Source organism: Ceratotherium simum, chromosome X, assembly GCF_057802395.1.
Source record: "Ceratotherium simum simum isolate JZ-2026a chromosome X, ASM5780239v1, whole genome shotgun sequence".
NCBI classification, from domain to species: Eukaryota; Metazoa; Chordata; class Mammalia; order Perissodactyla; family Rhinocerotidae; genus Ceratotherium; species Ceratotherium simum.
This window is the reverse complement of record NC_141940.1, coordinates 74,993,009-75,064,917: the sequence shown is the minus strand read 5'-3', so window position 1 is coordinate 75,064,917 and position 71,909 is coordinate 74,993,009. Positions and strand designations below refer to the sequence as shown.

Sequence of the window (71,909 nt, the reverse complement as noted above, 5' to 3'; positions counted from 1 at the left end):
AGGATCCTTCAAGATCATTCTAGTAGAGTGGGAGGTGGTATAGTCTGTAAGTGCAGCCTCTAGAGCCAGACTGCCTTGAGTTCAAATTCTGGCCCTGTTGCTTGAGCTGTGTGAACTTGAGGAACTTACTTTTCTGTTCCTCAGTTTCCTCATCCTTAAAATGGGGACAACAATAGTACTCACCTCATGGGCACTCATTAAGCTAGTTTCCCCTTCCCCAGCCCCCTCCTACACTGTATGTCAGGAAGCTGAGGCTCAGAGCGGGGAAGAGAGTGGCCCAAGGTCACACAATGAAGAGCTTGGCCAAAACCCACCCTGGGTGGCCTCCCAAAGGTTCCAGACTACCGCTTGTTCCTGGAGCTCATGGAGTCCTCTTCACTCACAAAGGACATTAAAAATTTGTATGGTTGGGGCATTGGCAATTTTCTGTCTCCCAGTGTTCGTGGAGAAAAGCAGAAAAGGAATTCTCATTCTCTCTAAGGCTCTCTTATTTCTTTTTATTTTTTTTTCTCTGTGCATTCTCTCAAGCTGGCTCTCACTCGTGCTGCTGCCTCTCTCCGGTTCCATTTTCTCCCTCTTCAGTTCCCTCTGGTAACTCAAAACCGTCTGAATAGATTTAAATAAACCTCTCCCCAAATAGTCTCCTTCAAGAGGCAGAGGATGGAAAGTTCAGCCTGAAGGGAGAATTTCTCTGACAATTACAGTGAGGGTTGAAGGGGGTGCCTGGTGATGGAGCTGATGGTGTAGTGGGGGTGCAGGGATGCAGGGCTTAGATACCAGGGGCATGAGCTGAGGAGAGCCGATGCTGCCGGCCTGGGCTGAGCAGGGGGATCCATGAATGGGGACTCAAAGGAGACAAGACCAGGGGAGTCACAGACAGCCAGACCTGAGAGGCCCAGAGGCCCATTGAATCCACCCCAACTCTTGTCCCTCCCCTGACACACACACACCAGATGGGGACAGATTTTCCAAGGGGTTCAGGAAGCACTGAGTAGTGAAAGATCCTCTTAAATGGCCAGAGAGTCACCTGGAGAGGGAATATCTTAAGCCATTGGCTCCAGTCAGTAACATCACATACGTGAGTTTATCATTTGCCTTTAAAATTGCATATTACATATCTCCAGTCCTCAAGCACTGTAATAGGCCAAATAAGGGAAGGTAATAATAATAGCTGCTGACCATCTCTGAGCACTTCCCATGTGCCAGGCACTGTTTTAGGCGTTTCACATGTGTGAATTCATTAAATCTCACAACAAGCCAACAAAGTTGGTACAATTTAAAACCCCCATTTTACAGATGAGGAAAACGAGGTCTGGACTGGTTAAATAACTTGCCCAACATCATACAGCAAGTAAGTGGCAGAGATGGGTTTAAATTTAGAAGTTTGGCTTCAGATCCTGCGAACTTAAACACTCTGCCATGCAGCGTGAACAAAATGGGCCCTTCCCTCAGAGAGCTGCCAGTGTTGGAGGAGGGGCCCTTCTGACAGCAAGAAACAACCTGTCAGGGTAGCAAATGATGTCAGGTAAATAACTCTGGGAGTCAGGAAACTGCATTTCAGTTCTGAGCTATGTGACCTTGAGCAGGTTACTTGACCTCAGACGAAGCCAGCACCCTTCCTCACAGGCTTGTCGGGATGATCCATGGATGTGAAAGTGCCTAATAACCCATACAGAGCTGAGGGGTTGATCTTAGTAGTAGCCTTCTATATCCACCTGCTAATGACCCCCATGTTCAGTTTCCCACGCTCCAGTATATACACCATGCGCTTACCCCTCTGTGGACTTCTGTCCCCCAAGCCAACAGCACTCTGCCTCCAGCAACCCCACCATGCACCAAGAAACACTCTGACTTGTGGACACACTCATGCTCTCCCTGCACACACACAAACTCCTTGTGCACATGCACAGCCCTACCCTTGCACACATGTGCCTATCCCCATGTACACAACCTCTTCCTTGCAACCCCGACTGTGGGAGCCTGTCTACAGAGCTTAGAAATGTGATTCCCATGCAACCCAGCTAATCATTCTGTGGTGTAGGGGCTGCAGGCAGGTGGGCATCAGTGGGGGATGGGGGCCCGGAGACGGGTGGTGTGGGGTACACAATATGTTGTGGAAGAGGCTGGTCAGGCCCAGCCTTTTCAGCAATCCGTTTAGCCCTGCAGCTAAGGAACCCATTAGCGGAGGCTTCTCATTTCAGATTTCCCAGCATGCCATGGCCCACAGACTGTGCACTGTTTATTTGGAGAAGGTGAGAAAAATTGTTCATATAATTAGAGTAGGGACAAGGGCTGCCCTTGAAGGGGTTCCCTGCAGAAGACCTAGGCTTGCAGCAGATGCCAGCCCCAAGGCCCCACCACCCACCAGAGCAGTACCCAGCTGGAGCCCAAGAACAGAGGCCAGGGGGCTGGCTGGGCTGCTGAGGACACACCACCGTTGTTCCACCAGGGCCTGTCCAGGACCAGGTAGAGAGGAGATAAGGCCAAGGTGCCATGGAGTCACCATGGGGTCCAAAGAGCCCAGGCTTTAGATTTAGATCTTTGCTTCACTGGGTTTCTCCGGGCCGCAGTTTGCTCATCTGGAAAATGGGGATGGTAAGAAGCCTATTAGAGCCTGGTGGCTGGGAGGAGGAACAAGCTCTGTGTCAGTGTCTAGCAGGATGCCTGAGTGGCGCATTGATACCTTCTTTCTGGCTCTATTCTGGGGTGGACCTTGATTCCTTGTTTCTTTTTCATCCAGATAGTTGCCTTCTGAATAATTAGCTTTAATTCTGCCCACCTTAGACTTATCAAGAAACTCGAACTGTCACAGAATCACTGAGTCTCAAGATAGGAGAGTCCAGAGAGTTTGCTTCCTTCTCTATCAAGGCACCTGTCCTTTCTCCTATGTCCTTTGGGTGTCGGAAATTCTGATTGGATCTAAATTTGTCCTCATGAAACAACTCCCCACCTCCACCCTTCCTCATCCCCATACGTAGGTCTGAGTTCTCCTCATCTCTGGGCAGGCCGCTCTTGACACAAGTCCTAGAGCTCTAGCCAGGGGCCCCTGATAGGGGCAGATCCTCACCTAACAGAGGTTCTGACTAGGGCCTGACCCTTCAGGCGAGGCTGAACCCCTCGTTCCATGGCCCAGCCTCAGCACCACACTGCCTCTCCCTCCCTCACCAGAGCTGCAGTCTTACAGTCCTATCACCATCTGAGCCACATCCTTCCCTGGCCCTGTATGATGGGAAGTGGGGTAAGGAGCAATTATCTTCTTAGCTCCCACAATAGGAGCTGAGTTCCCATTTGGGCCTACCTTTTGCCATCTGTGAAAAGGGGGGGTGGACTAGATAAACTCCAAGACATTCCATCATCTTAGTGAATGCTCACAAACAGCTTGCTGAAGTGGGTAGGGCAGGGAAGTATAGGGTCCCCAGGTCACAAGGTAGCAAGTGGCAGAGCAAGGATTCCAGCCCAGGTTAGTTGGATTCCAAAGCTCACATGAGTCCTGGAGAGAGAGACACCCACACAAAACAAAGGAAAGGCGGGAAAATCAGCCCTCTGGCTGAGGGGAAGCAGCATTCATTCATTCATTCGTTTATCCATCCATTTCTTCTTTCCATTTGCTGTTTTTATAATGAAATATTTCAGATATACAAAAAGGTCTCAAGAATAATACAACATCCCCCATCATCCATCTTTCAGCTTCAGAAATAAAACATCACAGATATAGTTGGAGCTCTCTGTGTACACTCTCTAATCCTCTTCTCCTTCTTAACCGTCCTCAAGGTGGCCGCTCTCCTGATTTTGCTGTGTTGAAAGCTTTGCACTAATGGTATTCTGTGTACGCTTAGCAACTTGCTTCATCACTCCACATAATGTCTGACATGTGCCCGTGTTAATGTATGTAGCTGTAGTTCATTCACTTTCACTGCTGCGTGGTATTCCATTGTATAAATACACCACAAGTGATGTATCTGTTCTCCTGATCATGAACATTTAGGTAGTTTTGCACATTATAATGAAGAGTGCTGCTATGCACATCCTTGTGCATGTCTCCTGGTGGACACGTGTGTGAGCATTTCTCTGGGTTCTTGTTGGGTCTGAGTGTGTCTCATCTTCCCCCTTACAGGATGTTGCCAAGTTTCCCTGTTTATTTGTATCTTCATATGACAAATGTTGACTGAGCACTTACCATGTGTCAAGCCCTGGTGTGACAGCAGAGCTGGAGGAGCCATCTCCTTTAAAGTGAGAAGCAGAAGGAAAGGGGAAAGTTCAGTTAGAACTTGGAGAGATGTAAGTAGTCAATTACCAAGAATTTGTGGAGAACTCTATGGGAAGAGCTTTCAGGCGGTTTATGGTATCTTAGCTTGATAGCCATGGTGGATGGAGGGAAGACCTCTCCCTCCTAGCCAGCCTCCTGTGGGATATAATCTTAAGAGGTCAGGGCTGGCAGTCAGGAGGCCCAGGTGTTGGTCCTGGTTCTGCTTCAAATTCATTGTGTGACCTTGGCCAGGTGCCTTCCCCTCTTTAGGCCTAAGTTTCTCATCAATATGTGGGGCAGGGAGATAAATCTTCAATCTTGATTGTCTACAGTCAAAAGATTTGGGTTGGAAGAATCAATGTATCACATTACCTCCAGAGCCAGGATTTTCTCCTCTTTGCTAATCCCTGCTGGGCCCACCTCCCAAGGCTGCCAGAAATACTCTAGAAGGGTTCAGTGTTATCCTTTTAAGTGTTGTTTTCCTTTAGGTGCAATCCTGCCTGGAGGCAAAGGGATGGCAAAGATGACCCCTGAATTCCCTCCCAGCTTCTGGCTTTTGGCTTCTTTACTCCTCCCATTTCTGCTGGGCGTCTTCCCCATACCCTGCTCCCACTCCAAGTCAGCCATCTCTGCACACAAGATATAAATATAAAAAATAAATAAACCCAGAGCAAGCCCCAGAACTGAAGCAAATTGCTGGCAAGCGCTGGCCGCTGATTAGCATGCATAGTGGACATGCAACTGGGCATATCGGAGATAAGTGCATTTTTCTGCAGGATAGAGCTATCAGCATGGTCTGGACTGGGGAGGGATGCGGAGGGAGGGAGACCCAGGGATGGTGCTCTGGCTGGACCCAGGGGGCCCATCAGCCAGGAGGGCCCCAGGCCTCCTCTCTCAGGCTACTCTCTTCCCTACACATGTTCCCCAAACCTGAGCAGGGGTTTCCCCTCAGTAAGCTAGAACCTGGGGCCCAAGTGAGGGGGATGCAGAAGGTGGGGGAAGCAGAGCCAGGTGGTGAAGGTCAGATAGACCCAGGGTCCAGAGTTAGCTGGGTGACCTTGGGCACATGCATTCATCATCCTGAGACTCCATTTCCCCATCTGTAAAAGAAGAGGAATAGCGAATATCTTGGAGGGTTGTGAGGGCCCAGTGAGCTAAGGACAACGCCTAGCAGTAACAAGCACGGTGTAGGAGCGTGAAGCACTGAGCCCTCTTGCTCCTCCTCTGCACTGTGGACCGGACTCCGCCCCCTGCCCCCCAGCGTATGGCCTGGGGGCCATATACCAGGAAAAGTAAGGAGCAAGAGGAGTGTCTGGGGGGAATCCAGACAGAAAGAAGAAGAAAAAAAGTGAAAACAGCTTCAGAGTGCTTTGCAGTCTTGATCACTTCATTTAATCGTCTCAGCAATCCTTTACAGGTGAGGAAATTGAGGCCCTGAGAGGTTACTAACTCGCCCAAGGTCACACAGCTAGGTAGTAGCAGAGCTGGTATTGAAGCCCAGGCGATTTGACTCCAGTTAGGTTTGCCAGACAAAATACAGGACACTGGAGTGGAAAAAATACTTTTCAGCAAAAGCATGTCTCTTTTAGTATCATTATATACTAAAAAAGTATTGATTGGTTGTCTGAAATTCAAACTTAACTGGGCATCCTGGTTTTTTTATTTGTTAGATCCGGCAACCCTAAGTCTAGCAGCTGCATTTTTAACAGTACCTTAAAACACCTCCCCACGCTCTAAGGTCTCTGAAGAAGAGGTTGAGGACCTCCCTCTGCCCTGGACCTCAAACTCTCTCTCCCATCCATCTGCAATTCCACACCTGGTAATTGCACTTTTAGAAGCCCATAACCAGCCCCCAGGAGTTATTTTTAATGGAGGGAGGGTTGGACCTCAGACCTTGGTGGATCCCTGAGCAGTCCGGGGTTCAATGAAGAGGGAATGCCAGAGGAGCAGGTTGTTCCCCTGGGGGCCCAAATCCCAGAGGCCTGAGTCCCAAGTGGGAGGAGTGGAACAGTGGAAAGGGAATGCTTGCTCTGGGGTGTGCAAACCTGGGTTTGAATCCTGGAAGTGCCATTTATTTGCTGTGTGACCTGTCTTAGTCAGTTCAGGCTGCTATAAAAAACTACTATAGGGGGCCAGCCCAGTGGCACAAGCGGTTAAGTGCTCGTGCTCCACTGTGGCGGCCCGGGGTTCACTGGTTTGGATCCCGGGCGCACACCGATGCACCGCTTGTCAAGCCATGCTGAAGCCATGCTGTGGTGGCATCCCATATAAAGTGGAGGAAGATAGGCATGGATGTTAGCCCAGGGCCAGTCTTCCTGAGCAAAAAGAGGAGGATTGGCAGATGTTAGCTCAGGGCTGATCTTTCTCACACAAAAAATAAATAAATACAATCTAAAAAAACAAAACAAAACACTATAGACTGGGAGGCTTAAACAACAAACATTTATTTTTTCTAGTTCTGGAGGCTGGGAAATCCAAGATCAAGGTACTGGCAGATTTGGTGTCTGGTGAAAGCCTGCTTCCTGGCTTATAGTTGGCCATCTTCCTGCTGGGTCCTCACGTGGCGGGGGCAGGAGGGAGACGTTGAGTGAGCAAGAGCACAGAGAGAACAAGCTTATATGGGTACCAATGCCATCATGAAGACTTTACCCTCCTGACGTCATCTAAACCTAATTAACCCCCAAAGGTCTTGTCTCCTAATACCATCACATTGGGGGTTAGGGCATATGATTCTGGGGGGACACAAACATTTGGCCCATTATAGACTCTAGGCAAGTTAACTTCACCTCTCTCTTTCCTCATCTATAAAATAGCGATAATAGCACAGGGTCATTGTGAGGAGTAAAGGAGCTAAGATGTAGCACATTAGAAGCACTCAGGAACTGTGACCTATTGTTACCAATCCCCCTCAGGCTGCTCCCTCCTCTCCTACCCATACCCAGAGTCCTCTCCTGGCTGTACCACAGGCTTTCCCTCAGGGTGAAGAGAGAGAGACCAGGCAGCTGATGAGGGGCAGGCCTCTGGAGTCACTTCCTGTGCAGCTGCCATGCTTGGCATGTGGGAACACCTGTTCCCACCCTCCTCCCACCCCCCCATCCTGCCAGCCACAGCTCCTGAATAATTCATAAAAATACCAATACTTCAGCTGTCCTCTTTGAATGGGGGCTCTGGACAAATGGTTTCTCACCTAAACTCTGCTCTAGCCACGGGGGAGATCAGCCTGGAGAAGAGGGGGATGGAAGGGGTAGGGGATGGGGTAGGGTTGCCCAAGGTACAAGGAAGTATCAAGGGGTATGGCTTAATGGCACCACCTCCCTTAGAGCCCCGTGTCCCTCCAAATTCTGATCTCCAACTTGGGAAACTTGGGCAAACTGGGGAAAATCTGAGAGCCTGTCTCTCCAGCCTCTTTCCTTCTCTGAGCCTGTTTCCCTACCTGTGAGGTGCAGATAAAGACCCTACATCACAAGGTTAGTATGAGCAGAAAAGTGAGAGGATGGATGAGAAACTATGTTTTCAAACTAACACTGCCCCAGAGGCAAAGCATTATTATCGCATCTGGGCCTTTGTTTTGCTATCTGTAAAATGGAAACTAGAATGCCCGCCTTCTAGGGTTGTTTTGAGGCTTAAGCAAGATGGCTTCTGGGCATCTCAGCCTGTTCCCTGTGCCTAGGACATCCCCTTACCACCCTCATTCCCCCTTGCCTGCCTAATTCCTGCTCATTCTTCTGGATGGCTCCAAAGCTTCCCTCTTCTGAGAAACCTTCCCACTTTCCCCCCACTCCCATTGCCCACTCAGACTGGCTTGGGCACCCTGTCCTCTGACTTTATTGCACCCCTTGTCCAGGCTCCGACTCCCACATACCATCATGGCCCGTTTCCGTGTCTGTCTCCCCACTAGGCAGCGAGCTCACCATCTTGTTCCTCAGTTCCTCCCTGACCAGCACAGGGCCTGGCACCAAATTTGTGCTCAGTAAACGTTTGCAGAATGAGTGAAAGCGTCTCGTAAACGCTATGTGTTGTCCTGATATGCGGGGTTATTAGTGGGGCATCCCTTTGAAACCCAAGATTCTTCCTATCATCATTGGCATCACCATGAAGCTGGATTTCTCACAACCAGGGCCTCTTCTCATCTTAAGCCTTTGCCGCTGGGATCCAGACAGTGGGGCCTAGGATGACACTGGGGCTGGCAGGGTGGGTGGCAGGCACCTGGTGGATTCCAGAGCCAGCTGAGGCTGTCTCTGTGCTTGCTCCAGCCTGTCTCCCAGGCCTCTGGGCTGCTGTTCTGCCCCGCCCGAGCCCACTGCCTTCAGTCGCAGACACCTCATTATCGCAGTGATGCAGCCAAGCTGGAGGCAGTTCAGAGAAGAGCAGTGAGAGCAATGTGGGGTGGAGGGGGCCTGGCGCTGGCGCTGGCGCTGGTGGCGGGGGAAGGGAGCAGTCCCTGGCTGAGGCTGAGGGCTTGGCTCAGCGGGGCCCAGAATGGAACCTGAGAAGCGCAGCATCTGCGCGCCAGCGTCTGGAGAAGGGCCTTCCTAGCAAGGGAAGAAATGAGCTAGCTGGGAAGACGGACAGAGGGGCACTTAGAGTGAAGGGGACTCCTCCTTGCCACGGGCCAGAGGACCCAGGCACAAGCCAGTACAGGACCCAGCCATTACCCTTTCCTGCCTTCAAATGCCACCCCATCTGTTGCCACCTCTTCCCCTACCACTGTGACTGAGGAGGCACCACTTCCTTGGAGTGGGAAGCAAAGAGGCTGACAGACAGGAGAGGCCCACCCTACCTCCTCTCATCTTATTGATGGCAACACTGGCCTAGGGAGGCAAAGGGACCTGGCCAAAATTACATATGCAATTTACATCAGATATGAGTCAGTGGTGCAGCCTGGACTGGAACCTAGGACCTCTAGACTCCAAGTTTTGTCCTCTCTCCACCGTGTCTCTCTCTCCCCAGGAACTGAGTGAGCTGCTGCCCAGACCATACCCTGCCATCTGCCCAGGGACACATACCACCTTCTCTGCAGTAACCCCTCCCCAGAAACACACCCACACATCACACATACATAAACACACTTGCACACACGTGCAGATAACTGACACACACCTGTGTCTCCAGGTTGGGTGTTACTTTGGCTTTTCAAGACATCTTCCAAAAGTGTGATGCATGAGATGCAGATCAAGCCTAAGACCCCTCGCTCATGGCCAACACTCTGGCCTCTAAGCCTTTGCCTTTGCTGGCCCCTCCACCTGGAATGCTCTGCCCTCGGAATATGGCCTGGATGACTTCATCTCATCATGAGGGTATCATTTCCAATGTCACTCTTCTCAGAAGCCTTCCCCAACTACACGGTCCCTCTAGCCCATCACACCATTTTATATTCATAGCACTGAACACTCTTTTAAATTAGCTTGTTTGTTTATTGTCTTCCCCACCCCCCAAAATCAAAGCTCATTAAGGGCAGGGACCATGTCTGGCTGGTTTTCTGCTGTAACCCCAGCACCTAGAGCAGTGCCTGGCACATGTGCATGTGCACACATATACACACGCACATTAAATGAATGAATAAATGAATAACAAAACCTAAAGCAGGATTGTTCTTCCAGAAAAGAGGTCTGGCCTGGGCAGACAGAATATACATTCAGGCCTGAACTGGAAGAGTCCCTGGGCTATTTCATTCATTCAATAAATATTTCTTTATTTCCAGGCACTGTTCTAGGCACTGCAGACACAGCAGTGAACAAATCGAAGATCCCTGCCTTCACAGAGCTCACATTCCAGTGGGAGGTGGTAGACAATGAACAAGATAAATAAGCAAATTATAGGGCATGTTAGAAGGTGATAAGTGCACTGAAGAAAAACAAAGTGGTAAGGGGGCTGGGAGTGCTGGGGGTGGGACGGGGGGGCAGGGTGGGGGGGACAGTTACGTGTGGGAATTTCAATAGGTTGGCCGTTTCAGCGGAAACCTAGACGCGCTGAGGCAGCCAGTCTGAGGGTACCAGGGCAGAGGAAACAGCAGGAACAAAAGCTCTGAGGTTGGAGTGTGCCTGGCATGACTGAGGGATAGCAAGGAGGTCTGGGGGCTGCAGCAGAGCGTTGGAAGGGGAAGGTCGTGGCAAGGAGGTAGACTATCACCAGGCAGGTGTCCCTCCTGTCAAGTTCCCATGCTTGGGGAGCCAAGAACCAAAGACTTGGGAGCACTGAGAACTGCCATCCAAGGGACGTCTCAAAACCCCACCTCTTCCTCCTTCCCTGAGTCTAGGGCCCTAGCCTGGGCCAGCTCCCCTCAGGGTTTTGTTTGCCCTGCCTGAGGCACACAGGACACTTTCACCAGCTTGGCTGAGGACAAAGAGGGCTGCTGGCAGTAACCCTTACATTTGGGTGGCACTCTGTTGCTTGCACTGCGTGCCTTAATCCTGCCATAGCCCTCCCCGCCCACAGAAGCAGTTAGAGTGGGCAACATTAGCCCCATTTGACAGACGAAAAAACCCGAAGTATAGAGAGCAGTGATAGTGGTCGTTTACCAAGCACTTCTCACTGAATCTTCACAAAGACCATGGAGTCCCAGCCTCTTTTGACAGATGAGAAAATGGAGACTCAGAAAGGTTAAGTGAGATTTTCCAAGGTCACACAGCTAGGTCATGGCAGAGCTGGAATTGAAATTCAGATCTTTCTATCTCTACCATGTCATGTTTTCCATGATACCACACAGTCCATGGGGAAGAAATAGGAGGTTGGGAAGTGAAGCCCAGGGCATAGCATGGTCATTTACACTGAGGAGGTGCTCATTAAGCCACATGGCATAAAGGAAAGAATGGGGGCTTTAGAGTCTGACAGACTGAGATTAGAATCCCAGAACTGCCGTGTGACATTAGTTGCTTCCCTCTCTGAGCCTTGTTTTCTCATGTCTAAAGCAGACAGAAGGCAGGAGTCTACTTTGTGTGGTTTGCACGTAGTAGATGCCCAATCAATGTGGGTCTTTGTTTACAGATATTCATCGAGTTATGTCTAACTGAAGTAAAAAGGCAGAGGCTGGTGGCAGTGTGGCCAGCCTTGGCTACCCCCATGCCTGAGGAGCCTTCTGGGACTAGGATGACAGCAATGCCATTGCTCTGCTGGTCCAACTCTTAACTTGGATCCCAGAAAAAGAAGGGGAGCATGAGCTTGGAGGTCTGAGCCCAGCTCTTCTCCCTGTGGCTCTCTTCCCACCTTCCCTCTTGCCAGGCCAGCAGAGAAAAGAGTTCCCCTCCTTCCAGACGCTCCGCCCCTCCCCCACTTGAGGATCCCCTGTGAGGGCTCAGGGCTGTTTAATGGGGTGGAGCTGTCTTTAGTCTGCTCCATAAATGTTTTCTGATTCCTCATTAGAAACCATAATGTCCTATTAATATGCTGATGGGATTTCATTTGAGGTTAAGGAAGGAAGAGTAGCTGGGAGGATGTGGGGTGGGGGTGGGGGTGGGGTGCCAGGCTTCACCATGGGGATCCCAGGGGATAGGAGCAGAGTGGAGCTCATAGTGTCTCCCCCTAGTCCTTGGGAAACTCAGGAAGACTCAGTCCCAGGCCCCATTGTTCCCTCCACACAGGCCCCCAGGGGTCTGAGTCAGCTGCCACCTCGACTGACAGATGCACACACACCCCTCCACACCCCACCCCTGAATACCATCCGGGGGCTCCACCCCAGTGACCAAGGTTAGTCACCAAAGCCTGCACTCATTTCTCATTTGTTCCTACCACTGGCATCTACAATAAATGCGGTGGGGCCTAGCACCAAGGTAGGCCGGCAGGTCTACACACTTCATCGAGCCACAACAGGGAACTTTCGGACAATGGAGAGAAGCAAGGTATGTCAAGTGGCCAGCACGGAGTCAGCTCTCAATAAATTGTGGCCATGAAGACAGGTCCTGCCCTTGTGTGGCTCCTAGTCTGATGGGTGAGGGAGGCAGATGGGTAAGCAATTAAAATCCAGTGCTGTGATGATAGAGGAGTTTGGGCACAACAAAGGAGGGAGGGGTTATCTGTGTTCATGTGGCTGGGTGTGTGGATGCCACTCAATAGGTATTTACAGATGTGGCCTCTGTGCCAGGCCTTTGTGCCTGCTGCACCCTCAGCCAGGAATGCCTCCCCACATCTCAGCCTGCCAAAGGCTTGCCACCCTTCGAGGCCAGCTCCCCAGTTCTCTTGGCTGCCCCTGCAATCTCTCCCAGTGGGCCTAGATGCGGAAGAGTTGGCATCTGTGTGCTATTCCCTAGAACAAGGCTGTGAGCTCCTGCTGGTGGCTCGAATGGCATTCACTGACAGGCACCTGCACACTCACCGCCTCCTCTCCAACCTCCGTAGGCCAGTGGGTCCTTGACTCCCTATCCAGCAAGAGCCCCTGGCTGCTGCCGGCTACTGGCTCCTGGCTCAGACTCTAGATTCCTGGCTTCTCAAAGTCATTCAGATTGAGACCCCTGATTCAACCAGCTCTGAGTGCCTGGATTGGCCAGCTGGCTGCATTTTTCTGGGCTCTTTGTCTAACCCTCCTTCCATGGCTACCCATGGGAGCACCTTGGCCTGAGCTTCCGCTTCTTATTCCCCTCTGCCTTTTCCAACAAAACTCACCTTCCTGGCACTTTGGCCTCTGTCTCCAACTGGAGCACATTTGCATGGCACTTCACATTTTGCAGGCTGCTCTCTCAACCCAGTGTTCTATCAGTCATCCGGCCTCTGAACTCCTCAGGGCCAATCAGTTACCCATTCCTGTCCACAACAAGTGTAAAGAGCAAGTGCAATGGATGACATTCAGGTCCTGACTCCACCACTTATTTCCTGGGTGGCCTTAGGTAAGTTGCTTCAGTTCTCTATGCCCCAGTTGCTATAAAATAGGAATAATAATATTGTCTATGTCACAGAGCTCTTGTGTGGATTCAAGGAGACAATGCATATAAAGCACTTAGTGCAGTGCCTAGCACACAGTAGGTGCCCAATAAACGCCAGCTATTATTCCCCAGGCTTCTCGGAGGTTCACACAGGATATCTCCAAGTCCATGCTGTTGCTGCCCCGCCTCCAGGCTTTTTCCTTGACCCCAATTCATCCATTTCCTACTGCCCCAATTTTGTCTTTGGAATCACACAGACCTGGTTTCACTTCTAGTTCCACCATTTAACTTGTGAGCATTTCTCTGAGCCTCAGTTTCTTTATCTGTAAAGGGGGACTGTGAATCCCCACCTCAACAGGTTGATATGAGGATCAATTGAGATGGCGGCCATCAAAGTGCCTATCACAATATTTGTCACATAGTAAAGACTTTTCTTTCCATGTCCATGGAGCTCAGGTATGAGGCCAGTTTGGCTTGGGCCCGGGGGTGGGGTGGGTACAAAGGGAAGAGAATGTCTGGGAAACCTGACATGGATGCCAAGGAGGCCCTGGCAAGAGTAGCCAAACTCCCCAAGGCAGTGCCTGAAGGGCACAGCAAGCTTAGGCATGACACCTGCTGGCCACAGGCAGTGGGCACTGACAGGAGCACTGATCTGACTCCTGGGTCCAGCAGAAGCTATAATACGAAGTCTTGCAGACTGCAGAGACCTGGTCATTCTCAGCAGGACCCAGGGATGTTTCTGGCAGGACTCAAGCCTACAAGGAGGAGGATGAAAGAGAGAGACTGGTTGGGAAAGGGTTCCTTTGGGTGGCAATGGGAACACAGTGATTGAGAATACTGGCAGCAATCTCTAATTATCCAGAAGGAAGTGAGGTGGTGGTTTGGGGCCAAGGGTCAAAGAGATGTCAGACCAGCTCCTCTCCATGACCAAGGCCTGTCTAAAGAGTTTTCTGGTGCCTGATCTCTCCCTGGATGGACCTGGGTGGACACTCCCTGGATTGGGCTGGGGACATGCCAGGGTCTGAGAGTGGAGTTGGGGAAAGCAGGGAACCAGAGCCTGTTTGATGTGAAATATCTCTGAGCTTCAGCCTCCTGGATGCCAGAACAAGGAAAGACTAGGGTTAGGGGGTGGGGGAGCAGGAGCTGAGGGAGGCAGCAGAGCGAGGTGAGACCTGGGCACTAGATGGCTTTGGGCGGGCTCTAGAGCATACAGGCAGCCTCAAGGCCAACGTCCGGGGCTTGAAGCCAGGGACTAGCCCACCTCAAGCCAGTCATCAGGGTTCTGCAAAGCTCAACGGGTCTCTAAGGAGCTGCTCAGATCAGGAAGTCATTGGTCTAAAACATTTACTAAGCACTTATTAAGCACTAGACACTGGGCCTGGGAAACAGAAGTGAATCCCACAGGCCTTGCCTTCTGATGAGTTGGTATCTCTAAGCTGAGGTAGTGGGGCACAGGCAGGGTAAGGGATGGGGATTGGGGGAGAGCATTATCTCAGCTCTGCCACTACTTTGCATAATACAGCCTTCTCGCTCTCTGAGCCTCAGCTTCCTCATCTGTACAGTGGGAAACAGTGAGGTAATAGATGCCTTATAAGAGCCTGTAAGTTGGTGAAGGGGGCTCAGCGATCATGAAAGGGGATGAGCAGAGCCAAGCATCTCAGAGCAGACAGGGCTGGGAAGCTCTTTCTGAGCCTAGAAGCGGCCTGCTGCCCCTCGTGCTCCCTGGCCGTCCCACATCTCCCAGGGAGGCCTCTTGGGCTGGACTCCATGGGGCTGAGACCATGTGTGAAACCTCCTTCTCGCCTTCCCTGCCGTGTAGTGGGGACTGTCCAGACGTCTGCTTGCCCACCAGGCCCAAAGCACTTAGGTTTTGGACCACGGAGGAGCAGCCATGGAGAACTGATGCGACCATTTCCCTTGTAAGCCCCAGACCCTCTCTGGTGACCACAGGAGGCCAATTAGCAGAGAACAAAATGCTTCCTGCCCTTGGCGCTTGCCTACCACTGCCTGCATCTGCTCTAAGCTTAATGGTCATTTGAGCTGTCTCTGGGGACAGAAGATGGGGCTTCCATGGACTGCCTGGCTCCAGGCAGTAGCCTGGGTCCTGAGGGAGGCCAGGGGAGGAGGAGCAAGGTGCTTGTGGCTGCTGGGGAAGCCCAAGATGGCAGGAATACAGTGCACTTGGGGCCGAGGGCCGGCACCTGGAGCTGCTCTTGCCGTCTACCTGGGAACTCATGCTCCCCGGGGTCTCCTTTGCAACTCTGCAAGGCCCCAGCTGGGCCCAACCTGGTGGTGGGCATAGTGGGGAGGGGGCAATGAGCCCTTAGGGCATCTTTTTAGTTTAGGAAACTGCTGGGGCTTAGACTCCTGACTGGGCCCTGTGCTCTTGCAGATAGGATGTGGTTAAAGGCCTTCATCCCAAACTTTCCAGGCTGGTCTGGAAAACTGGTTTGTTTTCCTGCATGCTGTGGGGAAAATGCTCAGCTGGAAGGAAGAGGAGCTGGGATCCGGTCGGGGCCTTGCCGTTGATGTGCTGCTGTGTGGTTTCTCTATCCCTGAGCCTCAGTTTCCTCATCTGTCAAGTGAGAATTGCTGCCCATCTTACTGAGTCAGCTGACATTGCTTAGAAAAGTGTCCTCAGAGAGCTCAGGTGGGTGGGAAGGCTGGAGTCCGTAGGTTGGAGTTCAGGGTGTAGAGAAGCTGAGTCTGGAAAGGTTAAATCACTTCTTTAGAGGTGTCTTCACTGATGCCCCCTCCCACCTCAATTTGAAACCCAATCCTGACACTTATTAGCTGTGTGACCTTGGGCAAGTCTCTCAACCCTTCTGTACCTCAGTAAACCAGACATTAGGTCAACCTTACTTACTTACCCTTGAGATCATATGTAGAAATGAGGTAACCTTTGTAAAGCACCTACTAGTGCTTGGACAGAGCTAGGGTGAGGGAGAGGGAGGGTGGGAGCACTGCCACATGGAGGAAATGCCTGCAGGAGTCCTCAAGCACAGCTGCTACCAGCCGCCAGCCTCAGACTCCACCTCCACCCTCACCGTGAATAATGAACTGGTATTGATCCCCTGGTCGGGAAATTCCCTGTGACCTGTGATAAAAATACCCCCAGTCTGCCAGCCTCGAGTTCAAGACAAGTTTTCACCAGCCAGAGCTGAGCTCATCTGCCCTCTCCTATCCCAGCCTGCAGCCCCAAGAGGAAGAGCTCAGTTGGACAGGGCATCAGAGACAGCCCCAGCTGTGCCCACCACCTCCTGCACTCAATGGCCAGGGACAAAGAGATCAAAGGAGCAGGGTCCTCTGTGGCAGGAGCCCCAACAGGCAGGCCCCTGGAAGAGGAGATATAGCACAGACCTGGGTTTAAATCCTGCCTCTGCTACTTCCTGGGAGTGCCTCAGTTTCACCAGCTGTAAAACGGAGATGGTAATTCCTTCCTCACAGAGGTAGTCCTAGATTCAAGCAAGTTAAGGTATATCAAGTGCCCAGCACAGTGCCTGCCAATAGAAGGTGCTCAGTAAATGGCAGCTCAGGCCTTCCCAATGCTCTCTCCTGTCCCCTTGTCCTTGCTGTCAAACTCAGGACTGTTTCACAGGGGAATGAATCTGAATGACTCGTTTGTTTTGCATAAGCCCCTTATTGAGATATAATTCACAAACCATCAAATTCACTCTTTTGTAGTGTACAATTCGGTGCTTTTTAGTATATTCACAGAGGTGTGCAACCATCACCAGTATCTAATTTTAGAACATTTTCATCAACCCAAAAAGAAACCCTATACCTATTAGCAGTCACTCCCAATTCCCACCTTCCCCACCCTATGCCTTTGAGAACCACTAATTTACTCTCTGTCTCTATAAATTTGCCTTTTCTGGAAATTTCATATAAATGGAATTATACAGTATGTGGCATTTTGTGTCTGGTTTCTTCCACTTGTCCTACTGTTTTTAAGCTTCATCCATGTTGTAGCATGTATCAGTACTTCATTCCTTTTCATGGCTGAGTAATGTTCCATCATATGGATAAACTACACTTTGTTTATCCGTTCATCAGTTGATGAACATTTGGGAATTTTTCCACTTTTTGACTATTATGAATAATGCTGCCATGAACCTTCATGTACAAGATTTTGTGTGGACATATGTTTTCATTTTTCTTTGGTATATACATAAGAGTAGAATTGTTGGATCATATAGTAACTCTACATTTAACTTTTTGAGGAACTGCCAGATTGTTTTCTAAAGCAGCTGCACCATTTTACATTTGATGGCATGATGGTTCCCATTTCTCCACATCTTTGCCAACACTTGTTGTTAATTGTCTTTTTGATTATAGCAATACTAGTGTGTGTGAACTGGTATCTCAGTGTGGTTTTGATGTACATTTGTCTGATGGCTAATGTTGTTGGGCATCTTTTCATGTGTTCTTGGCCAGTTGTATATCTTCTTTGGAGAAATATCTATTCAGATCACTTGCCAATTTTTTAATTGGATTGTTTGCCTTTTTATTGTTGAGTTTCTAAGAGTTCTTTATGCTGAATACAAGTCTTTTATCAGATATATGATTGGCAAATATTTTCTCCCATTTTGTTATGTCTATTTATTTGTCTTTTCATTTTCTTGATGGTGTGCTTTGAAGCACAAAAGTTTTTAAATTTCTAGAAATTTGTCTATTTCATCTAGTTTATTTAATTTGTTGGCATGCAGTTGTTCATAGTATTCTTTTATAGTCATTTTTATTTCTGTAAGGATGGTAGTCATGTCTTGCTTTCATTTCTCATTTTAGTAATTTGAGTCTTCTCTCTCTCTCTCTCTCTCTCTCTCTCTCTCTGGTCAGCCTAGTTAGTGGTTTGTCAATTCTGTTGATATTTTCTAAGAACCAACTCTTAATTTTGCTGATTCTCTCTATTGTTTTTCTATTCTTTATTTGGTTAATTTTGGCTCTAAACTTTATTATTCCCTTCTCCTACTTGAAGTTTAGTTAGCTCTTCTTTTTCTAGTTTTTTGAGGTGGAAAGTTAGGTTATTGTTTGAAATCTTTCTTCTTTTTTGATATGGGCATTTGCAGCTATAAATGTCTCTCTGAGTATTGCTTTAGCTGCATCCCATAAGTTTTGGTATGTTGCATTTCTGTTTGCATTCATCTCAAAGTGTTTTCTTATTTCCCTTGTTATTTCTTCTTTGACCCATTGATTATTTAGGAGTGTGTTGTTTAACTTCCACATATTTGTGAATTTCCCAAATTTCCTTGTTTTTATTTTATTTTCATTTATTTTCATTTTGAGTGGAGAACATACTTTGTATTATTTCAATCCTTTTAAATTTACTGAGGCTTGTTTTATGACCTAAAATATAGTCTACCCTGGAGAATATCCCAAGTGCATTTGAGAAGCTGTTGGTGAGTGGAGTGTTCCATAGATGTCTGTTAGATTGGTTGATAGTGTAGTTCAAGTCTTCTATATCCTTGTTGATCTTCTGCCTAGTTGTTCTATACATTATTAAAAGTGGGATTCTGGGGGCCGGCCCCGTGGCTTGGTGGTTAAGTGCGCACGCTCCGATGCTGGTGGCCCGGGTTCGGATCCCGGGCGCGCACCGAGGCACCACTTCTCCGTCCATCCTGAGGCCGAGTCCCACATACAGCAACTAGAAGGATGTGCAGCTATGACATACAACTATCTACTGGGGCTTTGGGGGGAAAAATAAACAAATAAAATCTTAAAAAAAAAAAAAAAAGTGGGATTCTGAAGTCTTCAACAATTATTGTTGAATTGTTTATTTCTTCCCTCAAGTCTGTCAAGTATTTGCTTCATGTAATTTGGAGCTCTTTTGTTAGAGGCATATATGTTTATATTTTTTATATCTTCCTGATGGATCAACACTTTTATCATTATAAAACTATTATTTTTTTCTAGTAACAATTTTTATCTTAAAGTCTATTTAGTTGATATTATTATAGTTACTCTGGCTCTTCTTTGGTTACTGTTTGCATGATATATCATTTTCCATCCTTTTATTCTCAACCAACTTGTGCCTTTAAATTTTATATATGTCTCTTGTAGGCAATGTATAGTTGATCATGGTATTTTTAATCCATTCTGCCAATCTCTGCCTTTTGATTGGGGTGTTTAATTCATTTACATTTAATGCAATTACTAGTAAGATTGGAATTATACCTGCCATTTTGCTAGTTCTCTATATGTTTTATGTCTTCTTTGCTCCTCTATTGCTCCATTACTGCCTTTTTTTGTGTTAATTAGATATTTGAGTATACCATTTTAATTCTCCTGTCATTTATTTTGCCACGTATCTTTGAAGTTTTTTTTTTCAGTGTTTGTCCTGGAGATTATAATTAATATTTAATTTAAAGCAATATAGTCTGGATTAATACCAACTTAATATCAATAGTATACAAAAATTTTGCTCCCTCCTCATAGTTTCATTCCCTCCCCCCTCCTTTGTGCTGTTATTGTCGTACAAATTTCATCTTTATACATTATAAGCCCATTAACACAATTTTATTATTATTGCTTTATGCCATTTTCTTTTAAGTCAGATACAAGAAAAGCATTACAAACAAAAATGCATTTGTACTGTCTTTTATATACTTATGTAGTTACTTTTAACAGTACTCTCTCTTTATTTCTGTGGATTCAAATTACCATCTAGAGTCCTTTCATTTCAGCCTGAAGAACTTTCTTTATTTCTTGTTGGGTAGGTCTGGTGATGAAATATCAGGAGGTGGGGCTAACAATGAAATATCAGTTTGTTTGTTTCTTAAGTCTTGGAATGCCTTAATTTTTCCTTTATTTTTGAAGGATAGTTTTGCTAAACAGAGAATTCTTGCTTGACAATCTTTTTCTTTCAGCACTTTGATTATGTCATCCCACTGTCTTTTGACCTCTGTGGTTTCTGATGAGAAGTTAGCTTCTCATCATATCATTAATGTTATTGCTGATCAGTTGCATGCGATTTTTCTCTTATCGCTTTCAAGCTTTTCTCTTTGTCTTTAAATTTTATCAATTGACTATGACATGTCTATGTGCAGATCTCATAGCATTTATCCTACTTGAAATTTGTTGAGCTTCTTGAAGATGTAGATTGGTGTTGTTGGGTTTTTTTAAGTCAAATTTGGGACTTTGGGGTGATTTTTTTCTCAAGCATTCTTTCTGCCCCTCCTCTCTCTCTCTTCTTCTTCTGGGAATACTATTACGGATGTGTTGGTACATTTGATGTTGTCCCGTGTGTCCCTGAGGCTCCGTTCATTTTGCTTTATTGTTTTTTTCTTTTATTCTTTAGCCTGGAAGATCCCAGTTCAAGTTCGTTTGCTGATTGTTTCTTCTGCCAGCTCAAATCTACTGTTGAGTCCCTCTAGTGAATTTTTCATTTCAGTTACTGTGCTTTTCAACTCCACAATTTCTATTTGTTTCTTGCATGTGTGTGTGTGTTAAAATATACATAACATAAAATGTATCATTTTAACCATTTTTTGTAGTAGCAAGTGTAAATTTATTGTACATATTTTTAAATTACTATTTGTTTTTATTGTGGTAAAATACACATAACATAAAACTTACCATTTTAACCACTTTTAAGTGTACATATGATTGACAGTGCAACTGTCACCACCATCCATCTTTAGAATTTTTTCATCTTCTGAAACTCAAACTCTGTACCCATTAAAAACAATAAATCTCCATTCCTCATTCTCTTCAGCCCCTGGCAACCACCATTCTACTTTCTGTCTCTATGAATTTTATTACTCTAGGTATCTCATATGAGTGGAATCATACAATATTTGTCCTTTTGTTTCTGGCTTATTTCATTCAGCCTAATGTCTTCAAAGTTCATCCATGCTATAGCATGTGTCAGAATTTTCCTTTTTAAGGCTGAAATATTCCATTATATGTATATTTTGTTTATCCACTCATCCATTGATGGATATTTGGGTTGTTTCCACCTTTTGGCTATTGTGAATAATGCTGCTATGAACTTGGGTGTACAAATATCTGTGTAAGTCTCTGGTTTCAATTCTTTCAGGTATATAAACAGAAGTGGAATCGCTTGATCATATAGTAATTATACTTTTAATTTTTTGTCATATTGTTTTTCACAGCAGCTGCACAATTTTGCATTCCCACCAGCAGTGCACAAGAGTTCTGATTTCTCCTCATCCTGGTCAGCACTTATTGTTTTCCTTCCTTTTTTTTTTTAATAATGGCCATCTTAAGAAGTGTGAAGTGATGTCTCATTGTGGTTTTGATTTGCATTTCCCTAATGATTAATGATGTTGAGCATCCTTTCACAGGCTTATTGGCCATTTGTATTTCCTCTTTGCAGAAATGTTGATTCAAGTTCTTTGCCCATTTTTGAATTGGGTTGTTTGTTTTTTGTTGTTGAGTTTTAAGAGTTCTTCATATACTCTGAATATTAATCCCTTATCAGATATGCTATTTGCAAATATTTTTTCCTATTCCATGGGTTTCCTTTTCATTCTGTTGATAGTGTCCTTTGATGCACAAAAGTTTTTCATTTTGCAGTGTAATTTGTCTATTTTTCCTATTGTTGCCTGTGCTTTTGGTGTCAATCCAATACCATGAAGATTTCCTCCCATGTTTTCTTCTAAGAGTTTTATAGTTTTAGGTCTTATGTTTAGGTCTTTTATCAATTTTGAGTTGATTTTTGTACATGGTATGAGGTAAGGCTCCAACTTCATTCTTTTGCATGTGGATATCCAGTTTTCCCAGCACCCTTTGTTGAAAACACTGTCCTTTTTACATTGAATGACCTTGGCATCTTTGTCAAAAATCATTTGGCCTTATACACGAGGGTTTATTTTTGGGCTCTCTGTTCTATTTCATTCGTCTATATGCCTGCCCTTATGCCAGTATCCCACTATTTTGGTTACTGTAGGTTTGTAGTAAGTTATGAAATCAGGAAGTGTAAGTACTCCAACCTTGTTGTTCTTTTTCAAGAGTGTTTTGGCTATTTGGGCTCCCTTGAGATTGCATATGAATTTTAAGATTGTTTTCCTATTTCTGCAGAAAACACTGTTGGGATTTTGATAGAGATTGCATTGAATCTGCAGATCTCTTAGGGTAAATATTGTCATCTTAACAATATTAAGTCTTTCTATCCATAAACATGGGATATCTTTCCACTTTATGTGTCTTCTTTCATTTATTTCAGCACCATTTTGTAGTTTTCAGTGTACAAGTCTTTTGTGTCCTTGGTTAAGTTTATCCCTAAGTATTTTGTCCTTTTTGATGCTACGGTAAATGGAATTTTTCTCTTAATTTTCTCTTTGGATTGTTCATTGTTAATGCATAGACACACAATTGATTTTTCTGTGTTTGTATTCTGCCTTTGCTGAATTCATTTATTAGTTCTAACAGCTTTCTGTGGAATCTTCAGGGTTTTTTACATATAAGATCATGTCATCTGTGAACAGAAATAATTTGACTCCTTCCTTTTCAATTCAGATGCCTTTAATTCTTTAGACATAGTTTCCTCCAGTTTTTTTTAACATATTAATATATTAACATTGTATTCTGCAATCTTGTTATAATTGCTTATTAGTTCCAGGCATTTTTGTTGATTTTTTAGGATTTTCTATATAGACATAGACAATCATGTCATCTGTGAACAAAGACATTTTTATTTCTTCCTTCTCATTATGTATACCTTTTTTGTCTTATTGCATTAGCTAGGTCTTACAGTACAGTGCTGAATAGGAGTGGTGAGAGCAGACATCCTTGCCTTGTTCCTGACGTTAGTGGGAAAGCATCTAATTTCTCACCATTAATTATGATGTTAGCTGTAAGTTTTTTCGTAGATGTACTTTATTTTTTTTTATTTTTATTTTTTTTTGTTTATTGCAGTAACATTGGTTTATAACATTGTAAAAATTTCAAGTGTACATCATTGTACTTCTATTTCTGCATAGATTACATCATGTTCACCACCAAAATACTAATTACAACCCATCACCACACACATGTACCGAATTATCCCTTTCACCCTCCTCCCTCCCCGCATCCCCTCTGGTAACCACCAATCCAATCTCTGTCCCTATGTGTTTGTTTATTGTTGTTATTATCTACTACTTAATGAAGGAAATCATACAGTATTTGACCTTCTCCCTCTAACTTATTTCACTTTGCATTATACCCTCAATGTCCATCCATGTTGTCACAAATGGCTGGATTTCATCGTTTCTTATGGCTGAGTAGTATTCCATTGTGTATATATACCACAGCTTCTTTATCCATTCGTCCCTTGATGGGCACTTAGGTTGCTTCCAAGTCTTGGCTATTGTGAATAACGCTGCAATGAACACAGGGGTGCATGTACCTTTGCAAATTGGTGTTTTCAAGTTCTTTGGATAAATACCCAACAGTGGAATAGCTGGATCATATGGTAGTTCTATCCTTGAATTTTTGAGAAATCTCCATACTGTTTTCCATAGTGGCTGCACCAGTTTGCATTCCCACCAGCAGTGTATGAGAGTTCCCTTCTCTCCACATCCTCTCCAACACATGTTGTTTCCTGTCTTGTTAATTATAGCCATTCTGACGGGCGTGAGGTGATATCTCATTGTAGTTTTGATTTGCATTTCCCTGATAGTTAGTGATTTTGAACATCTTTTCATGTGTCTGTTGGCCATCTGTATATCTTCTTTGGAGAAATGTCTGTTCAGGTCTTTTGCCCATTTTTTAATTGGGTTGTTAGCTTTTTTGTTGTTGAGATGCATGTGTTCTTTATATATTTTGGAGATTAAGCCCTTATCAGATGTATGGTTTGCAAATATCTTCTCCCAATTGTTAGGTTGTCTTTTTGTTTTGTTGATGGTTTCCTTTGCTGTGCAGAAGCTTTTTAGTTTGATGTAGTCCCATTTGTTTATTTTTTCTATTGTTTCTCTTGCCTGGTCAGACATGGTGTTTGAAAAGATGTTGCTAAGACCGATGTCAAAGAGCGTACTGCCTATGTTTTCTTCTAGAAGTTTCATAGTTTCAGGTCTTACATTCAAGTCTTTAATCCATTTGGAGTTAATTTTTGTGTATGGTGTAAGGTAAGGGTCTACTTTCATTTTTTTGCATGTGGCTATCTAGTTTTCCCAACACCATTTGTTGAAGAGACTTTCTTTTCTCCATTGTATGTTCTTGGCTCCTTTGTCAAAGATTAGCTGTCCATAGACAGTGTGCGTTTATTTCTGGGCTTTCAATTCTATTCCATTGATCTGTACTTTATAAGAGAGTTTTTATCTTGAATTGATCAAGTACTTTTTCGGTATCTATTGATATGATAGATATCAATCATGTCATATCAATATATGGTCATATAATTTTTCTTCTTGAGCCTGTTGATGTGATGGATCACATTAATTGACTTTTCATGACCTTTTTTTTTTGTGAGGAAGATCAGCCCTGAGCTAACATCCATCACCAATCCTCCTCTTTTTACTGAGGAATACTGGCCCTGGGCTAACATCTGTGTCCATCTTCCTCTACTTTATATGGCACACTGCCACAACATGGCCTGACAAGCGGTGCGTCGGTGCACGCCTGGGATCCGAACCTGCGAACCCTGGGCCGCCAAAGCAGAGTGCGCACACTTAACCGCTACGCCACTGGGCCGGCCCCTTTTATGAACGTTTTTATAATAGCTGATTTAAAGTCTCTGTCTAGTAAGTCCAACTTCTGTGCCTCCTTAGGGGCAGTTTCTATTGATTACTTTTTTTTACCTGTGTATGAGCCATACTTTTGTTCTTTGCATGTCTCACAATTTTTTATTGGAAACTGGACATTTCAAATGATATAATGTGGCAACTCTGAAAATCAGTTTCTCCCCCCACCACAGGTTTGTTTATGTTACTACTTGTTTTGTTTTTTGTTGTTATTTGTCTGTTTAGTGATTTTTCCTAACTAATTCTATAAAATGCCTTCTCTGTCATATGTGGCTACTAAAGTGTATGCTTGATTAGCTTAGTGGTCAGCTAACGACTGGACAGAGATTTCCTTAAATGCCTTGAATCAATAATCATCCACCCTTTGATGAGAGGCTGTGTGTGTGTGTGTGTGTGTGTGTGTGTGTGTGTGCACGTGGTGTTAGGGCACTCCTTTGATGCTCCAGCAGTTTACAACTGTGCCTTAGCCATCACTTTCTATTTACACCAAGTTCCAATGTCAGCAAAAGGTGAAAGTGTAGGGCCTTCTCAGGTATACTAGGTGCACGCACACAGCCTTGCATATGTGAGTGGCCTCCTACATCCCCAGGAATGTGATATGCCAGAGCATTTCAAAGGCCGCCATGAATTTCTCATTCCCCAGATCTTCCTTTTAAGTTTTTTGACCAGATAGTCTCTTGTTTGCCCTAATTGGTACTGCTGCTGTGATATTAAACAATTGTTCCTGGTTGTTTGCAACAAATGCTCTGGGGATAGGACTTTTCCCACTGAGTGAACTCTGAGCCAGGTCAAATAAAAGCTCTGTTAATGATGCTTTTCCAAGTAGCAGCTAAACAGGTCAAATAGCGACAATTCTCTGGGAATTTGGCTTTTTGAGGATCTCCAAACCTGGCCTGACTCCTCTGGTTGCTGATAGGCTGCTGGTTTTCAAGGCTACCATGGAGCTGGGGAGAAAGAGATGGGAATAGGGCAAGTCCAATCCTCACAAAGCTTGCTGTTATTACCAAGAATCAGCAGGTTTTTTCAAATAATGCTCCTTTGATTGTTGCAAATTTTTGGTTAGTTTCCAGAGTTCTGGAAAAGTTGATTTCTACCATTTGTGCTGGAGTTCTTATTGCTTTTAAGGAAGAGCAGATTGTTGGAGGTCCTTATCCCATCACTCCAGATGTCTTGCTCTTAGTGACTCTAGTAGGATAGACAGACATCTATGAACGAAGTGGGGAAAAGTTCCAGACAGAAGCAATAGCACGTGCAAAAGATGGAAATATGAAAGTTTGAGGCTTATTTAAGACTGGCAAGTGACCCTGAGTGACTGGACCATAAAAAGTTGAGGAGGGTGTATATTATTCAGGAATCTTCCTGTTGCAAGTAACTAAAACCCAACTTAAACAGGCTTGAATTTTTTTAAGGAAGATATTAATCAGCTCACAAAGTTAATAAGGTCATGGGTAGGTCTAACTTTAAGCACAGCTGGATCTAGAGCCTTATACTATCATTAGGACTCAGTCTTGTGCTCTCCTTCTCTCAGTTCTGCTTTCTTATGTATTGGTGCCATTGTCTAGTAGATTCTCCCCTTGTGGTTACAAAATGGTGGCCAACAGGTTCAAGTTAACATCCTCAAAGCTCCAAATTCAATATAAAGAGAAATTATCTCTTCCCAACAATTCTGTCAAAAATCCCAGAACTAAGTCTCATTGTGCCTGTCTCTAAACTAATTGCTGTGGACAGGGGAGATGGAGCCAGGCCTGAATCAGGTGTTCTTCCCTTGAGCCAAGGGTGGAGTCAGCCCCTAACTGAACCAGAGACTGAGCATGGGAGAGGGGTAGTTCCTTAAGGAATACATAGATTATCTTACCAGAAGTTGGATAATAAGTGCGAATCAGGCAGAAACAATAAACATACCCCCTAGGAGAAGTAGTAGAAGATGAGACTAGGAAGTGCCAACTCTAGAGAGATCTTGCCATCTCAGGCATCACCCCACAGCCCTGACACACCACTTAACAACATTGGTTGAGGACTTGCTCTGTGCCAGAGTCTATGCTGACTACTGCGATACCAATCCTCAGGAGGCTCCAGGTTAATTTTAGATACTCTCAATCTACAACCTACTTGTTGAGACTTTCTCAAGAGATCATTTCATCCAAATATTTAATTGCCCAGACTAGAAAACTGGTGCTCAGAGAGAGCTAGGAACCTTACCACTGTCACACAACAAATCAGTGGCAGAGCTGGGAAAAGGACCAGGTTGGCCTCTTTGTGCTACATACATGGGCTACATTCATTCTTTCAGTTGTATTTCCAGACCATATCTGGGGAGCCTTCCCAGAGTACACCTACCCCTGCTGGTACCCTCAACAGAATGATAACTGCCCCTGGGTTGATTCTAATTAACCCTTTCTTTGGGCTCAATTTTGAATTCTTTCCCCTGTTGCCTTGCCCTTGGTCCAGCCTCAATACGTCTGCCTCCTGTCTCTACACCATTGGATATTCTCTTGCCAACCAGTAAGACACATTTGCAAGTAGCCACTTTTACATGGGACACTCTGTAGGTAGTGCACAGAGGCAGCACTCAGATATAGTGTGAGCCAAGGGGTGTTGGTCACACCCCACTCTGGAGAGCACGGAAATCCCTCTGATCTCCACCCTCAGGGGGCCTCCTGATGGGCAGAGCTGTCACTCTTTCCACTCCTGCCCTAACCAAGGAGGAGAGATGTACAGAATAGGTGACAGAAACACCCTGGGAGTCACCTGAGTAAACTCACTTTGTCCTCCTCAGAACCTGGATCTCTCCAGGCCCATCCATCAATGAGATCATCTGTGCATGCTCTGGTGCAGGGCAGGGCAGCTCTGGCCCTTTCTTGGCCCTCTTCCCTGACCCATAGACCCATGACAACTTCTCCCTTCCTGGAAGCTACTCCATTGGCGTCCCTGCTGATTCCTCTCTCTGCAGTTCACTGCAACCTCACTGCTCCACAATTACCTCTTGGCCAAATCACTGCACTTGTCTCTTGACTGGTCTCTGCTTCTACTCAGGCTTTCCTCCCACCATCAGTCTATTCTCTAAACTGAAGCCAGGGGGATCCTGTTAAAACAGAAGTTGGACCATGTCCTTCCTCTGCTAAAAGCCCTCCCACAGGCTCCCCATGTCACTCAGAATAAAATTTGAAGTCCTTATAATGGCCTACAAGACCCTTCACACACTGGCCCATGTTAAATCCCCGACCTCATCTCCTACTACTCTCTCCCTCCCTCACTCTTCTCCAGCACATTGATCTCCTGGCTGTTTCTTGAAGAGCCACTCACGCTCTTGCCTCAGGACCTTTGCGCAGGCTGTTCACTCTGCCTGGAATATTTGTCTCCCAGATATCTGCATAGTGTGCTCCCATATCCACTTTAGATCTTTTTTTGTATGTGTGTGAGGAAGATCAGCCCTGAGCTAACATCCACGCTAATCCTCCTCTTTTTGCTGAGGAAGACTGGCTCTGAGCTAATATCAATTGCCAATCCTCCTCCTTTTTTTTCCCCACAAAGCCCCAGTAGATAGTTGTACATCATAGTTGCACATTCTTCTAGTTGCTGTATGTGGGACATGGCCTCAGCATGGCCGGAGAAGCAGTGCGTCGGTGCGCGCCCGGGATCCAAACCCGGGCCACCAGTAGCGGAGCACGCGCGCTTAACCGCCAAGCCACGGGGCGGGCCCCCACATTAGATCTTTAATCAAATGTTACTTCCTTGGTGAGATCTTCCCTAACTACGTTTTAAAAGCTTTTACCCCCTACCCCCACCCTCCCCCAATATTCCCTATCCCTCTTCTTTACTTTTATTTTTATCCTTGGACCTAACACCTTATGGTAGACAATGTATTTTATTTATTGATTTCATTGAGCTCTATGAAGCAGCAACTTTTATCTGTTTTTCCAAATGCTTTATTCCCAGCACTTGGAACAATGCCTGGTACATAGTAGGTGCTCAATAAATATTTGTTGCATGAATAAAAGAATGAATAGTCCTGAATAATCAGAATTTTGGACAGTTTTTTAGTCATGCAAAATCAGAGCCAGGAAGTTACTTAGACCACTTCATCTAGCTGCCCACTCTCATTTGACAGGTGGGAAGACTAAGGCTGAGAGAGGGAAAAAGACTTGCCCAAAGTCACAGAGAGAGCTAGTTTAGTCAGAAATCACCAATTTATCCCATAGAGTCAGGAGCCTTCCACGGGCTGTTTTCTTGGGACCTATCCTCTCCTACAAGGAAATCCTTTCTTTCCCAGAAGGAAGCACACAGTTGAGCCTCTCTCCCTGTCCCCCACTATCCCTGCCTTGCCCATCTGTCCACCTAGCCTTCCTGCCCTGCGTCTTGTGGGGCTGGGGTTGGGATCTGACTGGAGGCAGTATTGCTCCCGCTCTATGGGGGCCCACTTGGGTGTGCCCTGCCCTGTGGCTTTGTTGGGGATGGAGGAGCAACTATGGTTGAGGGAGACTATGGGCAACTATAGTCATGAGGAGAAGGGAGAGGTCACATGGGGTAGGGGCTAATAGGATGGTGGTGAGTAGCATGTATTGAACGCCTACTTTGTGCCAGGCATCACACCAGATATTTTATATAAGACATCTCATATTCTTTCATTATCCTTAACACTTTGAATAAGTAAGTATTTTCTTCCCATTTTACAGATAAGGAAGTTGAAGCTCAGAGAAGAGAAGTGACTTGCTTAGGGTGACATAGCCAGTAAGCAGCGGAGCAAGGATTCAGATCCAGGTCTGTTGGCCAATAGAGTCTAAAGTCGTTCCCTTATGTTCTGTCTCCAGCTAGCTCTCTGGGAACTAGACTGGGTCCCAGTCAGGGGCTCAGAGCTGAAGGCACTTCTTTCAGGCCTTTAGATACCTGCAGAAGCAGCAGGTCTGCAACAGGCCACGGCAGGCCCAAAACTCCGGGAGGAGTGTCAGCACACTCCTGTACTGACTGGTCCAGGGCCTCCTTTCTCTCTGTCCCAGGCCTGTAGAGCTGGGCTTATTTTCAGGGCTGGATGAAGATTTTCCCCACGGAGTGTGGATAGTCCACAGCTGAGCCAAATGGAGGCCCCTCCCGCCCGCCCGTGGGAGGAGAAGGGAAAGGGGGAAGGGGTGTGGAGCAGCCTTCCAGAAGGGATAGCTCTGCCGAGTTGCAGCCTAATATCCTGGAGCTATTCCTAGGTAGATTGTGGTCAGTGGAATTATGCTTTTATCAGGCTGCTGGGAGTTTCAATAAAATCTTTATGGCCAGGAAAGTTCTCTTTATGGAAATCAGATTATTGAAGTGCTTGCTGAGGGGAGGGCTTTTGCAGCCTGCCTTGCACTCCACTGCCTCCCTCCTCCCCTTCAGCACCGCTCCCCTACTCAGCTCCTTCCCTCTCCTCCCCATAGGCCCCAGTTCCCAGGAAAATTCGAGCTCCTCATGCTGAAACATGGAGAGGGTCTTGGCAGGTAGAGGGGCGCTGAGAGGGCACATCGAAGGTGTTGGTGGGCCTGCAAAATTAATGTTGCAAAGTAGCCCATTCCTGTTTGCCCACTGTCACCCCTGTTAAGGAGCCCTGGTTTTGTCATTTCTGGGTCAATCTTTCTCTGCTCCTGGCTCACTCTGTTGGCAGGTCCCAGATTCTGGTCCTTAGCACACAGATGAGTTCCTCCCCACATCCTCCACCATCCCCAGCCCAGCTCATCTGTCTAGAGAGCCTTCTTGCCTAGCATCCCGCAGGGCTGGGGTTGGGCTCTAACCCCGTGGTGGTGTTGCTCCAGCTCTATGGGGGCTTTCTTGGGAGTATTCTTCCCAGTGGCTCTTTCTCGGAGATGGAGAAGGCTATGGCTAAGGCCTCCCACATTCTACCCCATAAACTGCCTGCTTGGCGAGGGCCTGCCCTAGGGGGTTTTCTTTGTGGCTTTCTGGGAGGTTTTAATTTAGCAAAAGGTAAGTGGATTGGACCAAATGGTGTTTTTCAGGGCTAGAGTCTTTAAAAAGCCCCCTGAAATTGGGTGCTCTTGCCTACCCAAGTTCTCCCACTGCCTACCTACCAACATCTTTCTTGCAGTATCTTCTACCATTAGGTATCTAGTTCAAGAGACAACATGTCCTCTGAGGAATGGTTGAAGGAACTGGAAAAGAGAAGACTGAAGGGGCCAGAAGTGCTTGTGGATGTGTTCTGTGTGGTCCCAGCAGTAGAACTAAACCAGGCCCCTGCTGGTTTTTCACTCTATTATCATATGAAATCATCCCAACAACAATTTGAGGTAAAGAATATTGTCCCCATTTTACAGATGAGAAACTAAGGCCCAGGTCCACACAGCTAGGAAGTAGCAGGGCTGCCTTTCAAAGCCAGGTCATCCAACATCGAATCTAGCATTCTCCACATCCTGCTGCTTTGACCAATGGACAAAGGCAACAAGTAGGCAGTGTTGGGGTCAGCATAGGTAGCCCTTTGAAGCCATCCCAACCAGCAGCGCTAACACCATTCATGCATAGTGGACGCTGAGCTATGCACACCCCCAGGCTGTTCTCAGCGACTGCCTGGAACCTGCTCCCGGTTTAACCCCATCTTTCCTCCACTCTTGACCCTGCTCTAGACCTCTGGCCTGTACCCCAGCTCTGCATCTGCCCCTGGCATTCCTCTATGCCCGGGGGCAACACTCATTCTCCCAAATGGACTTACCCCCAGATGTTCCTCACTTTGGACCGCTCAGAACTGAACCCAGCCCAGGTAGGTTGCCCTGTGCTCCCATCCTGTCCACGCCTGCCCTTCTGATTCGACAACAAGGAAGAACTTTCTATCAGTCGGAGCTGTCCAAGGATGGATGGGCAGGGCCAGCTGCTCCGGCCCAGGCGTTGGGTGGAGGGGAGTGCTGTCTCAGCTGGGAATCTTTCCAGTGTTTTCTCTTGACTTAGGTATTCATTTTCCTATGTGAGCCCTTCTATTACTGTTTACAAGTTTTGCACTCGGCCTCTTATTTCCCATTCTTTATTTCTCTCTCCCCCTCAGTCTCTGTCTTTTTTGCCTCTTTCTGTTCATTTTTCTCTTTTATTCTCCCTTTATCCCTCCCCCAGTGTCAGCTGCCACAGAAGTCGCAACCTGAGACTGAAGAAACACAAAAGACATAGGTGGTTCCTATGTCTTATAAAAATCTATAAAGGATTTTTACCTCCTCCTCCTCTCCACCTCTCTATTTCTGTTTCTGCTTTTCTGTTTCTATCTTCCTTCCCTCAATCCCAGTCTCTCTCTGTCTCTCTTTCTCTGTTTCTCCCTCTCTCATCTCCTCTTTCTTTGTTTCTCTAGCTCAGTCCTCCATCTGTTTCACTTTTACTCTGGGTCCCCCTATATTCTTATTTCTCTCTCTCTCTCTCTCTCATATTTTTCCATCTCGGTCTATTTCTCTGTCTCTGCTTCCCCTGCCCCAGCCCCTCCCTTCAGAGCCTCCTCTGACTGAGAGCCCGCTCTATTTGGCACAGCCTGCCTTCCTTGGCTCTTTACAAAGGAACCACCTATGTCTTTTGTGTTTCTTCAGTCTCAGGCTGCGACTTCTGTGGCAGCTGACACTGGGGGACTGGATTTGAGTAAGATCATCTTGGCCCCTGGAAAGCTTGAGGAAACTCTGGCTCCTGCAACTTCTCTCCCCAAAGGAGGAAGTGACATCTTCACATCCTTCAGGCCCCAGCTGGAGCTTCTGGTCTGCTCTGAACCTGAAGGACTCAGGGATGAGTCAATGACACTTAAGAAGCCCTGCCTTTGAGTCCAGCTCCACCATGGCCACCCCTTATGCATATATATAGGTCACTCCTCCCCTCCGGCACTAACTTCAGTTCTGGCCTCACCCTCATGCCAGAAGATCTTGATGCCTGCTCCTGAAGGATCCGAAAGAAGCTCAGTATTGCTGGAGTTTATAGTGTGGGATGGCTACATGGATGGGGAGTGGGAGGAGATGTCAAGGGACGAGACTGGAGAGGCAGGCTGGGGCCAGGCCAATTAAGGAGTTTGGACTTTATCTTTAGGCTGCTGGGGAGATAGTGAAGGTTGTTAAGCAACGGAAGGGAGATGATCTATCTGTAATTTACAAGATCACCCCAGCAGCTAAGTAGATAGTGGATTATAGAGGACCAAGGATGGAAGCAGGGAGACCATTGAGAAGGCTATTGAGGTAGTCCACGTAAGAGATGATGGAGGCTTGGACTGGGGTGGTGGCAGTGGATATGGAGAGAAGTGGATTTTTTTCTGGTATATTTAGGGTATGGGAGCAATAGGGCTTGGTGATTGATTAGTTATAGGCATGGCGGAGAGGGAGGTGTGAAAGCAGATTCTGGCTTGCATAATTAGGTAGCTGGTGATGACTGTTACTGGCATAGAAATCATGAGAGAATTAACAGTTTGGAGACTAGTTGAGTTCTGTATTGGCCATGTGGAATTTGAAGTGCTTACGGGCCATCCAGATTGAGATAGAAGTCAGGCAGTGGCAGATCCTGGAGCTTAGAGGGTAGTTCTGGAGTGGAGTTAAGAGATATGGGAGATACCAGCAAAGAGAGAGTCACTGAAGCCATTGGAATGGGTGAGCTGGCCCAGAGCAGGAGGGTAGCATGAGAAGAGGAAAGGGCTAAAGTTAGGATCTGGGGAGACTTTCAGGAATGAGTAGAGCAAGAAAAAGTCTATCATGGAGACTAAGCAGGATTAGGATCAGACGCAGGGAGAACATCTAGAGATTGCAGGGCCAAAAAAGCCAAGAGAAGAGAGTATTGCCAAAAGGAGAGGGTGATCAACTGTGTCAAATGTTGGGAAGTCAAATATGAGGAAGCGAAAGTGTCCAGCAGATTTGGTGATTAAAGGGTCCTTGGTGACTTTCATAAGAGCATTTTTCAGCAATGATGGGTATGGTAGCTGGACTGCACTAGTTGAAAAGGTGGGGACAGATGAATTCATCTGCCCTAAATTCTGCCACATTTCAATTCCTTTAATTGTGTTTTTCTGTTTAGGAGTCAAGAGGAGCCAGCAAGCTTCCATTGCTTTCCACTCTACCCAGGTCTGGTTCTCCCTCCCCCTACTCCTCTACACACACACACACACACACACATGCACACCCTTACACAACAGACACACTCTTCCTCACTTCTTTTTGCTTCAGCAGGCTGAATTTTAGGGTTTTGCCCCCCTTCCCCACTTCGGACTCAGAAATAAATTGCTCACTGTCCCAATGGTTAAACCTTGTCTGGTCTGGTAAAAACGTGTGTCTGGAGCAGCTGAGCTCCACGTTTCAGCCAAGGAGGTGAGCTGGCCGCTGGCTGGCTTGCATGCAGCCTGAGGTAGGGGCAGGGGTGGGACATGTAGGGGAGAACACAAAGCAGAGACTGGGATGGGTGTGAGGAGAAGGGAAGGGGAGGGGAAAGAGGAAAGAAGATGAGGAAGTGGGAAGGGGGCAAGGAGAACTGTGAATGCAGAGAGACTGGAAACGCTGGAATGGGAACCACTTTCTGGAGTCACAGATTTGTGTTTAAATCTTATCTTCACTACTTCCTACCTCTGCAGCAAGTAATTTTCCCTTTCTTAGCCTCAGTTTTCTCATCTGTAAAATGGATTTAATAATAATACCTATCTCATTGGTACTCTTCATTAGGCATAATAAGTTCTTCTTATTATTATCATAATTATTCTTATTTCAGGACAGAGCTGGTGTTGGAAGAAGGCAAGGCAGCTTTCTGGGGACTTTGCCTGGGCTAGGGAAGCAATCACCCAGGGCCTTGTACTCTCTGCTTGGCTTTCCAGGGAGGGCTCAGAGGAGTCTAATGCTGGTAGTAAGAAACAGCAAAGATGTTCTGAGTGAGAATCAGCAAATGGTCATTTGGCCCCAAGCTCAGCAGTTCCTGCAGCTCCTTTAGCTTTGGTACAGAGAGTGTGCAGAAGGGAAGGCAACTTGACCTCTGGAGCTAGAACTCTATCCACTAGGGCCTATCTCCCTCAGCTGCACACCAAGGCTCATCCATTTTCAGGCCTGACTCTGGTGAGCCATGACCATAGCTTTGCACAGAAACCTCCGGCCAGCTGCTTGCCACGTGCTGCCTGGGTTTTGGGGTGGGAGGAGCTTCTGATGCCACAGGAGAGCAGGTAGGCCAGAGGATCTCACCAGGCCTGACCTCTGACCCCCTGCCCCCACGGCCAGATGTGGAGGCCAGTCCTGCTCTCAGGCCTAGTGCTGACGACCCCTAGCTTCCCCTGCCCCTGGCTCTGTAGAGTCCTGAGGAAACTCCATGCCACATTTGCCCCTCTGTGCCGACGCCCCACTCCTACCCCTAACCTCCCCCCTCCTGCCCTGTCAGAAGGTTTCAGCAAAAGGATATCTAATGCTGGGGGGATCATGGCTGATGGAAAAGAATCCATCATAGCCCTGGGGTGGCAGGAAGTGGAGAAATGAGACACACTCTTCAGGGTAGGGGGGGTACCACCTCCTCTTGATTGGCAGGGCAGGAAATTGGGGCCTGGACTAGTGCAGAAGCCAAGCCAAGAGGGTGTCGGGGCTCCTCCAGGGGCTGTGGGCCAGGAGGCAGCAGGGGCAGACCGTCTGGATGCAATCAAGCTTGCTATGACCTCATGGGAAGAAGGGGGGAGCCCCCAGAACTGAGGGCTTTGGGTCTCACTCTCACCATTGGGGGGAGGGAGAGGAGCTGTGTGGGGATGAGACACAGAGCATTTAGTGGGGTGAGTGAGAAGTATGAAAATGGATGAGTCAAAAGAGAAGGGAGAAGCTAGAGGGGCAGCTTCAGGAAAGCAGCTATTCTCAATTGACTTGGACTCAAAGCTTTGGGAGAACCAGTCTGGGAAGCAGGTGCTGGGGAAGAGTTCCCAGCCCCCAAGTCCATGGGTTCCAAGTGCAGCTCTTGCTTGTAAAGACAGGGGCAACAGCATGTGGCAGGGCAGATTGTAGATGAGTTCTGGTTCCTGCTTATAGGGAAAGGTTGGTAGGCCAGGTAGCTGGAAAAGGCTTCAGGAGGGAGCCCCACATGATCCAATGTGGGAAGACTGGGTCCTCATAGACCACCCTTTGAGGAAGTCTGCAGGACAGAGCAGGAAAGGTGGAGTCCACAATGCAGTGCAGGACTGGTGTGGGGCTGGAGCCTAGGTCCCATGAGGAGCTGGAGAAGGTACTGGAGCTTCATGGCCTGGAGCAGAGAAGATAGGAGAATGTGATCTTTGTTCTCAGAGCTCTCAAGGCCTGTCAAGGGCAGAGGGAGCAGAGGGAGCAGACAGTGTCCATGTGGCCTCAGGGGGCAGAGACTCCTGGGAGAAAGCCACAGGGAGACAGAGTTCTTTGGCTAAATCCAAGAAAGAGTTTTCTCAAGAGCTATCCATGCTCAAAATTAGGGAGGAGGGAGGTAATGAGTGCCCCAAGTACTGGAGACTTGTAAACAAGGGCTGCACAACCACTTTGTGGATATTCAAAGAGTAGATGGGGGTGGTCCCTTGGCATCCTCTGGCCACCCCATCATGAGAACCTCTGGCTCCACGAACTGGATGTGTTACTCTGTGAGAGGGAGTCCAAGAAACTAGCACTCATTCCTCGAGTTCTCCAAGGGGCTGTGACTTGAGTCTGCACCTCTCAGACACCAAACTTGGTCGAGTAGCATCATGTGGCCCTTTATTATGTGGCTCTGCTGTTCTCTTATTATGTGCCCCACAGCCCTCTAGCCTCTCATGACATCAGCATCTCACCACACTGAGTATAGTGGATGCATTTAATAATACTTTTTTCTATACCACATGGCTCCTAACAGCTTCATATGGAGCTCAACTCATGAGGCAGTGATTGGTTCCAACTTCATGGGCAATTGAAGCGATTCTCAAGGATAATTTTGACTGTCTTCAATTGTGCCTTACAGGCTGTCTTGAGACGCTATGCCTGTGTAGGGCACTGCTTCACTGACTGCTTAATAATGTTGCTAGACACAAAGCAGTGTGTTGGCGAAGGTATGATTGGAGGCCTGGACAGAAAAGATCTCTCCCTGGAGGCCTGGTGCCTCCATCCCTCCCTTAACACAGGCCTAATTACCCTCCTGGATTGTTCCTGCTCCTCAGCTGGAGATCTTGTTGGCTCTACCTTCTGAAGAGATCCAAAATCCAACCATTTTTTACCACCTCGCCACTTCCACTTTGGTCCAAGCCACCATCATCTCTCACCGGGACAATCCCAAGAGCCTCCTTACTGCTTTCTCTGTGTTCAGTCCTGCGCTCCATGCTATCCATTCATCTCACAGCAGCCATTGTATTTCTGTTAAGACGTAAGTCAGATTCTGTCACTCGTCTGTTCAAAACCCTCCAATGGCTCCATTCTCCTCAGAACAAAAGCCAAATGACTTACAAGGCCCTACAAGATCTGTCCCTCAGGCCATCTCTCTAACTCATCTCCCGCTATTCTCCTCATTGCTCATTCCACTCTACCTTGCCAGGTCCCAAACCCACTAAGCACATGCCCACCTCTATGCCTTTGCTCTTCCCTCTACTGGAGACAGTCTTTCCATAAAATTTGATATAACATACCTTCACATCCTTCAATCTCTGCTCCAATGTCACCTTACTGGAAAGGCCTTCTTTCTAACCACATGACATGAAATAGCAACTCCACCACCCTTTCCTACCCAGCACTCCTTACCTCTCTCACCTGCCTTTCCTTTCTCCATATCATTTCTCACCATTTGCATATTTTTTCATGTATTGCCTTTATCTGATCACTAGAAGATAAGGCAGGGTCTTCTGTTCTCTGCTGTATCCCCAACACCTAGAACAGTGCCTGGCATATAGTAGGTGCTTAATAAATACTGAATGAACAAGTGGTTTAGAAAACACCCCTGTGAGCCCACCAACCAGGGCAGAGAACCAATTGTCTCTGCCCCAGCACTGGAGCTCCCCTCTGTGCTTCCTGTTCTCTAATGTCACTTGCTGGGCACTCAGCTCAGCCTGACTCTGCCTATGGAAGCTGATACCCTAGCCTTAGTTGATGCTCTACATTAACTGATACCCTAGCTTCACCCTCCTGTGCCTGATGCCTGCTTTCTGCCTGTCTGATCCTTCCTGCCAGCCACATCTAATATTACTCAGGCCTTGCATCATCACCTGTAAGACCCAGGACTGTGGCCAGGCATCTCCTGGCTCATCAGGCTCTCAGGCCTGGAACTTGGCAGACAGGCCTACTCTGCACGCTGCTACCATCCATGCCATACCAACCAAAGACGCCTGATGACTTGCTCAGCAAGCACGCCAAGGAGCTGAGAGAAGAAGTTTGGGGGAGGATTTGGAATTTATGCTCTCTGATCTTCCCTAGGTAAAGGTGAGACTAGAACGTTGAGCTGTAGAAGGAAGCGGCTCCTACTTCCATGGGCACGTCTGGCGTTGTGCTGAGCTGGAGATGACACTGTAGAGAAGGAACAGGGCACAGACCTGGCTCCTGAGGTGCAGAAAAAGCCTTGAGGGAGGCAAACACCATGTGGCTTATCAGTGAGAGGCCCAGGGATGGGAGAGAGCCAGATGGCCAAGAGTTTGTGATTCAGGAACTCCGCTCTTGGAGCAGTGAATGAGCCTGAGGCACCAGGGGGTAACCTGGCAACCAGATCAGGGGCCTATACAGAGGCAGCAGACTGCCTTGAGTGACCAGGATCACTGTGGCTCATACTGTGGGCAGAGAGAACTGAGTGGATGTGTACCACTAAGCAGAGAGAGAACTTCCATTTAAAACGCACCAGCCACTCTGCTAGACACTTTGACTGCATTTTTTTCACAACAACCTTATGAAATATGCACAGTTATTCCCATTTTGCAAATGAGCAAATCAAAACTCAGACTTGAAATGACTTGCCCGGGGTCACAGCTAGGAAATGGCAGATCCAGAAAATGACTTCTGACTCCTGGTCCGTGGCTCTTTGTAGCAAATATGTATTGAGCATATACTGTGTAGTGTGCCAAGTGTAGCATGCACTTTGCACCCGTTTTGTCTAATTTGAGCATTATGACGGCCCTACAAGGTAGGTAGATGTTGTTCCTATTTTATAACTTAGGAAACTGAAGCTCAGACCTGGTTAAGGGACTTGCCCAGCTAGTGAGAGTTGAGGCTTAGTTTTAAGCCAATGTCTGTCACATTCCAAGGTCCATAACATTTTTACTATATTCCCCAATAAATATTTGATTGAAAGAAAAAAAGAAAGAGTGAATGAGTGAACAAAGACAGCCAACTCTTGGAGGGCCTGACAGGAGACATCTGCCCTGGTGACAGGTTGGTCTCAAGTGGTGGCTAGAGCCATATAGATTGGAAGGAAGGGAGGACGTTAGATGTGTCTAGGGGGTGGATGAGGCTGGACTCAGTTTCCCTCAGGCCCTATGGGGCTATCCAGAGTGGTGAGCACTGGGTAAAGTTTGGGAGCAGGGCCGGCTTCATGCATGTGGGATCTGGGCACTCACACAGGGCCCCATGTTGAGAAAGGCCCCACACTTGGCTTAATGCTCCAGTGTGGCTGTCTTGAAATTCTTAATACTTTTTGAATAGGAGAACTGAATTTTAATTTGGCACTGAGCCAGTCCTACTGAGAATCCTAAGTCTTGGAACATTAGCCCCCCCTCCATGCCTCCTGGTGTCTACTCTTTCCCCCCAGAGTGCATCCTGTACATGATTCCTGAGTAGCCTCCCAGCAGCTCTGGTGCTGCCACTCTTCTGCTCAAGAACCTCCTATGTTTCCCTAATTGCTCATTGTTTCACTCCAAACAGCTCCGCTTACTGAGCCTTCAGAGCCCCAACTCAGTCTGTTTTCTCAGGACTCCTTCGCATAGACCCTCTCCTTCTGGCCCCCAACGTGTCTGCAGGCCTCCTGGGCTTGCCTGGGTCCTCCCTCTGGGCCTTAGTGTGCTGCAAGCCTTCAATACCTGCATGTCGGGGAAGGTACCCAGTCATCCGGTGAGGAATTCTTCCTTTCCGCCAGCACACCAGCTCTCCAAGGGCAGGAGTTTTGATCTCTTCTGTTCACTGCTGTGTTCACAGTACCCAGGAAAGGGCCCAGCACGTAGTAGGTACTTAACAACAAATGGCTGAATGAATGACTAAATAAATAAATTCAGGGCTCTCCACAATCTGGCTTCAACATACTCCAGGCCTGACTCCTATACACTTCAGCCTGACGGAACACTTCTTGGTTCCCTATGTACATTCTGCACTGTCCGCACAGCCTGGGGTGCCCCTTCTAATACTCACGTCTTCAAACTGAGCCATTTTCAAGACGCAGCTCAAAATGCCATTTCCTCGATGAAGACTCCCCTAAACACCACAGCTGGCAGTGCCCTCTCCTCTGGACTCCTCATGGTTATTGAGAGTTCTCTTAAGGCATCTGTCCCTTTCTCTGGGATAGCAGGAGGTGTCAAACAGACCTAGGATCAAATCTTCTTACTGCTTACTAACTGTGTGATCTTGACCAGTCACTTGCCTCTCTGAGCCTCAGTTACTTTAACCGTTAATTCCACCTACATCATAGGGTTGTACCGTGAATTAAATGAAACAGCTTAGTGCTAAGTGCATTCAATAATAATAATGTTATTATTAACGACAATAATAATAGCAAAATGTGTCAGAGGGCTTTCTATGTATTTGCACAACCACCTTATGAGGCAGGTACTATTGTTGTTATCCTCATTTTACAGACAGAGAATCAGACTCAGAGGTTTAGGAACCTGCTCAAGGTCACACAGATCGCAAGTGGGGAAGCCAGGATTAAGTCAGGCAGCGTGCCCTGGGCCCAGCCTCAGGGATCCCTTCCTCTCCTGCTATCCTTCCAGGGCTTCCTTACGGCTGAGGCCCCCATCCCAGGCAGCAGCAGTAGCAGCTCCAGAGCTTGCCCCATCCCAGCCCCACCAAGAGGGACTGCATTTGTTCCAAATTACCTATGGTTTGTTTTGAAATGCAAATCGTTTGTAATCATAGGGGCAAGGTAGACATAGATGCTTCTCTTGCTCTAAATGAAGCCCTTAGCCTGGCTCGCCCAAGGGAGGTTATTTTCCTCTCTCTTTTTCTTGGCCTTAAGGAGAGCATGGTTATAGTGTGGTCTTAATGAGGTCTAAATAAAAGCAAACAAGAGCTAATTCAAAACTGGCTGTCTCACCACCTGCACCCTCCCGTTTGCTGCCTCTCTGCCTTCCTTTCCAGCATTCTGGCCTTGAATTGGTGATGACCCAGTAATACCCCAGGGGGAATCTTAAGGGATGCCATGAAACTCTCCTCTAATTCTCTAAACAAAATGAATTTGAACCTGATTTTAACTGAAAAATTAATGGAAACCATATCATCCTCAACTGAGGGTAGCCGGGGGAGGGGTGTCCAGAAACTCCTCAGAGAATCAGGAATTGTGGGACTGTGCACACCAGTGACATGGAGAACTGAGGTGATTTTCTGGATTGGAACCCCTAAACCACCTTGATCTCAGCTGAGCTGGGGACTACAGTCATCAAGTCACTCTCTGCAGGGTCTAGTTCCTCAGCTTCTGTTCCCCACCTCACCCCTCCATGCCCACTGAACACCAGGTACTGACAAGGTCACTCTCACAGGTGTCATCAGGGAGCAAAGCTCTCTTCTCTCTGTGGGTGGGGAGAAGGTAAGGGAGACCCAGAATCCAGTTTCATTTAGCTCAGCAGTACCCTCCTCCTCAGAGTTCCCTTCTCTGTACAGTTTCAGGATAGGGCTGGCTACAAGAGGAATTTGCACAAGATTTGGAAGGCAGAAATGCAGCAGCAGCCATTGCGCTGTGCAGGTTGATGCAGAGGTGCTGCTGAAGCTGGCCTATGTCGTTATCACTCTGCTGGCCCACCTCGCTGGCACAGGGCAGCAGTAGGTCCTACAGTCCTTCCAGCTCCCCAGATATTCTTGAGCTTCAGTGAATCCTGGGCCAGGAGTGTGTGCAGCTCTCTGGTGAAGGACACTAACTTCTTCTGCAGGTCACCCACACAGTTGAAGTTGGAAGTGGTGAGAGACAGATGTTGGTTCTGATTTGTCCTCACTCTCTCCCACTTCATGTCCAGTTTTTCCTCCTGACTGCTGGCCCTGCTCACTTATAGCAACTTCAGTCCCACTACCAGATACAGAGGCCACAGCCTTCCGTAGGCTTCTTCGTCAGCTCCAAGATGGTGAAAATTCTAATCCCCATAATAAATACCTTATTCTAGATCACTCACAGTGGTTCTGCTTTCCTGATCAAACCCGAACAGGCACAGTGCTCAATAAATGTTGTTTTATTAGTAGTATTAGATTGAGGGTTTCACAGGCTGGGACCAGGTCTTTGTCATCCGTGTATATACTAAGTGGCCAGCAGAGAAGCTGTGAGTAGCTTCCATGGGCTTGTTGAGCAGAAGGGAATTGAATCAAGGCTCAAGACAATCAGCCAGTACTTGCTGTGACCCATTGTGAGCTAGGTCCTTGAGAGGGCAGGATAGACACACAAATGTACTTGGATGTAGTTAATGGACTCCAGCCCAAATGGATATAAAACACTAACAAACAAGCAACAATGACCAATGGCCAACAATAACAAGAAGAACTAGCACTTATTGACCACATTGCATGTGTTGCCCCATTTAACCCTCACACTAGCTTCTGAGGAAATGTGGACCTCAGAGAGATTAAATAGCTTGTCCAAGTTGACAAAAAAGACAGAGCTGGGATTCCAATGGAAGAGCTCAGGCTCCAGAACTGTGTGGGGCTGTAACTGCCATGTCAGGCAGGGGCAAACTCTTCCCCTAATGCTGCCGAATGTGAGAGCTCAGAGGCTGGTGGGGGAGAGCCCTGGGCAGGAGGCAAGGGCCAAAAGAGGCTTCCTATTGGGATCATCGGGCCTGAGCTTGGCCTTGAAAACTAAAGAGGCCAATTCTCTTTGCCTTCTCTAACCCATCTGTCATTGAGTTCTGTGGATGTTCCATTGGAAATGCCTTTAATCCTCCTACATCTCCCATTCCAGCCCTCCTGCCCCTGCCAGACGTCCTTCCTCATCTCTGGCCTGGACCCTTGGCCCAGCCTCTTCCTCCCTGATCTCCTGGCCTCCAGGCTTACCTGTTCAAATCCACACTGGCTTCAAGAGCTGTCTTTTTCAAACTCAGTTCTGATCATGACATGCTTCCACTCAAAATCCTACCATGTCCCTACCACCTATCAGGGTTCTATGGGATAAAATAATAACGTTGTGATTGAACCATATGAAGTTGTTGCTATTCAACCGCTTTTTGACCTACAAAAATGGCAAATTCCTCTCGTTCTTCTAATATTAGTAATACCAACAGTTATAGTTTATTAAGTATTTATACTATGTTAAGCCTACACACATGCACGGCATTCTCACAAGTTCCCCACCCTCTGCCCCCTTTTGGCTGTCTGCCTCTTTGGGCCTTCCTCTGTCTTACTCTGATTGCTTCGGCGTGTTTCTCTCTGTACCTTGGTTTCACTCCCTCTGTTGCTGCCTCTCACTGTTTCCCACTCTGTCTCTGTCCATCTCCCTCCGAAAGTTTTCTCTGTCTCTTTGTCTCTGCCTCTCTGATTCTCTATCTCTGTCTCTATCTCTCTATCTCTAGCCGTCTGTCTTATATGTCTGTCTCACTATTTCCTCTCCTTCACTGTCACTGTCACCTTCTTTGTATCCATAATTTTTCCTTTCTTCTGTCTGTGTCTATGTTCGTTTGCCCCTCTTCCCGTCTTCATGAGTGTGTGTGTGTGTGTGTGTGTGTGTGTGTGTGTGTGTGCGCGCGCACATCTAGACCTGTTTCCTGACCTCCCAGGATGCTGGTGTCCGTGAGGCCCATCTGAGGCTGAGGCCCAAGGCTCCCCTGCCAGGGAGCTGGGAGGACAAAACAGACTGGAGCAGGCATCTGGCTGAGGGGGCCAGGTTCATCCTCAAGCCCAGGGCACCCTCATAAAGGCAGTTCCAGGAGCTTGTGGCTTGCCCTGGGGCTGCAGTCTCATCCTGCCTGCAGCCAGCAATGCAATTGGTACAGATGGCAATTGCCCAGATGTAAAACCCAGCTGTGCAAATTAGCCGAAGGCCTGTAAGAAATTAGACTGGATCTAAAAGAGATCAGGCTGTGGAAGAAGAAAAATGTTAGTTAAAAGAGAAAATTCCCACTCGGACCTCCAGGTCATAGATCACAGGAGAGAATCCTCAAGCTATGAGGGACTTCAAGCGGCCATCTGGCTTGGCCGCACCCCAGAACGGGTCAGGCCCCAACCGGCCAAGACAATGTCTGCCTTTCCATCTTTCAAGAACACAGGCCAGAGATTTTTCAACATCTTCCCCCAGTACCTTTTTCTGGGAATGAAGTCCTGCACTGTGAAGAAGTTTGAGGAGAGCCCAGACCACTGAAGTCACTCATACTGGGACCAAAATTGCACCCTAATCCCAAATTGCCCCCCTTCAGTCTTCCACATTTCAGCGCCTGGCACCACCATTCACCCAGATGCTCAAGCCAAAGCCTGAGCATTCTCCTGTCTTTTTCTTACCGGCCTGTTCAATCCATCAACAGTCCTGACAGCTCCACCTCCCAACTGCATTCCTAAGCTGACTCCTTGCACAACAGCCACACTTACCACTGTGGGCTAAAAGCCTCCATCATGTCTATTTGGATGACTGTACACCTCCTTGCTGGTCTCCCTGACTCCACTCTTGTCCCCTACAATCCAGTCTCCATGGGAAGATATTTTAAAAAGACATGTCATTCAGATCATGTCATTCCTCTGCTCAAAACCTTCCTTTGGCTTCTCATAACACCATACCCTAAGTATTCACCATGACGGGCAAAGCCCTATGTCATCTAACTGCATCTCCCCACTCTTCACCCACTCCGCTCTAGCCACATTGCCCTCTTGCTATTCTTTAAACATACTAAGCTCATTCCCTCCTCAGGGACTTTGCCCGTGCAATCTCCACTGCTTAGGATGTTCTTCCCCTAGATCTTCACATGGTGCCCTCTGTCCTTCCATTCAGATCTCTACTCAAAGGTCACCTCCTCCAAGAGGCCTGCTCTGACCATCCTAGCTAAAATAGCCAATGCCTCAGCAATATCCCACAGCACTTTCTAGTCTATAACTTCCCTTTATTTTTCGTCAAAGCACTTATCACTGTTTGGCATTATATTTTATATTTATTTGACAATTGGCTGCCTCCATCACTGTTTGCCCAATGCCTGGAACAGTGCCTAGCACTTGATAAGTACCCAATGGTGGTTGAATGGATGAATGGAATCCTGTTGCTTACAGGCTGTGTGACTTTCAGCGAGTTACTTAACTCTTCTAAGTTTTAGTTTCCTCATCTCTAAGATGGGAAGAATTATATCTACCTTGTGAGCTGTTGTGAGGAAGTAAATGAGATAGCTGATATAATGATCACAGTGCCTGGTACTAGAAATTACTGATTATTAAAATAGCCAGTGCAATTTCTACCTGATTTTTCTGGTTCTGTCCTCAGCAGAAGCATAGAGTAGATACTACCCCCCTGCAAGTTGAATAACCCCAATTCTCTTCATTTTTGTGATGTTAAACATAGTGGTACAGGATGAGTGGGAGTGATGGTAAAGGAACATGGGCACTAAACTGCTAGCTTCTTGGAATCCACCCAGGGCAGGAGTGAGCCATAGAGACTTTAAATTGACTCTTAAATATACTAAAAGAGCTTAAAAAAATCATGGATAAAGAATTAAAGAAAATTATGTATGAAAGAGAATATTGATAAAAAGATAGAAATTATAAAAATAGAAATTCCAGAACTGAAAATTATGATAACTCAAGTGAGTATGAGCCACAGATGCCCCCTTTCCTCTACTGAGGGCCATAGGACAAATGGCCCGGGTCTCTGAGTTTAAGGTACAAATCCCATGAGGTTGCACGAGGAGACATTTCATTGCCATTAAGAGGGTTTGGAGTCAGACAGACCCGGGGTCCAATCCCACTCTACTGCATAACTTTGGGTAGTCGCTTACCCTCCCTGGCCTCAGTGATGGTAATCCTAGTAGTCTGCCAGGAGGAAGAAATGAGATAGTGCATGCAAAGTACTTAGGCCAGTGCTTGGTTTGTGGTCAGCACTCCCTAAATGGTAGCTATTATTACAAGTATTATCATGATTTCATCCATCCCTGTCTCCAGGCAGCTCTGCATTCCAACTATTCTCTAGAGGTCTGGCTCAAATCCTTTAAACCATCGCACTCTCCTGCCAGGTAAACCACTCCAGTTTCAGACTAGCTCCAGCACATGGAGATTTTGCCCTGCACAGAGTAAAAGGGCACCAGTTTTCTCTATGGCCCAAGAGATGCAGGCTGGAGACACTGCACCCACTGTCTGATACCTATGAGAAAGAAGCAAAGACCTGAGTGACATCAGAAAAATGGGAGAGTAGGCTGCTCCCAACACCACTCCTGCCACAGAAACATCAAAAAGCACACAGAAATTTTCAGTATCAACTTTGTCAGAACTCTGGAAAATATTCAAAGGTATACAGCAACCAAGTGAACACTGAATCAAGAAAAAAGCCACTTTAAAATGCTCCTGGAACTCTCTGCCAAAACAGTAGGTGAACACAAGGTAAAGGAACAGAGACTTCAGTGACCACACATGACAAGAAATACAATCTTTGCAAAAATAGTTTGAAAAAGTCACTAAACGAAAAGATGACTGCAACCTTCAACAATCAAGAATAGCAAACCCTCAGGAAGAAAGAGAATCTGATTTCCAGGGTAATAGCATTATAATATTAAAATGTGCACTTTTCAACAAAAATCACAGTGCATACAAAGAAAAGGAAAATATGGCCCATTGAAAGGCAAAAAAATAAGGATGCTCAGACATTGGACTTACTAGACAAACATTTTAAATCAACTGTGTTAAATATGCTCAAAGAGCTAATGGAAATGATGGGCAAAGAACTAAAGAAAACCAGGAAAACTATGTATGAACAAAATGAGAATCTCAATAAAGAGATAGAAATTATGAAAAGAAACCAATAGCACCTGAAATTCAGCACCTGAAAAGTATAATAACCAAAATTAAAAATTCGCTAGGGCTGGGGGCTGGACCGGTGGTGTAGCAGTTAATTGTGCATGCTCCACTTTGGCCTGGGATATGCAGATTCAGATCCTGGGTGTGCACTGACATACCGTTCATCAAGCCATGCTGTGGTGACGTCCCATATAAAGTAGAGGAAGATGGGCACAGATGTTAGCCCAGGGCCAATCTTCCTCAGAAAAAAGAGGAGGATTGGCATTGGATGTTAGCTCAGGGCTAATCTGCCTCACAGCAAAAAAATTCACTAGGGGAATTCAACAATAGATTTAAGGAGGCAGAAGAAAGAATTAGTGGACTTGAAGACCAGACAATTGAAATTACCCAGTTTGAGGAGCAGAAACGGAAAAAAATAAAGAAAAGTGAACAGAACTTAAGAGACCTGTGGGGCACCATCAAGCAGAGCAGCATACACACTATGAGAGTCCCACAAGGAGAAGAGAGAAAAAAAGGACAGAAAGAATATTTGAAGAAATAATGGCTGAAAACATCCCAAACTTGATGAAAGACTCAAGTCTACATATCTAAAAAGCTCATTGAGCTCCAAACTGTTGAAGGCCTAAGACAAAGATCTTGAAAGCAGCAAGAGAGAAGTAACTCATAACACACAAGAGACCCTCAGTAAGATTATCAGCCAATTTCTCATTAGAAGCCATGGAGGCAGTGAGATGATATATTTGAAGAAAATACTATGAACAACCGTATGCCAACAAATTAAATAAACTAGAGGAAATGGACAAATTCTTAGAAACACACAAATTATCAAAACTGACTAAAGAAGAAATAAAAAATCCCAACAGATGTATAACAAGTGAGGAGATAGAATCAGTAATTTGTTAAAAAACTACAACAACAACAAAAAACCCCTCCCAACAAAGAGAAGTACAGGACCATGTAGCTTCACTGGTGAATTCCACCAAACATTTCAACAAGATTTAACACCAATACTTCTAAAATTCTTACAAAAAATTGAAGAGAAAGGAACGTTTCCCAATTTATTCTATGAAGCCAGAATTACTCTGATACCAAAGCCAGATAAAGACATCACAAGAAAAGAAAACTACAGACTAATATCTTTTATGAATATATACAGTCGTCCCTCAGTATCCACAGTGGATTGATTCCCAGGATCCCCCCTCATACCATGAATGCCAAAATCTGTGGATGCTCAAGTTCCTACAGTTGGTCCTCCTTATTGCAAGTTCCACATCTGTGGATTCAACCAAGATCCACGGTTGGTTGAATCTGGGGATGTGGAACCCATGGATATGGAAGGCTGACTGTATATGTAAAAATCTTCAAAAAAATACAAGCAAACTAAATCCAACAACATATAAAAAGGATTGTACACCATGACCAAGAGATATTTATCTAAGAAATGCAAGAGTGGTTCAACATAAGAAAATCAATCAATGTAATGCACCATATTAATAGAATGAAGAAAAAAAGGATAATCTTAATTGACACAGAAATGCAGAAAAAGCGTTTGACAAAATCCAGGAAACTTTTATGCCAAAAACGTTCAGAAAACTAGGAAGAGAAGGGAATTTTCTTAACATGATAAAGCCATACATGAAAAACCTACAGCTAACATCATACTCAATGGTGATATACTGAAAGCTTTCCCCCTAAGATTAGGAACAAAACAAGGATGCCTGCTTCCATCACTTCTATTCAACATTGTACTGGAAGTTCTAGCTAGAGCAATTAGGCAAGAAAAGGAAATAAAAGGTGTCCAAATTTGAAAGAAAGATGTAAAACTATCTCTATTCATAGGTGACATGATCCTATATAGAGAAAATTCCAATGAATCCTCAAAAAGCCGCTAGAACTAGTAAACAAATTCAGCAAAGTTGTAGGGTACAATATCAATATGCAGAAATCAGTTGTGTTTCTATATACCAGAAATGAACAATCTGAAAAGGAAATTAAGAAAACAAGTCCAGGGCCGGCCCATGGCTTAACGGTTAAGTGTGTGTGCTCCACTGCTGGCAGCCCAGGTTCGGATCCTGGGCGCGCACCAATGCACCGCTTCTCCGGCCATGCTGAGGCCATGTCCCACGTACCACAACTAGAAGGATGTGCAACTATGACATACAGCTATCTACTTGGGCTTTGGGGGAAAAAAAAGGAGGAGGATTGGCAATAGATGTTAGCTCAGGTCCGGTCTTCCTCAGGAAAAAGAGGAGGATTAGCATGGATGTTAGCTCAGGGCTGATCTTCCTCACAAAAACAATTTTAAAAAACCTTAAAAAAAAAAAAAAAGAAAACAATTACTTTTACAACAGCATCCAAAAGAATAAAATACCTAGGAATAAATTTAACCAAGAAGGTGAAAGACTTGTACACTAAAAATTACAAAACATTGCTGAAAGAAATTAAAGACCTAAATAAATGAGAACCCATTCTGTGTTCATGAATTAGAAGACTAATACTGTTGAAATGTTGATACTACCCAAAGCAATCTACAGATTCAATGCACTCTATCAAATTTCAAAGACTTTTTTGCAAAAATGGGACAGGCAATCCTCAAAAAATTCATATGGAATTGCAAGGGACCCCATATAGCCAAACAATCTTGAAAAGTAAGAACGAAGTTGGAGGACTCACACTTCCCAATTTCAAAACCTACTATAAAACTACAGTAATCTCTGGACTGGGGAGGCAGCAGCTCAGACTGCGCAAGGACTCTATTTCGGCTTCTAGGCCCCTCAGGGTGATTCTCTCCCTCAGAGGGGCCTGCCAGTGCCTTTTCATTTCCTCACTCTTTCTGGGCTGACCCTGGCAGCATCCTGGCCTCAAACTGGGGACATTTAATGCTCCACATTTTTATAAAGAAAGAATGAGATGGCCACAGAGAAACTCAGAGAAGCAGGTTGGAGTCAGGGCTTGGCAAGGAGAAAGGCAGGGGTCTTTGCTCTGAGAGCCTTTCCCCTCCCGCACTTCAAAGACTACAGTCATGGAGTAGAGGAATGCCACAATCAGAAGGGCATTTAGAGACCAAAGTCCACCCAACTCTATTTTATAGATGGGAGACAGATGTCTGGAAATGGGAAGGGAGTCACTCAAAGTCACACAACAGTTGAATTCAGTGAGTCATAGGACTACTGGGCTGGAAGACATTTTAAATATAGCCCAGCTTTCCTACCAACCCCCCAATTTAATGAAGACATGCTCTCAACAGCATTCCCAATGACAGGTGATTGTCAGGCTGTGGCGTAAACACCTCCAAAAACAGGGTACTCACTCCCTCCCAAGGCAGACCTGTGTTTCTGGCCTCCTGAGGACAAGTGGGCTGATTGAGAAAGTTCCCTCCTATTCAGCAAGCCCTGAATGACCATGGTAAGGCCCATCTCATGATATCCCTCCAGGGAGACCTGGGGAAGTTTTGCCTCCCACCAGCCCTCACCTTACTTCCCTCTATCCCTCCTCTGAGCACCTCTTCATTTTGCCTGTGACTGGGATTTTGTTCCAATAAAGAAGCAAATGGTCTCCATTTCCAGGAGCTGGCTCAACATACACTTTCCGAGCATCACTAACCTCTAAATGCAGCCGAATGGCTTTCCTCCCAAATCCTCCTTTGGGCAGGGACCAGAAATAGAAAACTTTCAGGGTTCTTTGGGGTATTTGAAGTGCCTGCCTCTAGGGTGGCCTGAATGCAATCTGAACTCATAGTCCCATAGCCAGGCTAGTGAAAAAAGGTATTTCAGAGCCCCTGAGGCTCTGGAAATTGTCAGCACCTCCAGAGCCCTCCTTTGCTTTGGGAAGGGCCCCTCTCTACTTTTCTTCTGCCCCATCTCTGGCAATCTATAGTCCCACTTTCCCTGCTCCCCCACCTTTCCCCTACCAACACTTCAGTAACAAGCCCATTGTCTACTGTGGTCTAAACCCCTGCACCATCTTACAGGTGGGAAAAACAAGCCCAGAGGGGTTGAGCTGCTGCAGATCTATGGGTTTAGCACTTGGAGCCTCCCAGGGGCCTGCAGGAATGCCATCTTCACTCACTCCCACCTTCCTTGGCCCAACCTACTTGCACACTCTGGGCATACATTTTCTCACCTGACTCTGATATGCTCGAGGTTGGGAAAGATCTAGGAAAGGCTGAAAGCCTGGATCTCAGGGAGGCCCTGCTGATGGTGGGCCTAGTGATTATCACCGTCATTATCAGTTGGCCTTTCCCGTCTATACACATTTGCCCATAGCTCCACATGCCCACCTCTACCCAGCTGCCAGCCCACAATGAGGTTGACACTGGTGCCACAGGGCACACTGGGATGCACCCCAGCCCAGCCCAGCCTGCCCAGGCCACCATTGTCCCTGGAGCTCCCCACTGACATCCCTGCCTCTGTGCCTAGCTAGAGGTGGGGGAGCAGCTGTCCTTTGCCCTCAGCCCACTCCTCTTGCCCTGTCCTGCTCTCTCTCTTCCATTTCCCTTCTCTGCTCATGGAACTTACTTATAAATCCTGAAAACCCAAACCCCCATAAATTCTCAATTCATTCTGCAGATATTTCCTGTGTTGGGGTTTTCAGCAGCATCTGCTGGTTTGAAGTTCCCTCTTTATTTGTCCTGGGGGCACCATTACTCTCAACTTTAGCAGTTTTCCTGCTCTGTAGTCCTTGCCAGACTACATCGGAGGAAGAGAAAATTGGTGAAAGAATAATTATTATTATTGTTATAAATATATATTTCATTTCGGTTTCTTTTTTCCCCCCCTCTAGGCCTTGATGAGAATCCCAGGCAGAGGCTGGCAAGGGGAAGGCTTCTTCATGGACCTCAGGGCAGTGGGCTTGCAGTGTCGGAGCCTGGCACTTTGCCCTCCCGATAAAGGCATCTGCCAAAAGACCATTCTCTACTATTCTGCCCAACTGTACCCAGATTTCCAGTGGCTTTCTTCCCACCAAAAACTCCTGCCTCAAGTTTCCCAGTCTCCAGGAAGACTCCTTAAGCAAGAAGCAAAGCACCTACTGCAAATTAGATACTTTCAAATGCGTAAGCTTGATTATTTCTCACCATATCCTTATAAGGCAGAGATTTTTAGTCCCATTTTACAGAGGAGGAGATAGAGGCTCTGAGAGAAGTGAGTGGTTCAAGGTGATCCAACTAGCAAGTGGAAGAGCTGGGATTTAAACCCAGGTCTGTTTGGCCCCAAAGCCAGTACTTGTTCCATTGGACTATACTCCCTCCTCTCCTCTGGGCTCCTGAAGGATGTCCTTTGTGGACTCCAGCAACTCACACTTGGAACCAAGTTGCCTTGGCTTGCTCTATACTTGTTTCAGGAGTCCACATGACTGCTGATTCCCAAAATTTGAGAACTTTAGAGATCAATTAGTTTAAGGACTTACTTAATACTACAGAAAGGAAAACTGAGGCCCAGAGAGGGCACGTAGCTGGCACACAACACATTAGTGGTTTTCTTTGTGAAATATAAGCCCCTTGAGGACAGGAACATGCCTCCTCTTACATTTCTTATACATGACCCCCATATGCACTTGCACGCAACACTGGACACAATGTTCAGCACAGATAAATAAAACTTGTTAAGTGACAGTGACTGCTGGGTGCCAGTTATTTTAGTTAACCGTCACAGCAACTCTATGTGGTCCAATTTCTAGAGGAGATCACTGAGGCCTGGAGAAGGAAAGTGGCTTCTCCCAGATCACATAGTAAGGAAATGGCCAAGTCAAGATTAGAACTCAAGGTCCAACAGACTCTGGAGTCCATACTCTTGTAAACGTTCCACACAGCCCCTTTAACAACAGCACCACCCCAACAGCAGCTAACATTGATTAAATGAGTACTATGTGTGAAGGACTATGGTAAGTGCTTTAAATGAGTATGTAATTTAATCTCTACGATAACCCTTTGAAGCGTCATCATTTTACAGATGAGAAAACTGGACTTGGAAAAGCTGAAAGACTTGCCCAAAGCCAAAAAACTAATGAGTGGCTGAGCCAGATTGATTTGATTCTAGCGTGATCTTAACATTCTATAGGAAATCCTCTTTATCTGCAGATAATTGATACTGTGGGGGGAGGGGGAAGGGGAATTCCACTTTCAGTGAATCTGTTTAAACTGTCATAGTAAATAGTAAAAAAAAAATGTTTATTTGAATTTATCACAAAAATGGAACCAAAAATCATGACAAGCAGTTTATCTTACATTTCACAAATTTAGGCTGAAATTGCAGTTCTGTTCTAGTTCTTAGGGCAAGTGAAGAATGACTCAAGCATTAGTTGCTTTATGGTGTGATTTTTCTGATAAAACTGAATGACAGCATGGCATAACATTTTTACTTAGCTTTTCACAGCATAGTTATAAAGACGATCACTTTATAAAAAAATAATCTGAGGATTTTGGTTTTCCCAAGGATAGCTCTTAATAATTTCAGAGTCAAATCATTATTCTTTGAAGCCTTTATCTTGTTCTCATCCTTGTTGACTTGCTCTTCTTCAACTGTTAACTGATCTAATTCTGCCAGTCTCTCATGTGTCTATGGCTTTTCTGAGATTCCAGCAGTTTTCCAATATCATTTTTGTTGACTTTACGAACTCCTGAATCTTTTCTCATATGTGCAATTTCACTTTGCAAACTGATTAGCATTGTATTTATTCTTTATTCTCTGTTGTTTATAACATCCAACAGTCAGAAAAGACTGATGTAGATGCTAGTGTTAATCTGGGAGGAATGTCAGAGTAATTTTATAATTGGCCAGTTCACTAGTTGGATGATATCTTAATAGTCTCTTGCTTTACTACCTAACCTTCTGACTGCTTTACTACCTAACCTTCTTGAAAAAAGAATACTTGGATAATAAGGACCCCTTGTACCACCTCAGTAAGCTCTTGGCAATTAACAAGTATTTAATAATCAATAAGTACAGCAAACAGGAAAGTACTGGATTTATATCTCAGTCCTGTCACTTACTAGGTGTGTTACTTTGGGCAAGTTACTCTGTTAGTTCATCTCAGTGAGCCTTAATCTCCTCTTCTGTAGAATGAGAACATGGTAATATTTTAGTGTCCTTCCTTACACTTCAAATAAGTAAGCTAATCCAATCACATCTTTTCCATTCCCCTTGTTAGTGATTGGCTCAGGAATGAACATGTGACCTAATCCTGGCCAATGAGACATGAAGGGAAGTCTACTTGGGGATCTCTGGGAAAGATTTCCTTCCTTCCAAGGAGACAAAGAGAGAGTTTTTCTTTTCCTCCAGGTGATGTGATGCCTGGCAGTGATGTTTGGAATTCCCTTAAGCAGAAGTTTTCCTGAGGATGGCAGAATCAAGAAATGAAAAGATCCTAGTTCCCTGAGGACATTGTTGAGCCATTAATTTCACCATGCCTGAAGCCTGCTATACTCTGGACATCCTGTTATTTGAGATAATAAATTTCCTAATTGTTTAAGTCAGTTTGAATCATAGTTTCTTTTACTTGCTGCTAAAAGCATCCTAATGGACACAAATATCTATTTCACACAAATTTTAAAATTAAATAAAATAATCCATGTAAAGGGTTTAGCTTAGCATTCAATACATATTACTTTTAAGTACTTGGAAATTAAAAAGTGCTTGCTTGTTTATTTACTGCCAAAAAATGGGGTTTTCTTGTGACTCTTTTTTTAGGGAAGGGACAAGGTAGCAAATGTACATCTTCCTACACATCCTCATGGTTAGGATTTTGCTGGGGTTGGGGTAGAGGAAGAAAGCCTTGGTCCTGTCCTAGAACAATCAAGGGTTGATGTCCATCAGAGGAATTGAATGAGTTGAGTGCAACTTGGTTGTTTTGACACACCAGCTATGTCAGTTAAGAGGGACTAAAGAAATAAAGAAATTAGCAAGTCTTCTGCAATCTAGAAACTTCCCAGTCAGGATCTAGGGCAACTCTAAGAAGTTCCAGAATCTTCAAAAAAGGCCTCACAAGGAAGCATTTATAGAAACTGGAATTTTTCAGCCCAAAGTAGAGAGAGCTGAGGCCAGAGAAGAGTTCCTTCTCCAGTGTTCATCTCAGATAATGGCATCACCATCCATTCAGAAACCAGAAGTTATCTTTGACACTTCCTTTTCTCACCATCCTCCTCCATATACAGTATAACCCAAATCCTATTAGGAGAACTCAATGAGCTAATCATGCCTGAAAGTAAGTACTCAATAGGTTCTTGGTACACACTAAGTGCTCAATAGGTGGTAGCTGCTATCATTCTCAGGCAACATACCAGCCCCGGGATGGTTGCCAAGCTATTCCCTTGGTTCCCTTGAACATACTGGTACTGGCTGACATTTTCACAATGAAAATGAACAAGGAGAAGAAAAAGGAAATACCATAATTTAAAATACTACATGCAGCACAAAACAATCCATCTAGATTAATTCCAGTTTAATCCCAGTGTGAAAGCTGATGAGCTGGGTGGATCCCCAAACTCTATCTCTTGAAGAGATAACACTACACTCCTGATGACCTAACACACCCTGGAGTCACGTTTGCCTAGTGTCTTCCCCCCAGCTCCCTGTCTGTCTCAGGCATGTGGCTTCCCTGACCCAGGATCTTGGACTTTTGTCTCATTCTTGCACAAGTGACAACTTCCTAACCCTTCCTTTTACAACGATCCAGTAGCTCTGCTCAGTGATACACAGCTAGCTCATAGCTGATTGGCAGATCCATGGTGATTGAAGTCCTTGCACTTCATAGGAGGAGGCCTTTAGAAACCTAGGATGGCAGTCCTGCTGTAGTAGATGTTGGTGCCAGGGCCAGATCCCCTTGTCCAGCTGGTACACCCATTCTCAGCTGCTGTGAGTGCTGTGGCTAATGGCAAGACCTTGGACACTTGCCCTTAGCTGATGAAAACCACCTAATTAAGAGTTGCATGGGAGGTTATACCTGCCCCCCATGGGGGGACGGGGCAGGCAAAAAGTGACTGATACAGGAATACAGAAGTCCAGTCCTTCTCCTCAAGATGGTACAACTCTGTGGTGCGATTTATGCTCCAGAGCCCCCACATCCACTCTAGATCAGGTCAAGGCTGGATTTTACCACAGACCAAATCTTTCTTGGCTACCTCTTCCCTATCCTGCTTTCCTGCCTCACTTACAGGTTTTTCTGGAAGGGCATGCCCGCAATTAATCACATGCCCCGAATCCCTGCTTCAGGCTCCACTTCTCAGGAACCTGACCCAAGACAGCTGGAATTTGTATAAACACTCACTAGAGCAAGCCCCCTTTTCTTCCTCCAAAACAGGGGTATCTTTTAGAGAAATCCACAGGTCCAAATCTATAATAGAACCTGGCCTTAGTCACACAGTAAGCCATACATGCACACAGCCTGCAGGAAGAAGGGTAGCCTTTCTTTACACTACTCTCCCGCCTCTGGGCTTCTCACAGTTGGATAAACTACTCCAGGCAAAGGTGCCAAAGCCAGGGCACTCTCCTGAGGACAGCTGATCACAGGGATGGAGAAAGTAGATTTCTAAGGTGATAGAGAAGAGAAATGTTAAGAGCTAGTTGGAGCCTCCAGGGCAGAAATGATAGCTCCTCAGGCCAGCCTCCTCTGAGTGCTGCACACATCTCTGATAAATGGATGTTGACCTAAGTAGTGAAGATGTGGGAAAATGGAGAGAAACAATATTTGATTCAGCAGAGATGGGCCATTCATCCATTTCAGTTCAAACTTTCTTAGTCCAGGACATCCCTGTTGTCTTGTCAGGACAAACCAGAACCATCATCAGTCTCTCGCCCCTGGCAGCCACCTGACAATCTACACCTCTCACTCAATAGAACGTTATGCAAATTTAATGTTTAACAATGGTCTGGTGGTGCTGTAATTGACATTTAGATTAGCCCTAAGAAAGGATTTCCTGACATTAAAAGGAAAATGTTCAGCATTACCTAAAGTGGTTGATTAATGTCATGTTTCAAATAATGAAGATGTAAGCAACTCACCACCCCCACCGCTTTTCAAATGTTAGCAACTTGAATCAAAATCAATCAGGAAAGATAATATTGTTAAAGAAAAAGTACCTTTACATCTCAACTGTAATGTTTTCTGAATGCTTTCCCTCCCATTCGTCATTGGCCATCTGCCTGCTTAACGTTGGCAATTTGAGAATGATTCTCCTCTAGGTCTCTGGTGGCCTTGCTTTGCTGCTTTCTCCACCTCGCCCTTCTCAGCAGCCAGTCCTGTATGGAACTAAGAATGACTCCAGTAAGAGGAATTTAGGTGAGACCTATGGAATGACTTTCTGGCTTTAAAAGACTTGAGGCACTGGAAAAAAGTAGTGGAGGGAAGTTGTGGAATCTCCCTGGGGGAGAGCGGCTTTAGAGAGCTCTAACCCTCACAGAATCAGATTCATGGAGTCTCCGGGCTGTGATGAATTTACCAAGTGCTCAGCTTGATCATGTTTCTATACCATCAGTAATGGGGAGCTCACTTTCTCTCAAGGCAGCCAGTTTTATGACAGGATAGCCTGGACTCTGAGAAAGTTCTTCCTTGTACTGAGTTCACATCTGCCTCCCTATAGTTACCACCTCTTATCTCAGTCCCCTGGGGCCACACAGAACATACCTACCCCTTGAGTAGTCTGAAGTCTCTGAAGTCACACCTCCAAGCCCAATAGCCTCAGTTCCTCCAACTGCTCCTCACAGAGGTGGGTTCCAAGCCCCTCCCCAACCTCCTCACTGCCCTGTAGACATGCACTAGTATGACCTCAATCTATAGGGCTCAAAATCGGACACATATTCCGGAGAGCAGAGAAGAGCAAGGTTGCTACCTACTTCATTTCGTCCCTTTACCTCTGTTGATATACCCCATGTCTACAATAGCTTTCAGGGTGGCATTTCTGCTTCCTTTCACTCCTTAGAAAGGTTTTATCTGCTGGGGAGGTCAGTTCATCATACTGGTGTCATGGAGCCTGCTCTGTGCCTGGCTGGGTATACTTGTGTGACCTTAGGTGAATGAGTTCCGCGGTCTGAATTTGTTTCCTCATCTGTGAAATAAGGATTATAAGAGTACCTACCTCATACGTCGCCATGAGAAGTAAATGAGATAATGGACAGAACATGCCTGACACATGGCAAGAGCTTAGTATACATTAGTTCTCCTTCCCCTTCCTCATTTCTCAGCCTCAGTGCCTGGCTAACAGCTGGGGGCATCTCCAGGTCTGTGTGTGAAGGGGAAGCCAGTGGACGGAGTAACAGGACAGTAACCAGATGGCCCAGATTTCCGGGCACAAGCCTAATTTTTAATATTCTGTTCTGTGATCAGATGATACATTAGACAATCTGGCCAGATTTTTCAGTTTGAAAAATATATTCGCTGGAGCTGATGATGACATAGCATGGATGTCCTAACTTGGACCAGCAGGCCTGAGGTGGCAGAGCTTGGGTCCCGGTCAGGAAAAAAGGTGTCCACACTCTATGGTGAAATCAGGCAGGGATCTTACAGTGAGCAGGTGGCAGAGGTAGAAGAAAATCAAGGCCTTCTTCTCTCCAACTCTAGAATCCAGCCTGGACTCCTTTTTCATGTACCTGGTCTCCTGCTCTAGGGTGGGCTAGGCTTGGTCTGAGGGGGGCAGGACCATCCAATATAGAGAATTGAGTGCCCCTCATGGTCGGCTGGCTGCCTAGCCTCAGGTGGGACCCTGGAGGGCAGGCCAGTGGGGAGGGGAGCTTCTCAATGCCAGGGCAACCTTGCTCCACCTGCCTTTGAGGACTGTTCCTTCCTGCTCCTCCTTCCTTTCTCCTCTTGCACTGCCTCCCTCTGCCTCTGTCTGAGTATCTGTCTCCATTTCTATATCTCCCCAAGTCTGTGGCAAATATTGGATAGATCCCCAGGCAGTTACCATGTATACTGTCTAAAGGGGACTTTGGTCAAAAGAGCTGTAGTTTGGGAATCAGGGGAGAAGTTAGGCTGGGACCAGTCCCTGCTTATCATAAATTTACCGTGTGACCTTGAGTAAATCACATCTTCTCTGAGTCTCAGTACCCCCATGTGTAAGATGGAAGGTTTGGACTAAGTGGCCTCTAAAGGTCCTTCCGGATGGAAAGTTCCATGATTCAGCATGTGTGTATGGATAGATCACACAGACTCTGTACATCTTTGTTTTTCTCTGAACTGTCAGCCTATTTCTCTGTCTCTCTGTCCCTCTCCCTTCTTCTCTCCCTCTCTCCCTCCTTCTCTCTCTCTCTTTCTCTGCAGGTCCTGCAGTTCCCTCTCCATCTTAGGCTCTGTCCAGCTCCCCTACCCCCACCCCTAAACTTCCTCCCTCTCAGATGTTCTGTCCTGTTTTTCACCATGGTTGAGGACGTTACTCTTCAGTAAGCACTCACTTATCCTGGCTCCGGGTGCCCCAGGCCCCTCAGCCTGGCTGCTCTGCCAGGAGCCCCACGTGCACTCAGGATACCAATCTAGCCAACTTCGGGCCTAAGGAGGGGAGCTGTGCAAGCCTAATAGTCAAGGCCTAGGCTGCGTACCGTGGTCCTCTGCTGCCACCTGTCGTTGATCCAGAGTGACATGACTCTGGGGCTGCCTGGACCCACAGGGGCCACGAATGCTGCTCCCGCCAACAGGAATCCATTACACGCAGTGTCCTGCCAGGCCTGATTTAAAGCTCATCCTGTAATCCGTCTTGTGCCCCCTCTGTGCCTGTCTCCGGTTTCCTTGCCTGTGAAATGGATGGAAATTGTCTTCAACTCTGGCAGAGAGAGGTGAGGAGTGGGGGCTCAAGGGACACCTGGCTTTACATCCTGCCCCTGCCCTTGGCTTGGTGGGTGACCTGGGATGAATCCTTCCCCTTCTTTGGAGCCTATGGGGAGACACGGTTGAGAGAAAAAGAGCAAGATGTATTCCTGTCTTTCAGGCAAGCAGTACATGGCTGAGAGGCTGGAAATGGACATATCCACTGTTTCTAAAAAGCTTTGGCCAGCCCACAATTCCGTCTTAGCAGCCAAACCTTTCCGTTTTATTCACCTACTCGCTCACTCACCCATTCTTTCCATCAAGCAGCCCAGGGCTGTGGGAAACAGCACTCAGCTGGGAATCAGGAGCCCTGCCTTGTCGGCTTAGCTCTGCCACTGGTCCCTAACCTGAGACAAGCCTGTGCCTCTCTCTGAGCCTCTTCTCTTCTCCGTGACATGAAGGGTTTGGGATAGACCACGGTAAGCCTAAATCCCATCCCCCATTCTGCCATTCTAAAATGATGATTCTTTGATTGCAGGTGCCCTGCCAAGCAGGCTGGCTGATGGAGCAATTACACGTCCCCACTCAGAGATGAGGGACATCCTGCTTCGTAACCCCTGGACTCCCTCCATCTACCTCCTAGACCTCTGGATGGCCTTTGCAAAACCAACCAACAAGGAGCCCTTGCTGAGTTCCCCCTTTCTTCCCCCAGGGCACTGTTCTGGTGCCAACTGTCAGGTCACATGGCTGGCACAGAAGACTAGACATTATCTAGCCCTGCCCACTTGGATCCAGAAAGATCAGCACTTCCTGGCACCAAGTCCTTTAGACTTCCTCCTGGAAATGCCAGCCCCAGAGTCCCTGGAGGATGAATAGGCTGGAGCTAGTCCGAGTCAGACAGAGTCCCAAATTCCTGCCTCCTCAGGTTTTAGGCCACTGAAACTGCTGCTGTCCAACAAATAGCATCTGAAAAAAGGCCTTCTTGGGGTGCAGAAAAGCCCAGCATGGAGGCTGATGGCCTCCTGGCCCCAGCCTTGCTCCCAGAAACACTTAGCTGAGGTCAGGGTCCCCGGGCCAGCTGTGGCCTCTCAGCCCAGTTGCAATGCCATTGGCAAGGTGCTGTGCATGGAATTGCAGCCAGGTAGCAGCCTCTCAAGAGGAGCTGCCTGGTGGTGTCTGGAAGCTGTTCTTCATCTCCCCGCCCCTGCAAGCCCCCCATCCCCCAGCCACCCACGAGGGAGGTCCTGCCCACATCTGCTGCTGGCCATTGCATCTGCAATGGATTACAGGGCTGGCCCTGGCTCAGGCTCATCCCAGATGTGGATTCCCCTGGAATGTGACTTGTCTCTAATTGTCCAGCCTCTGAAGGGTCCCAGCCCTCTCCTCTTTGTCCACCCCTGCTGCACCCCAGTAAGAGTGCTGGGGCCTTCCTCCTTTCCCACCGCTCCTGCCGGAACAGCCACAGCCAGGACCAGGGCCAGCCCAGTGGGAGGCCACACTCTCCTCCAGCCTGGTCCATGGGGCTGGGGAGTGGGAGGTCTCAGCCCATCCCCCAACTTTTTTCCTGGGGCCAGGCACTGAGGGGCAAAGAGGGAAACTCTGGAAAACTCACTAGAGGTGAAAGAATTTGGCTCTGCAGTGCAGGCTTCCCTAATCCCTGGCCCTTCCTGGGAATGCCATTAACCTCCCCAGCCCCACTGATGGAAAGAACAGCTCTTCCCTGGGCCAGGCCAGCTCCTCAGAGGCTCCCAAATGACAGCCTGGCTGGGCAAAGTGGCTCCCCTGGGTTCCAACAGGCATCTTCATGCCCCAGTGGTTGCAACAGCCTCCCAAGTGGTGGCGTAGGCTCTGGTCTCTCTCACTACCCGATCCTTCACAGGGTCTCTTGAGATGTTTTTAAGACACAAATCTTAGCCCAGACTTTGGCTTTGAAACCTAGCTCTGCCATAGACTGGCTGTGTGGTCCTGCAAAAAGCGACTTCACCTCTCTGAGCCTCAAAAATCCTCCCGCATGAAAGGAAGATACCACCATCATTTCTTGTGGCTGACGTTTATTGAGTGCTTACTATGGGCCAGGCTCTGTTTTAGGCACTTGACATGTCTTACCTCAGAAAAACCCTATGAGAATTGTGCCATTATTGCCTCTGTTTATACAGATGATGAAACCGAGCCACTGAAAATTTGCATAACACACCCAAGGTCACACAGCTAGTAAGTGGTGGAGCCAGGATTTGAACCAGGCCTGCTGAACCTGAATGTGCAGACAAGATTGATTCCATTAATGGAACCTAATGTAATCTGTAATGTATTATTGTTAAAAACAATAATATGATCATCTCCCTGCTTAAAAACCAGTAGGTTCCCAATACTTACAAGATAAACCTCAAATTCCCCACCTGGCCTTTCTGGCCCTTCAGAATCTAGTTCTGATTCAGTATTTTGCCTCTGCCCTGCCCTCTTTGCTGTAGCTCTTTTCGACCACATTTACCACTTCCTCACATTTATACTCGCCACTCTGTGTCTGTGGACCCTGTGCTCCTCTCTGCCTGGAACCCCTTTCCCTGTACACCCGCTGTTCTACTCATTCTTCAAGATCAAGGCCATCAGGGCCCCTGTCAAGCCTTTCCAGACAGCTGATTTCTCCTCTGTGCATCCATAGCATTTTGTCCATGTATCTATTACTGTGCTTTTTACACTGTATTCTTTTTGTTTTTCTTTTTGTGAGGAAGATCAGCCCTGAGCTAACATCCATGCTAATCCTCCTTTTTTTTTTTTTTTTTTGCTGAGGAAGATGGGCTCTGAGCTAATATCTATTGCCAATCCTCCTCCTTTTTTCTTTTTTCCCCAAAGCCCCAGTAGATAGTTGTATGTCATAGTTGCACATCTTTCTAGTTGCTGTGTGTGGGATGCGGCCTCAGCATGGCCGGAGAAACGGTGCGTTGGTGCGCGCCCGGGATCCGAACCCGGGCCACCAGTAGTGGAGCGCGTGCACTTAACTGCTAAGCCACAGGGCCGGCCCTACACTGTATTCTAAGGGGCAAGTCTCTCCCTGTCTCTGGGCCTCAGCATCCCTGGTGGATAGCTTCTAAGGGCCCTTCCAGACTTGCCTTCTTATGACCTTGAGGTCAGTGCATCAACAAGCTCTAGACTGGATATGACCCCAGCCAACAGCTTGGGAGGGAATACAGAGGTGAAGAGAAGAGATGGCTTAGGAAGGAGGGGTGAAATCCTGAGTTACGACACTACTTCTCCCTTTCTCCCTGCCAAGCCTCTTTCCTCCTCTTTCACAACCCACTTGAAAATCCACCTCCTCCAAACAGTCTTTCCTGTCCCTCTAACAGTACCAGAAATAGCTCACCCATTCCACAATGCCCCAACTCAGGAACAGCTGCCTCTGACAAATCTACATTCAGCAAGATCAACCACTGCAGTTTGTTGTTTAGCTGAGGGGTGCCCCAGCCAGGTATTTTTGCCCATGTATCTGTATGTCTGTCCATATTTCTGTTAGGATTGGTGATTTCCATTTGGAGGGCCTATGTCCAGAAAACTGACGCAGGCCAGAAGCCCTAGCTGAGAACCTAAGCTAGGCCTCAGGATTACAGTTCTTCCCTCTCCCAGTCATGAACCATAGAAAGACCAGGGCATATCAGAGCTGGGAGGGCCTTTAGGGCTCATCTGGTCCACTGCTGCCCCCCACTTGTCCCCCAGTGGTACAAATGGGGAGCTGTGATGCAGAGAACTTGCACAATGTCTCAGAGCTAATCAGAGACAGAGCTGGGAGTAGAGCTCTCTCCACGGCACCACCAAGTCCTCAACTCCCAGCCCCTAATCCCTCAGCTCAGGGTCACACCCTGAGCTGCTTCAGGTGGAGTCAGAGATAGGGCTGAGAAGTCCCAGTCCAGTCAAGGCTCTCTGGACCCCTTCAAATGTTTTGCCTCTAGAAAGCCTTCCCAAATTAGCCCTACCTCGGTTCTGACCCCCTCTCCACCACCGCCTCAGCATTTACGCCTTCACAGCACACTAGGCTAATGAGGGTGGCTCTGGTCCCCCTCTTCCACGTTATGTGACATGTGTCCTTCCTGAGGTCTGTGTCCCGTCTCCCCTCCTCAAACAACTGACTGACTGACAGACAGAAGGACAGATTGACTGACTGGCTGATTGCCTAGATGGCCAGAGCTAGTTGACAGATGGACTGTCTGGCTGTCTGATTGACTGACAAACTGTCTTGCTGGCTAATAGAGACTGATGGTTGATGGACAGGCTGACTGACAGACAGATGAACTGACAGACTGACTAATTATGGAAAGACCCTGGAGGGTCCATGAAAATCGGCACACCAAGCAGAAGGACAACACATACTGAGAATCCCTCAGGAAGCTTTTGTCAAGACACCTACAGCAGGGCCGGCTCCGTGGCTTAGCGGTTGAGTGTGCGCGCTCTGATGCTGGCGGCCCGGGTTCGGATCCCGGGGGCGCCCCGAGGCACTGCTTCTCCATCCAACGTGAGGCCGAGTCCCACGTACAGCAGCTAGAAGGATGTGAACCTATGACATGCAACTATCTACTGGGGCTTTGGGGGGAAAAAACTGAATAAATAAAATTTAAAAAAAAAAAAAAAAAAAAAAAAAAAAGACACCTACAGCAGCCTGTCACCAATGAGACACAATGAGACACGGGGAAGTGGGGGAGGAGTGGTGGGAGAGAGGGGCTAATGGAAACCAGATGTGCTGCTGACCTGCCTCAGTGAGGGGCCCCAGGCAGGGACTGACCTGGCTCCTGGCACCAGGACATTCCTGGTAGGCACCTTGCAGAAAGGCAGGAAGGTGCCAAGAGGGCTGGGCACCTTCCCCTGAGCATGCTGAACCTCCTCTGTACTTCAAGAAGAGGAGCCTCATCCTTCTCCCTGTCATAGCCTCCATCTAGCTGACATTTAAAAATAATAGACCCCGTCTGGCTTCTTACAAAGGAACAGGGCCCTCAGTAGGCTCAGGATTTTGAGCTGGTTCCTATTAAGTTCTTTGCAATTAGAAGGCACTCCATTTCCCACTCATACCCTCATCATTTTGCTGACAAGTGGAAGTGTGTTTGGGGGCTGCTTTCTCATGTTTTTCAGGGTTGGTCATTTCATGCCCTCCAAGTCTGTCACTTCTGTCTTCCTGTACTCCTGGGAGGGAGCAGGTATACATCTTGGAGGAGGGATGGAGGTTCCTTCCTTCCCTCCTTTTGAGCCTTACCTAAAGAGGCCCATTTGCCCACAGGGCTGAATGCTCAGGCCCTGCAGGTGAAGAAAGTAGGAACCTCACTCCCCTTCACAGTCTTGCTAAGAGGAACAGGCTGGGGCTCCAAGCGAGGCCCCTGGAGTCTGGGAGTACAAGGGAGGGAGAAAATCCCGCCTCCAGACTGCTGGGTCCGTGGTCGGTCACACATAATTGCAGTCATAACAAACACATTTGAAGCTCACAGGCCTGTGCAAAACAATGTGATTAATAAGGGAAGACATAAAGCAAATTAGCATGCCAGACAAGCAAATTGTTTTCAGGGCGATGGAGCAAACCGGAGGCCAGGCCGCCCTGCTGGCCACCTTGCTCCCCACCCCACGCCTGCCCTACCAATTTCTGAGCTTTCCCACTTACTGCCCCCTAGCAAGGGCCATCTGTTACTCACAGTCTAGGCAGAACGAGAGGCAACAAGGGAGGGGACAAGGCCATGGGCAGTATGCAGTGAGGGACAACAGAAAGGGCCTGGACTAGAAGGCAAGATACATGAGTTCTAGTCCTGGGTCTGCTATGGATCAGTTCTATGGTACTGGTGGGTTAACAGGACACACATTTCAGCTCAACATAAGGAAGAACTTTCTGGAAGTCTGAGCTGACCAAGGGGGAAATAGCGAACTCCTACACTAGAGGTATGCAAACAGAGCAGGGGCTTAGCCCATCCATTGGGATGTTGTTGAAACATGTTGAAAGTTTGCTTCCCACGCTGTGGTTCTATGACTCTGTGACCTTAGGCAAATCACTTGACTGGTTTGAATCTTAGTTCCTCATCTAGGAAGAGGGAATAATAAAAAGCCCTGTCCTACCTCCCTTAAATCGATATTGCGGGGCCTAAAAGAGATGCTGTGTGCACGCATGCTATGGCAAGAACTAGAGAACCATCAGGGACGATTCTGAGTATCACTGCTTCTCGCCCACCAGTGTGCCCTGTGCTGCTGGGGGAGCAGGCAGTGTCCTAGTCCATCCTTTCTGCTTACCCTAAAGCTTCCCAGCCGCCGAGATCCAGCTGAGACTCCACCTCATCACATCCTTGACCTTACCAGCCTCCTGACCTCTCTGTCTTGAGGTGCTGCAGACGGTGGCATTTGTAGAATTCATAAGATACTCAGTTACCTGCTGTTTCTCTAACATCTTGAACTGCTCCTAAATTCTTTCATGATCAATTGTTTCTCTCCTCATTCAGATCATATTTAGTTCTTCATCACACACTATGTTGCAAAAAGTGTTCAAAGCAGAAGCCAGACTACAGGCTCCATAAGGGCCAGGACTGGATCTCATGCATCCTGAGCAGACCAGACATCATGTCAGTCAGAGTTCTGGATTACACACACCAGCAACAGTTCTAGCTAACTTCCCCATACAGGAAGGATATAGCTCACAGAATCATCCAGAGGATTATGAGATCTAATCATTGTACAAGGGAGGTGAGGTCCAGCCAAGATCTTGCCCTAGGAGCAGAATGCTACATGCTGTCACTAACACTGCCACCTCTGGACACTTATCCTTAGATATTACAAATAATCTCTTGCCATCAGTGGGAGCACCTGATTGGCTGCATTTAGGTCACATGACTGTGCCTATAGCTGTCATGGAACTGGAAAGAGAACTACCTGTCTCCCTTTGGCATCTGGACTGCTTCCCACCTGTCTTGAGAGTCCCTCCCCAAACAGGCAGGGTGTTCAGAAACTGGTCAGTCACCACCACCCCTCTCACCCAGTGCTACAGCAGTCACTCAATAGTTGTGGGCTGGATTTGATTTATGTGTTTACAGAGGTTTTCAGAGTCCTCTCAGGCTCCAGCCTACACCACTGTTACATATCACTCTGCTGTGGTCGGCCCCTCAAACTTGCTGCACAGAGAGGCATGGCTCCTATCTCAGAGAAGTCCTCTATGAATCCCCAAAGTGGAACATTGAAACTAATAATCTCTGCTCAGCTACCTGCATCCAGGCCTCCCACTCCACCTTGTCCTACCTTTGGCTTTCCAGGTTAAAATCTTTATTGTTTATCCTCCTGTTTCCAACTTTACCTCATCCTTTGGCTGTGATGCTTTTTCTTATTTTCCAGCCTGTGACCTCTCAGCAATCAATTCTGATTCTATCCCAGCAATATTGTTGCAGGCTGCCTTGGGTAACATCCCACTCCATTCACACCAGATCTAGGGAGCCCCCACCCAACAGCATAGCTCCATCTCCTTCATGAATCAGCCTGTCCCCAGAGTACCATTCATACCCCTACTTCCACCACCAGAGCATCACCAGTGCAGTCAGGAGACTTGTTAAGAAAGATGTGTGGTGGAGGAGGGGATGTTGGATAGATGGTCAACAGTGGCCATTCTACTTGAGTCAGATGTTGCTCGTAAAATGATTGTCATGGCTTTGTCTCTATTTTTACCTTTATCTATAGTCCCATTTGCTTTGGGGAATAGGGTCTGAACTTGCTGGGAATCTATTCCAGAGGGTATTGGAGAAGCCACACAGGAATGAGTCCTGTACTGCCCAGCACTCGGCTAACTCCAGCCTGAGACTCTTTCAGATTGGCTGGGAGTTTTCTCCCCAGCTAAGGTAAGGCTTGGGGGTTCCTCATCCCTACTCTCCTTGGTATAGCTGCCAATCATTCCATATGCCTCCCTACAGCTACTTCTGCATCAACCACCAAAACTTGAGTTTTGACCTAAAATGTAGGCACAGTTGCCCCAGCCTACTTCTAATCACTTGTAATAACCTCAACTTTAATCTCATAACACCAAGTAATTGTATCAACAAGGATAATTCCAGGCGGGCCGGCCCGGTGGCGCAAGCATTTAAGTGAGCGCGCTCCGCTGCGGCGGCCCGGGGTTCACCGGTTCGGATCCCGGGTGTGCACGGATACACCGCTTGTCAGGCCATGTTGTGGCGGCGTCCCACATAAAGTGGAGGAAGATGGGCATGGATGTTTGCCCAGGGCCAGTCTTCCTCAGCAAAAAGAGGAGGATTGGCATGGATGTTAGCTCAGGGCTGATCTTCCTTACACACACAAAAATAAATAAATAAAGGAAAGAAAAAAAAAAAAGGATAATTCTAGTGGGTTGTGGCAGAGACCGCCAGCTGTCCACCAAAGATTTGTGCTTTCCTTCCAGAGTATAGAGTTTTTGCTGGAAACCAACTGCCTAACCAGGGACTACATTTTCCAGCTTCCTTGCCTCAAAGATAGGCCATGTGATGGGTTTTGTGGCAACAGGAAGTGAGCAGAAATGATAGGTGTCACTCACAGGCTGAGATGGTTAAGTATTAGGTGTGTTTTCCTCATGCTCTCTTCCCCTTTCCTTGCAACCTTGGGACCTGTGTTGAAGATGGTGGCATTATAAGATGACTGAAGCTGAATCTCTGAATGACAACAAGGGGCAGAGCACCCCCACCCATGCAGACCACATTGGACTGATGTGAGCTAGCACTAAACTTTTATGTTAAGCCTTCGAGATTTCGGGGTTGGTGTTAGACAGCAGTTAGCCCATCCTGACAAATACCTTAGGCCAATCACGCAACCTAGGCTGTCTCCAACAGCCTGGCTCTGAGAGGCTCTGATCAGCACTGTTTTGAACCTGAATCTTTGCAGAGCTTTTAGGCTCCCCTCTCTGCTGCCTTATGTAAATAGATGTTTAATCTCATCCAAAAAACAGAACTTTGGATCCTCTCTGCCAGGTGGCCAAGACCTTGGCATATGCTTCCCCAGCACTTTTTCATCTCCAAAGGACTTACGCTAAAATCAACCACCAAACATGGCTGAAGCATTTTGCACTTTCAACCCATGTACCCCCTCATAAATGAGGCCCTGCAAGCTTTCTAATGTGCCTCCTTGGCATAGTCTCTAAGATATTACTTTCAAAAAATATGTACTCTTTAGCACATCTGAGCCACTCCTCAAACTCCTTTCTCAGGAGGTGGTCTCCTGCTCCCTGCCTGCTACAGCATACCCACCCCCAAACAGGCCACTGAACTCTGGAGCTATTGGTACCTAGTTAGCATCCAGCACAGGCTGCATCCCTTGCTCTAGGGCATGCAGATCTCTAGGGATGTGTCCCTGTGTCCCACTGACTCCAATGTCTGCTGGGCTCTTCCAATCCATTCTACCATATCCCTTGAAGAATATGGAGGGCCTCATCTCTCTAGAAGTGAAAAAATTGCCTCTAAAAATTCTGTGTTTGTGTCTGATTTCCTGAGGGAAATGTTAGGCTGAAACCAGCCTAGAAAATTCCCAACACAAATAGACTCCCAGCTCCTTGATGAAGCACCCATTCCTAAATGTGACCCTCCTCTAAGGACTTTAGTACCGAGGTCACAGCTGTCTCCATCACATCCCTCTCCTACTGGGAGGGGCTCCTTAGCACCCTTACTGCCTGTACTGTGTCCATTTTGTTTCCTCAGCCCCAGGCCCATTCTACTAACAATTTAGGGGCCACAAGGGCCACTCCTAGACTCAGTTCTTCAGTATGCTTTGTTTTTCGTGCAGCTGGACTCTGTGTCACACTTCAACAGTTCTGGACAGGGCCCTTCCCTCGACCCCCCAACACACACCGTGTAACCCTGTTATGTCCTTTAACATCAGAAGAGTGGGCTAGTATAGTCCTTTACTGGAAGAAAAAAGTCTTACTATTACCTGCTCAGTCACATGCACAGAGTCCAGAACAATGTGAAGATTAGGTCTTTACTCCCAGCTCCGGGTGCCTATTGCAATCTGGAGAGTCCTCCCTCCCCCTCCCCACTCTGGGATTAGCTCCTCTGTCGGAATCAATGGCCTCAGCAGGCCTTTGTTCTCCCCTTTCAGGGCCACCCACTGAGTTGCTGTCTCGGTGTCTCAAGGAGCCTCTCTTCTAGGAACCCCACGTTCCTTCCCCCAACCCATGCCCCTTGGCCTTTTAAGCTCTCTGTCCCCTCAAGATACTATCTCTTCTCCTCCTTGTCCTTAGGCTTGGGTTGTCATTCATACTGTTGTATCTAGGTTGTCCCTGAATGGAGCTAGAAAGGGCTTTGGACCCTTTCAGGTAGAAAGAGAGATCAAGGAAAGCACTCCTCACTGGTCTAGCTTCAGGGTCAAGCAATTACAAGACAATCAGGCCTTTCAAACTGACAAGAGTGACCGCCTCTTAGCATGCCCCTTGTGTATAATGCTGCTAAAAGAATCTCATGTTGATCTCCCCTCTGGGTTGCATCACAAAAGGTCCCCTTCTGTTATCCCAGCTTGGTATGCTCAGGGCCCCAGGAAGGGTGCAGGGGGAAGAAAACCCTTTTAGCCCCATTGGACCACTCCATTCATAGCATATTATTATGGGTTTCTTCTCAACCTCTCCAGATGTCAACTTGGCCCATCTCCCTCATTTATTCCATTCAATCATTCATTCATTTATTTATCAAAACTCACTGTGCCAGGTCCTAAGCAAGGTGCTGGTATACAGAGACAAATAGGATGGAGTCTCCACTCTCCAGTTGCTCCCAGACCTGTGAGAGAGACACACAATGGAAACAGACAAGTACAATATGCTGCATTGTGTGCCATGACAGAAGGAAGCAGAGAGGAGAGTGGGAACATGGAGAAGGGTCACCTCGCACAGACTGGCATAGTTAGAGAGGACTTCCCAGAGGAAGGGGTACCTGAACTGAGGCTTAAAAGGTGTAGGAGGCAATCCAGGCAGAAGTAACAACTAGAGGAAAGGTGGGGGTGAGGTGGGGTGACAGCAGCATGCTGCAGGCAGGCAACTTTGTAATTTAGCGTTGCTGGAACAGAAAGTACAAGAGAGGGTGTGGCAAGACATGAGGCTGGGAAGACTGGTAGGAAGCAGGCTCAGGAAAACCTTGGGATCAAACTAAGGAAGCTGGAATTTCACCTGGCTCCTATAGCCCCAGGGTGCTGGTCGAATATTCAACAACTGGAAGGGCATGCTCTCCGACCAGTCAGAGTGAAGCAATGACCAATCAGAACAGAGGCTGCCTGAAAACTGCCTGTATGGACCAATGACTAGTGAAAGGAGTGGTCTCACCCAAACTTTTGCTTCACATTTGACCCCAGGATTTGCCTAACTCTGTGGTAGGGGAAAAGATCTGTTAATAACTGAAATTCAATTTCCTAAGAGTCTAGGAGGTGAGAATAAAAATCATATTTGGGTTGATTTAGTGAAAATAAAGAAATTGGCCATTTCTTGCACTCCTGTGTTTGTCAATATAACAGAGTAAGGCAGCTACTAAAAAGAGTTATCTGGGCCTGGAGTCCTCAGCTGCTCACCTGTGGGTATAAGGGAGGGGCAGGGGGAAGAAAAGGCAGCGTTTTTCTGGGTTTGCCCAGTGAAGCTAGCTTGAGGTGGGCTAAAACCTCTAGGGAACCCTCCCTTCCCCTAGCTTGGTAGTACATCACTCTATTAAATAATTGGAGTGCCCTCTGGTGGGCTGCAGGGGCCCCAGGGCTGAGGAAACCTAAAAGCAGCAGATTGGTGTGCCTGTTGCTAAGTGATGCTCTGGGCTAAAGGATCGGCATTTAATATCCCTCTGAGTTCTGGCCCACTGCAGCTAGCTTCACAACAGAGTGGGGTGGGATGGGCCAGTGGCAGGGGCAGATGATCATAATTACAGCAGACAGGGGCTGCTCTGAGCCAATAAGCTGTGGGGAGGTGGGCGGGTCGGTGGTCCTCTTTGTGAGTGTTGGAATCCCTGAGGCTGCCTCCAGTGTCCTGTTATGCCCTCTGGTTGACTTCACACTTGGGCTTGGTGAGCAGTACAAAGGGGCACCTTTTTTAAAGCTCCTTCCTAAATGGGGCCACCATATAGGTACCTGGGCGGAGATGCAGATGCTAGAGAAGTGGCTGAGAGCGTGGGCTTTGAAGCCAGACTGCCAGAATTCAAAGCCCAGTTCTACCACTTTCTTAGCTATGCAAACTTGGGCAAAGTACTTAACTTCTCTGTGTCTCAGATTGCTTGTCTGCAAAATGGGCCCACCTATCTCCAGTGATGTTGTAGAGGATTAGATTAGATAATAGGCATAACAGCTTATCACAGTGGCTGGCACATGGTAAGCACCCAATCAATAGTCGCTGTTGTTACAAGGGATGCAAGGCCAAAGGGAGTCCTGAGTTGGGGAAGGGAAGGGCCATTTTTGCAGTAAG

The 71,909-nt window shown here is 46.9% G+C and overlaps 1 long non-coding RNA gene across 1 annotated transcript; it reads right to left on the bottom strand.

Annotated features, from left to right (window-relative positions):
* Positions 1 to 35,105: 35,105 nt before the first annotated feature.
* On the bottom strand, positions 35,106 to 70,593 carry LOC147911895 (uncharacterized). The gene is made up of 4 exons (XR_015550671.1): positions 70,178 to 70,593; positions 59,305 to 59,495; positions 56,854 to 57,022; positions 35,106 to 35,948 (listed from the first exon to the last, which is right to left on the bottom strand). It is a non-coding gene; the product is annotated as an uncharacterized LOC147911895 (long non-coding RNA).
* Between the last annotated feature and the right edge of the window lie 1,316 nt (positions 70,594 to 71,909).